Consider the following 72,089-nt stretch of genomic DNA (forward strand, 5'->3'; position numbering starts at 1 on the left):
AATAAAGTAGTCTTAGGTAAATGAGTTTAGTGTAAGGCTACATACATTCACTGAGAAATAGGGATGTCCATACTGAGGTTCTTTTCTTATATGGCCCAGACTAGTAGGCAGGAAATGTCCAGGTAGAAACCGACGGAGGTTTTGCAGGAGGAAATCCTTATTTCCAGGAGGCAGGTAGGGACCTTCAGGTGTGGAGTACTGTGAAAAGAGTGGAAAAAAATTAACATACAACTGTAAGTATTTAAGGTGGGAGAAACAGGTAGAGAGGAAGGAGAATAGGAGAGGTAATTAAACAATAACAGGAAGAGAGGAAGGAGAGTAGAGGACATAAAGAAGGAGTGGAAGGAGGGATAGATATAGAAGAAGGGTATATATTGAAGGAGAGTTGAGCTGAAGAGGAAAACAATGGAGAAAATAGCGGGGTATAGTTGAAGGAGAATGCAGGAGTAGGCAGGGAGAGATGCAGCTTTCCAGTTCTTAAGTCACTACTATCATATAATACAAGCCCAAGGCAAATGCAGTAACACAGTTCAAATGTTGGTGAGGGGAGCAGAAATTGCTAGTTGTACAACAAATCCAGGCAGACAAATACATGTAAAATTATGTAACATACATTTAAGAACTGTGTGAAAGATGTCTAGGCAAGTCTATTTATGAGGTATATCATGAACTGTGTATATTAACAGCATCAATTCAGGCAGAACAGAGATATATCATGCACTAAGTATGAACATCAATTCAGGCAGAACATACAACAAAAATACATAGCATATAATGATCAGCTGTATAAATATGACTAAGCACAATGTAAAAGATACAGCAAATGCAGAAATATCATGAACTGAAAATATGAACAGTATCAATTCAGGCAGAACATATGAAATTAAATACATAGCATTAAACTGTCAGCTGTAAAACAAATTACTAGGCATGATGTAAAACAAATGACTAGGCATGATGTAAAAGATATATCAGTATGACCAAGTAGAGCCAGAGTAATTGAATGCAGGTAAATGATTAGTATTTGTTCGTGCCTGTTTGGATGGCATTCTAGTTAAAGAAAAAATGTAAGTACAGACTTTGGATTAGTCTCTGTGAATGCCTGAGAAGGCATTCTAAGTAGAAAACATAAAAGCAGGCTTTGGTTTGATTACAGGATGGCGTTCTTAATAAAAATAAAGCAACAACAGGCTATGGATATGTTTCTATCAATGTCTGAGGAGGCGTTCTTAGTAGCAGAAGAATAAAGCAGGGTCCGGTGTAATGTAAAATGTTGTAGCTATAACTGCTGGATAGGGGCTGGAGTTGGCTGGATAAAAGTAAAAGTAACTTATCTTCTTGTCTTTGCTCAGGTTAAACAGTTAGTAAGTAACTTGCTTTGAAGGACTAGTGTGCTTTTCTGAGAAGTAAGATGGAGTACTTAACAGGACACCTGATGTGCATATACAAATTAGGTATAATTGCTGAGGGTGCCATCTGTGGAAGAATGGGTTCCTATTAGATTGTCAAAATTCCGTTTATGCAAATACGAAATCGACACATATTGTGCGAAATACATAATCGAACACGCAAAACCGTGAAATTTGAAATGTTGAACTGTTTTGGTTGGCCCGTCTGCGGTATAGCTCCATAAGGTAAGTGTGCAATAGTTACGGACCTTAGGGTTAGGGAGGGGTTAAGCATAGTGCATAGATAGTTGTGTATGTGGGGTTTAGTGTTAGAAATTGAGTTTTGGTGCTTTACTTTAGGGTTATCAGTAGGGTTTGGTTAGTTTATGTATGTGGTTTATTTATTTTGTTTGGGTAGGTAGTATGTAGCGAGTGGTGGGGGTAGGCTGACTATGAACGTTTGATATTTTAAATTTCGCAGTTTAGTGAGTTTGGTATTTTTGCAGTTCGAGTAATATATGTCGCTGTTTTGGTATTCGATGTAATGGATTTTCGTTGATTTAATATAGACCCGTGGAAGAATATTACTGCCTGCCGCTGTTTGGATATTATTTTGGGTTTGCGGGACTACTGTATGATTATGAGAAGCAATGTGCAACATTTAAACGTGTGTCAACTATTTTTTGAACAATGATGAAATTCATTAAACAGTCATCCTCTGTTATCACAATTTGAGGTCTGAACTGTACACAGAAGTGGCTATAACTGCTTGGTGGGGGTTGTCTGGATGAAAGTAAATTACTCTATTGTCACTTGTTCAGTTTAGTAGTCGTGTCTCACAAATAAGGGATACATTCATCACAGAATACCCAGACGTTCAGAACTTCTGGGGGCCCCCACATACCAAGGCAGTATATATGCATTTTTACATGGTCTTAGTAATCACATCTGTACTGAACCCTCTCATTCTAAAGCCAGCCCTGCTCATAGATGTAAACGGAGGTCAATTGTACTTGTGTGGGGAGCTGGTGGCATTGTCATTATTTCTGTAACATTCCTCCCAAACCTCAAAGATCACTATATCTTGTGTTGGGATGGAGACAGTCTGGTCATTATTTCATTAACTTTCCTAACATACTTCAGAGTGGTGCACAGAGGGTCACTGTAGTGTATAATGTACAAGAGCACTGTACTCTCCAGAAGTAACAAGTTAAAAAATGTGAATGTAGTTATGTTTTTTTTTTCATTTTCCTCACTGTCAAATATCTGATGTATATACAAGTGGCTATCTTTTGGGGAGAGTAAATAAGCAAGCTCCGTATTTATATCTGACAGTAAATGTTATATTCTGTATGTTTTTTTCAGTTTTGTCTCAGTCTGACATCAGAAGGGTATAAAGAAGGTGGCTGTCTTTTGGGAATAGGGTATGAAGAGGCATAATATCTACAAATATGACAGCTGTAGCTTGAAATATGAATGTGGATATCTGTGCATTAATTTCATTTCTAATTTAACACCATAGAGGGATACACCGGAAGAGACTACCTGTTTTTGAGGTGGGGGTAGGGGGCAGGTACTATAAGTAGATATAATTTATATACCCTCACAAGCATTTTTCTTCTCATTGTATTAATTATTCATTGTTTGGTCATGCACATAATGCTTACTATTCATGAGAAGTGGGATTTTTAAGTATAGTATTGGTTAGTACTGAACCAATGAATTTAAACTGTTTGGTATTTAAGCTTTAATGTTTTTATTATTACTTGTTCTGATGAAGTCAATTTACTTGATGAAAGCGCTTAACCTCATGTCTTTGTATTAATAAAAAAACTTTTCTGTGGACCCGCAATGCTGTGCTACTTTTGGTTATAAAACATATTTCTTCCTTGAAATAAAAAAAAGTAAGATTGAATTTCTTTTCGGATGCATAATTTTTGTTCAGGCCATCTTTAGATGAAATTATTCATCACAGGGTAGTTTTGTTCATTTAGGGAGTGGTGAAATGATGTAGAAACAAGCAAAGCTGAAGAATAAGCAGTAGCATAGCTAGGGTGGGGCAAAGTGCTGGGAGTGCGATCAGCTGATCCTGATCTTTGTTTAACGCAATACTGACTTTTAAAAGCTGTCAACCTGAGTACTCTAGCACTCTGTGTGTGTGGTCTAAACTGTAGAAACTGCTTGCTGTATTGTAGCAAACAGTTTGTTACAGTTTAAAAGTGAAACAAAATAAATTTATTTTCTTTTAAACCAAAACCTGAGTGTTGTGTTTTAGTGCTCCATGCAGGTAGGGTATATATTGTACCAAATGTTGGATAAATTTGTAGCTTATATTTGCAATGCTCTGTGCAGGCAGAGTATAAACTTTAGCAACTGTTTGCTATATTTATAGTAAACAGTTTACTATAGTTTAAAAGAAAAAAATATTTTTGTAATAAATTATGCTGTGGGGAACAGGCCACAGAAATGTGACCTGAATGGCTTGGGTGGCAGGTGGTCATGTCATATATATGGTCACATGATTGGTGTACCAGTAGAAGGAGCCCTCATTTGTCTGTTATTTTTGCTCTTCAGTGGAACTGATTTAACATTAATAAGCCACTCTCTTACAATTTGGCCATTGGCTTATTTCAGTGAAGTGTTCTTTTTTTTTTCTTTTCACTTGAAGTGCTGAGGGGGTGATGCCCAGTGTGCACTGGTTGAACCAGTTATGCTTCTGACAGTAAGATTAAATTTAATTTCTAAATCATGCTTGTTGTTCACGCCATCATCGGATAAAAAAAGGTTAAAAAAACTCTAAAATGAATTTCAGAGCATCTAGAAATCCGATGGCTTAGGCCCTCAGATCCCTGGCTTAATAAAGTTATTTCTACAGCAGCTATTACAGTGAAGTCTTAGTCAGACAAGATGTCCTGAAAGGATGCATCAATAAAGTTGATGAGTAATACTAAATTTCTTTCAAGTTTTTTATTCAGACCTTCACTAGGTCATTTAAAAACTATAAAATGCACCTCAGGGCATATGGAGCCCCCATGGCTTCTGGGGACCTTGGGGCCCTAAGATCCCCAGCTTAATGCAATTGGTTCCACCGCAGTTATCAGAGTACAGTCTTGCCTAAATAGAATATATGTTATCAATGAATGAATAACTGCAGGGAAAAAATGAAGAGTAAGACAAACTGTGACAAAAAGGAATAAAAAAAGGAAATTTAAAATGGGGGGGAATGACTATGGATCCTTTTTGCCTAGCTTATCTAAGGCTGACCCTGACCAAAGGGAAAGCTGATGTTCCCAGCATTGACATTTCCTACACTCAATCAGAAACGCATGTCAGTTAACTTTATAGATAAAAGCAGATTCAACAAAGTTAACTGTAAATAAGTGTGTGTGTGTGTGTGTATTTACATGCAAGATATCACTGATGTTTACACTTTAGGGAGCGATCATATTAGATGTTCTCCATATGATCACTGTTGCAGTGTTCCTCACAGGTGGGACTTATCTGCCATGGTAACAGTATGCCCAGCCAGTCTACAAAGCTTGGATTCCTTCCTCATTTGCTCTATATCTGCTCTTGGCACAGGCTGACATGGTAGTTTCAGACAGATATATGGACATGCCAAAACTCAGAACTTCCTTGCTGCAGCTCTTTGTATGCAGACTTCTGTCACCAGCATATCCACTCATGTCATTTGGCTAGCTTCAGCAGAGAGATTCAGGCAGATATGTACCTGTTAACTTGTACTGTTAGTAAAATATTTGCCCCCAAGACTATTAGCAATAGACTTAATTCCCTTAGAACTTACTTACGTAATAAACACCCCTTATTTCATATTGCTGTGGCATTAGCACTTTTGAGTTGAGGACCATCCCCTTCAGTTAAAAAAGAAAAGAAAGTGTTCCAGAGAGGTGACTGACAAAAAACATACATCCACTTCTGCTTCTTGGTCGGAGATGGCCAGATCTGGTTTGGTACCTTTGCAGCCACTGGACCATCCATCTGTTTCTCCTGGGCTCACTGAAGTGTCCTGTTTGGAGACCATTATGGCCAAGGATCCCAGTATGCCAAAGCAAAGTAAATGTATGGATGACATAGCTAGGAAGGGATAACTAAGACTAATTTTGATGGAGGTAGGAGGAGGGATTCACAGCTTTTAGTTAGAGAGGTTGTCCACTGCTAACTGATGGAGTTCATACCTAGAGTTTCTACCTTGAAGACACTATGTCTGCATACTTCTTGAAAGCATGCTCAAAAGACAAGACAAGGCATATCTCTACCTCTTCTACTACTCTTTCTACTTGGAAAGCCACTAAATCAGACTGGCATATTTTTAATCAAAAATGTTTTAAAGCACATCATGTCTTTCATGCTTCTCTTCCCTCTTCTTTATCCACAGCTTCTAACTCCTTAAAGAGGACGAGAGATTTATCTTTCTCTGAAAAACAGTTGACTGCCTTTACCAAGGGGGTCTGGGTTATGTTTCACACATGCAATCCCCCTCTGAATTTGAATCTGAAGCAGACAACACATTATCTTCAGATTCTTTTCATGAGGAGATTTAATTTGTGACACCTTTAGTAAATTAAAGACTTCTTTAAGTTGGTGGGCAAAGAGGTTTCTGACTCCCAGAAAGATTCTATGAACACCTGAACATGAACATTCCTAAACCTGTTGTACTTTCTTCAGTTCTGGGGGGACTTGAGGATGCTGTTTTGGCATCTTTCTTGTTTTCTGACATCTATTCTCCAGCCCCTGATAGGGAAAGCAATCTCTATCCTGCAGTCCATATAAATTCTAGGCCTCTTCCCATTATTACTATTACCTTTCCATTTCTAGTTATTTGCTCCCAATACCTTGGTTCCTTTGCCAGTTTTCTCCAATAAATTCCAGCCCCCCCTCTTGCTTATTATCTGCATCCCTGACCACAGCTAGCCAGTAATACTTGATAAATCAGTAATAGAGTTTGTTTATAGTTAATTGCAACTTGTTTCTTAGTTTAAGTTATGTCCGATCTGTCCCTTAGCACAGTATCAGCTTTGCAATTACTCTTCCATGTGAATATAAAAAGTGAATATAAAAAGTTTGCCATTTCTCATAGTAAATGTCATATCACATAAATACTGACATTCTTTTTAATTGTATCAAATTATTTGTATGCTGCTGTGGCTTATAATGCAACTACTGAGTGATTTTTATTTTTGTATTAATTAATTCTGTGCACTTTGTCCTGTTTTTTTTTTCAACCTTGTAACCTCAGGTTGTAGCTGAAATGGATCCTTGTTAGATCACCCCACTAACCCATTTAAAAAAACATAATGAAATTATGATCTACAGACCATAACTGATGTATTCTGTCCTTCACCACTCTGACAATTCTGTGTTCAAGACTGAGGTAATGTCCCTTTCCAGTGAAGAAGAGGTATACTTCCACAATACCTGTATATGTTTTTAAACTTTACTCTTGAAACATGACAAATTTATGTACTTATTCTTTGCTGACAGGACTGGTGGACTGCTCCTTGAACCGTTTTCAGTCATGACTTGAAAGTACAAGCAAAAGATTAAAAATACAATATTTCAAACATTGCACAAGTATACAAGATTCATTGCATAACATCTTCTGTTGTCCAACAATCTAAAACCATGTAAAGTACCAAGGAGTCATGTAAATGTATTAATACCTGTACAGAAAAGTTTCAACATGGGAGAAATCATTAGAAGAAAGAGAAGTATGGCCTGAAAACTGAAGAGAGAGTAGAAAGTTAGGAAAAGAAGCAGATGAAAAGCAAATAATTCCTGATGTGGGTACAGTCTTTAAGTGACTGGCAAAGAAGGTATTAGTGTACTATTACTACTACAACTACAGGAAGAAGAATTCAAAGTTAAATTTACTTGTTTACAGCAGAGGGAAGTCCCTCTGTTACATAATAAAAATCATTAAGAGTTATGATGGAGGAGTATAGCTGGGAGGTAGAGATTTCTGTATAAAGCAGGTACACTTGTATTTGCCTTTTAGTTATACCATTAGTTCTTTCCTGAACTATAAATACTCAGTAAGTTGCCAGAGTTGTGTTTGGAGAAGATTCCAGTTAGCAGTAAAAGATTTTACCTGTGGCAAGGCCAAAAGCAGGATGGACTAGAGCTAGGATGCTGCTGTCTTGGGCATCTGAGAGAGTACCAGCTAGATTTTATTTGGAGTGTACCTCTAAAGGACAAACAGAAAGCTGTTTAGTATTTTAAAGGTAAGGGTGGATAGAAGGTATGTGGAGCTGGCTATGACTGGAAGCCACTTTACCTTTTGCAGGTTAAGACAGTGATGTTCAAGACAAATGAATCTATACATGGCATTAATTGCTGTTTGTAGTTTAGAAGTGTTTTATGCAATGTGTAATACAGTCATTTCTGGCTTCTTTGCGGAGGTGGTTTGAAATGGTGTACAAACATTTCAGATGGGTAATAACTTTTGCAACCACTTTGTTGATGTGGGTTCTAAAAGACAGTGTTGATTATCAATTCTTAGACCTAGGAACTTAATACTGTTCAGCCATGGTTATTGGTTGGTTGCTCAGCATTGTGATCAACAGGAGGGAAGAGGATTTAAATGTCTTTTGGGAGCCAACGAGCATTGTGGCAGGTTTATTGAAATTAAGAATATGTTTATTTTGGGTAAACCAAGAAAGGATGGATATGAAGCCCTTTTGAGGGGCAGAATGGACTGAGGAGAAGGATGGTCCAATTCTGTACAGGATAATGATGTGTGCATAAAGTGCTATTTTGCCTGAAGAGATATAAGTAGAAGTAAAAAATGTCACTGATAGAGAGAGAGAGAGAGACAGCGAGAGAGACTGAGAGACACAGACAGAGACAGCAAAATAATAGGCCAAAGAATGGACCTTTGAAGGACTCCAGTGGAGAAGGAGCCACAGTCAGTTTGTAGAACACCAGCTTGGAGTATAAAAGCTCTTTTAGTGAGGTAATTATTAAACCAGACTACAGTCTTATCTTCAAAAGACTAGATCATTTAATTACTGAAGAAGAATGGAGTGGTCTACACATACAAAGACTCTGCATGGTTCTGTGAAGACTGCCCCTGCTAGCCACTCATTTTCCACAGATGAGAATATTTTGTCTTTAACAGTATAAATTCCAATCAACGATCATTCTGTGAGGGTCGACTGGGAGGGGCCATTATTAAGGCAGCCCATAGGGGTGGTTTGTGTTTTCTTGTTTTGCTGTGATGTCCCTGTGCAGGATCACTACATAATCTCACAATTTTGGAATATTGAATTCCAAAATCTCGAGACTATATAGCCGAAACCCCTAAATACCTAAAGACCAGAAGCGCAAAATTCAAAATCCCGATATTCGGAGATACTGAGATAGCACTTCTGGTGTTGCGGTTTGTTGATGGTTTGTTGATGGAAAGGTGGAAGTTCAGGCAAGTATCTATGTTTAAGTGTGTTGGTTAGGGGCTTTAGTGTGTGTCAGTGTGTGTTGTGACTGTGATATGTGTGTGTCAGTGTGTGTTGTGACTGTGATATGTGTGTGTTTGTGTGTGTGTGTGTGTGTGTGTGTGTGTGTGTGTGTGTGTGTGTGTGTGTGAGGGACTGTAAAATGTGTGGGTTTGAGTTTCTCTTGTGTGTCTGTGCGATCTCGGAGTTAGTATATTTAAGTAGGGGTGTGTGGGGGGAGCAGGGGGGGGGGGTTGCCCCCTGCTTATCTGTAGTGTAGGATGACATGTTTAATTGTGAGGGGAAGTTGTGTTTATATGTATGTGAGTGATGTATGTGCGCTGTACATTCAGGATTTTGAATTTCGCGCTTCTGGTCTTTCGGGATTTAGGGGTTTCGGCTATATAGTCTCAAGATTTTGAAATTCGATATTTCAAAATTTATAGATTATTTAGTGAACCCCACTGTGCACATTCTTGGCTTAGTAGAAAGAAAGAGGATGTGCAGTGTGCTAACTGCAAGGGATATCCCCTTTGCTTCCTCAGTGGATGTTTCCTTCTATGCAGCCCTGCCTCAACTACTCCACCAGGCCCCCCCCCCCCCAATGAAAGTGAGCAGTCCTTGTCCTTCATTCTTTGCCCTCCTTACCTCACGTATCCAGCGCCAGGGATATTAAACAAACCCAGTTGCCTGGGTCACAGTTAAGGCTTCATCCTTCCGTGCCACTGAGCCAGGCATACCACAGGTCTTAGATGGGGCTGTTTCAATCAGTTAATAAAACTCATTTCTATAGAGATTAGAGATGATGCTCAAAGCATGCTTAAAAATTGTGGTGGACAGCATAACCACAGAATTAACAGTAAAAATTGAAAAAGCAATGAAAATAAGTTGCAGTAAATTAAAAAAAGGCAGCAGCAATATTTGCAGTATACTGAAATAACATTTTATGTCATATCTATTGCATGTTTAACTGAAGTGTTCCCTTTTTCATAACTTCCAGTACACTCTGTGAAATCATAATTATTCAGTCAGTCAGCAATTTGTTTCTGTAGCATAATTCTATTTTAGGTTATCAGAGTAATTAATATTACGTAAACCCAAAACTATACTGAGAAAAAAAATAGTTAAAGAAATTCATTAGCAAAGGTATCCATATGGAAACACAGTAACACAGACCAAAGCCTGCCCAAAAAATATATTTTATAATGCAGTCTTGTGAGACATAGCTCAGTGATATCCTCTTTACCCCTGAGGTAGAGCAATCCAGAGGGTTAGAGCTACAAAGACAAATGAGGGAGTCCTTAATATTTATTGTATAATTCTTTAAATGTCTGCCAGAATTCTGAATGCAGTTGATAGGATGTGGGCTGGTCCTCCCACTGAGCAGGGTTAAACTGACTGAGGCATAACTCTGTTGAGACTGAGCTGAAATATTAACATTTCTACTTTGTATATTATTTGTTATTGTAGTGACAAGTGAATGCAGTGCTTTCAAGACAATGAAGCTGTATAGAATTCCTTCCGTAACCATTAGTACTCTAACTGAAACATTCTGCAGCAATTGCAAGTAAAATACCCTCACCAGGCAACTAGAGATACAGTGCAATACATAGTTCCTGTAGAAACTTATAAGAAATTATACTATTCTTCAGTGTGGTCTGTAGAACAAGAAAAACACTAAAACTATATGTGATACAAGAAAACAGTCTTAACAGGTTCAAGTCTTAGTCATTTTAACATAATCCAGTGTAACATTTCACAAATGCATTCATTAGTAGTACAGATATTCTGTGCGAGACAGTAGAAAGAAGAGAAAGAGCTGCATACCATATATAAAGTAGTCATAACTCACTCAAAAAATGTTTTAAGTGTACTCTGATGGAAATATATAACTGAATAGCAGTGGAGATGGTACTCAATCCTACAGTATCCTTTAAGTCAGTTACAGCTCCCATGATGCATTTCAATTGAAGTTATTCTCTGAAACCTGCCTGTAAGGGAAGGATGAAACCATTTAATGTTCATCTTATGCCACAAAGATCATACGATGGTCTAATAAAGTATATTAGCACATGGTGTCAAATACAATGAGTGAGATATCCTAGGATCATAACAGAAGATTTTGTCCGGAGTCTTAATCACCAGGAAATAAATAAATGCTATTCCATAATATGCAGATCATGAATCCTGGCCGACAAGGATCTAGGAGAACAAAGGTAGTTCTTCAGCTGCAAAGCCACTTCTCGATAATCTTACCTAATAATATCAGATTAGAGGCCAGTCTCTAGTTCTGTCAGATCTCTAATTGTAACAAAGGTTTGCTTTTAATTGCCATCAGTAATGCAACTGAATATATCATTATTGGTTGAACTTTGAAGTAAAATCTTGGCTAACACTACAGTAAACTGTACTGAAGTCCTGCATTTTGCACATATTATTAATTAGAAATCATGCCACAGAGGTTTGTCATTTCTAACTAGTGGCTATTTATAAAGTAGATAAGTTAGCTTTGTGTCACATTTAAATATTACATAGGCACTTCTGTTTCCTAAAGTTGAAGCTACAGAAAGCAGAAATGCAATGCAATATATCTTTTAACTCTGCAGTCACCAAAGCTGGGTATTTCTTACCTCAGCATTATGTCTGTATGAATCATGACTGAAATTAGCAGGTTTTCTTTGGTGGAGACAGCCACCTCATCAGCACCCTTACTGGCAGTAGCAGCAGTGGAAGCGCACAGCACTTTATGTTTTTTGTTCCTCCTGTTTTACAAGAAAACAAAAGTTTGGTTACACTAATGTCTTAAAAGGTCAACAGTTTGTGTAAATGTGAGTATTCATTAACCACCTCAAGTACTGCTTCCTGTTGGCCATCTGCTTGGAGTTCTGTGTAACATAACTACATGAATATGCTGCAGTATCAGCTGGCAACATTTCACTTATTATTATTAGAATTGCATTTATTTTCTTTTTTAAACACCTTTATTGAATTATCACTTGTGACATATGCAAATTTACATTTATAAAAAAGTAATCAAACTGTATTAACAAATTCACGTTTACAAATATTATACTTCACATACATTACTATATATATCATATAACCTAAGCAACATTACTTAAATTATTCTATTCCTGCTCTTTTTTTAAAACAAGAACCATATTTATTAAACCATCAATTACTACACAGACAATCATACATTTACATAAATAAAAACAAACCACATTGACACAATCCTAACAGCAAGCATTTTACATCACAAATCATACTGACACTCTCTCAGTTGCAAACATTATACATTACTTATAATCTAGCAAATCTTTCTCACTCAGACATTACATAGCTCATTTAAGTCATGCTGCCTTTTAGGTCTCATTCCACCCTTGTATGTATTGTTTCCATAATTCCCATTTTCCTACGAAGTTTGCTCCTACCCTTTTCTAAAGATCTCAATTCCAGTTGTTTTATCTCTGTTAATATAGTCACTACTTCCAGTACAGTTGGTTTAAATTTTGATTTGCATTTTCTAGTAACTGCTTTTTTGGCAGCCACCATTATTAAACACAGCAAGGCGTTACCATGTCTAGACAATTCTGATTCTGTATCCTAGCTCAGAAAAATCACCTCCCTTGTCACACCAATCTGCCCATCCAGCATTGCTGACAGTGCATCCCGTAGGGAATCCTTAAAGTTCATCAACTCACCACACTCCCAGAAAATATGTTCCCAATTACATCTTTCTTCCCCTTCACATTGCCAAAATGTACTGTCTACCTGAGGGAAATTTCTCTGGAGTCTACTTGAGGTATAAAAATCTATGTAAACATTTCCAGGCAAAAATCCTAAATCTTCTAGATTTTGTTGCATATTTGGGAAAAATACATATATCCTCCCATTGTTTCTTTGTGTATTGCTTATCCAGTCTTGCTTCCCAATCCTTTCTAACCTCCTCTGATTAATTCTTGTAGTTATTGTGCAATATTTTATAAGCTCTACTAATTATTCCTTTTTAATGGCAGCTACTGTTTTAGATTCTCTTAAAAATTCTACCAGTGCTGGTCTTTCATTTAGGACCCCCTATTTCTTTCTGTTTGCCTATACTCTGATATCAATACCCAATAGGGAAGGCAATCTCTAACCTGCAGTCCAAATAAATTCTTGGCTTCTTCCCATTCTATAATATTTCCCTGTCTAGTAATTTGCCCCCAATACCTTGGTTCCTTTGTCAGTTTTCTCCAATAATTTCCAGCCCCCTCTTGCCTACAAGTCTGTATCTCTAATTGAAGTTATCCCTATAGGCAGAATTTCCTTTCTCCATTGCTGTATTGGCTTTGTTCTTAGAATACTTTCTGCTACTTTATGAATATAATATTCTGTACGATTATTATTCTCCTTAAAGGCCTGTATCCAAAATTCCAGTCTCACCTTGTTTATTGAACTTCCTCTGTGTTTCATCATTCCTTTCCACTCTGAATTATAGTTTTCTGCTTGTGCTATGCATGGGAGTCTTACCTGTGTAGCTCTGAAATACCCCTTCAAATTGGGTAATCCCAATCCACCATGTTCTACTGGAAGAATCAGCTTATCCCACTTGACTCTTCCTTGCAGATAAAGTCCTACAGCTCTTTATTAATTGCTACCCACAACTTCTCCTCTGGTTGATAAAATATGCCTGACCTGTGTATAAGACTAAATGGACTAAAAACATTTTAACTGCTTGTATCTTACTATCCATATAAAAAGAAGTTATGTCTTACCATAACGTTCCATCTGCGTTGTTGATCTTCGTTCATTCATTACTGATGGGTTATCGGTTCCTTCCACGAAACAGAGCTGGCCTTATACCAAGCTCGCATCAGCCAAAAACTCTCGAGCCAAGATCCTACCCACAATGCTCTGCTCCCAGCTACCTCAGATCGAGTTGCAAGTTGACAGACAAAAATAGAGGCTACCTCTGGTCATACCAGACCTACAATAATGGAAAAAGGACCATATGAAATCCACCAGGAGCCTCCAGAGGGGAGCGGAGGGTGGGGAGTAAGGAATGAATGAAGATCAACAACACAGTTGAAATGTTATGGTACGACATAACTTCTTTATCTGATGATTTTAATCTTCGTTCATTCCTTACTGATAGGACAGAGCCAAGCTACCTCTATCCCTGGGTGGCCTTCATGGAAGGACATTCCTGAGCACCATGGAACCAAAAGCATCTCTTCCTCTGGAGGCCAAATCCAATTTGTAATGAAGAATAAAGGTATGGGGTTTGGTCCAAGTTGCAGCTGAGCAAATGTCATTGAGGGAAGTCCTAGCATTGAAAGCTGCTGAAGTTGCCATTGACCTTGTGCTTTCACTTTGTGAGGCAAGGTGATGTTGTTCTTGTTGTAGATGAAGGTAAAGAAATTTCTCATCCATGATGCTAACGTAACTTTAGAAACAGCGCGACCTAGTCTTGGTCCAGAAAAAGCCATAAATAATTGGTCTGATTTAAGGGTAGATTTTGTTCTGTCCAAATAAAAATGGATTTGCCTGTGAACATCTAGGGAGTGCAGGCAATACTCTCCCTGGTTAGAATGATTAGGAAAAAATACTGGGAGGTCAATAGACTGGTTGACAGACCGCTCTGACACCACTTTTGGTAAAAAGGAAGAATTAGTTCTCAGTGAGACTCTGTCCGTATGGAAAATAAGATAGGGACGTTTGATGCATAAGGCTTGAAGTTCTGACAGATGTCTGGCCGATGTGATAGCAACCAGAAACAAGGTTTTCCAAAAGAGGTAGTTTAAATCACAAAGATGCAAGTTCAAAGGGGGTTGCTGTTAGGGCTTGCAGAGCCGAAGACAAGTCCCAGGGTTGTACTGGTTCTCTAAAGGGAGGTTTTAAGTGAAAAACGCCCTTCAAGAAAGTCTTACTGAGTCTGTGTGACATAAGAGAAGAGTCCTGGAAACCAATGTGGAAATTATAAATGGCAGCTAAGTGAACACGAACAGCAGAGGCTGATACCCCAGACTGAAAGAGATCTGATAAATAATCTAATACCACCGAAACTGGGGCAGCCAAGGGGTTCAATTGTTTGTTTGCTGTCCATATTGTAAATCTTTTCCATTTGCTGAGATAGGTTAGCCTGGTGGATGATTTATGAGATGCAATAAGAACACTGTATACCGGGGAAGAAAGGTTATCCTGCCTGGCAATCATTGGAAGTGGAGAAACCAAGCTGTCAGCTTCAGGTTTGTTAGATTGGGGTGGGTCAGACCCTGCGAATGGGAGATAAATGTCAGAGCTGGATTGAGAATCCACAGTCGATCTAGCAGGTGAGCCCAGAGGAAGGGGAACAAAATTTGTTGAGGCCAATATGGATTACTTTGCTCTTCAACTGCCGTGCTTTCTTCAAAAATTGGGATATGAGGGGTAGAGCAGGGTAAGCATAAAGCAGACCCAGGAGCCAAGCGTGGGCTAGAGCATCTCTCAATGACTGTCCCTGAGGGGGGAATCAGGGCAAAGTAGTTGCTGCACTCGCAGTTGATTGGGGAGGTGAATAGATCACAGCACGGCTGTCCCCAGTGGTTGAAAATTTTTGCCGCTATCATAGGATTGTGGGACCACTCGTGAGGTTGTAGAATGCACCTGCTCAATTTGTCCGCTATCATGTTGGAGCTCCTGGGAATGTGCGTCACAATTAGAAAGCAGTTGGAAGCTATTGCCCATTGCCATATTCTCAAGGCCTCTCAGCACAATGGGTAAATTTGGTGCCCCCCTGCTTGTTGATGTACCAGACTACTAACATATTGTCTGATTGGATTGCAATAGTCCCTGACGGAAGGATTAAGTGGAATGCTTGCAACGCTAATAGCACTGCCCTGAGTTGCAGGACATTGACATGCAAATGAGCCTCTGTCTCTGACCAGGCGCCTTGGACTGAGTTTCCCTGACATAGCCCCCCACCCCATCAGGGAGGTGTCCATGGTCACCGTGGCTTTGGGCTGATGGGGGCTGAAGGGGCGAGACCATTGTTTGGGATTTTGGGACATCCACCAGAGCAAATTTTGCTTGCATCTCTGAGCTACACATATGAAAAGAAAAAGGATGTTGTAGAGGGTACCACTGAGTGAGAAGTAGCCACTGAAGAAGTCTCATGTGGAACCTGGCCAGAGGAACAATGGTGATTGAGGCTGCCATTAACCCCAAGAGTTGGAGTACGGACCGAGCAGAAGATTTGAACTGACAGATTAGTGGCTGAACCTGTCTTATTCTTTGAAGTCCGTGATCTGGGAGAGATGCTGTGCAATTCCTCATGTCCAACAGAAGTCCAATGAATTATAAAGATTGTGCTGGGGGTCGTGTTGGACTTCGCCCAGTTTATAGTGATTTCCAGGTGCTGAGCTGTGAGAAGAGTGTAATCTAGGGCTTCCTCCAGTAGACACTTGGTGGGGGCAGTAAGGAGCCAGTTGTCTAGGTATGGAAAGGCCTGAAATCCTTGAAGTTGCAGGTGAGCGATAACCACTGCCATGCATTTGGTGAACACTCTGGGGGCTGTAGAGAGACTGAAGGGCAGTGCTCGAAATTGGCAGTAACTGACTCCTATGTGGAACCGGATGTATCTTCTTGAGCGCTTGTCCACTTTTATATGGTAATACGCATCTTGAAGATCTATAGAGCATATCCAATCTTCTTCTTCCAAAAGAGGAAGGATAGACTGAACTGTGACCATCTGGAATTTCTCTGTCTTTACAAATTTGTAAAGTGTGCTGAGATCCAGAATCGGTCTCCAGTCCCCTGTCTGTTTTGGCACTAAAAAGAATCTTGAGTAAAAAGCAGATCCTTTCTGGTCTGGGGGGACCATTTGGATAACTCTTTTTTTGTAGCAGCTTTTGGATTTCGTGTGCTGCTGCTTCCCTTTGACTGGGTGGGATGTTGGGTAAATTTCTGGGTGAAGTGGGATAGAGATGGAAGGGAATGCAGTAACCTCTGGATATTATCCGTTGTACCCAAGAATTGGTGGTTATGGTTTGCCAGGCAGTGGGGTAGAAGGAAAAATGACCCTTGACCACTTCCAGAGGTGAGCAGTCGGGCATTGCTTCAGGAGCGCTGGTAGGGTTGCCCAGAGAAAGAATCTCTGGAACCCCAGTTTCACAGACCTCCCCTGCCCCAAAAGGGGCATCTTCCATTAGAGCTTCCTCTCTGTCCTTAGGGGAGAACTCTGCACGTGCATCACGGAAAGAGCCCTGTGATTTTCTGTGCCAGATCTTCCTGCTCCTCTGATTTCTGGAGTAGAATCATTGAGGGGCGGAGTGTCGGACACCAACAGCAGACAGGGTCTTACCATCTTGTTCCCACCTCGCCAGCATATCTTTAACCTTTGGGCCAAACAATTAAATGGCCTTGATGGGGGCATTCATAAAGAAAGCCTTAAAGGAGTCTGCAAAGTCACAAAAGCGCATCCAGGCATGATGTCTTGTGACTATGCGTGCTCCTGCAGCTCTAGGCGTTCCTTCCACTGCATGTGAAATGAGGGGCATGGAAGAATTGGATATCGATTCCAGGGTGGCTGAGAGGCTACATTGTCGCTCACCTCATCAGAAACAGCTCCTGCCAAGGTTTCAGAGAGTTGGTTGATAAAGTCTCTCTGGAGCCTCGTAAAGTGTGCCAAGTAGTTCAATGACCTTACAGCGAAGGTCAATGAAGCAAACACATGCTTCCAGAATCTATCGCCCGCAACTCCTTGTTGGGCAGATGGACAGTCTGGCTCTCTTCTGCCAAGTCTTTTTTGGTTGCAGCCGGCACCACCATGGCATCTACTGGAAGACATTTGGACCAATGAGGATGCTCAGCAGGGGGAGATAAAAGTTTGTCATGCCTCCGAGGTATAGTTTCCAAAGTGTCAGGAGCCTTCCATGCATGCAGGACAATGAGCTGGACAAGTTCATCAGCCAGTAGGGTAACCCACGAGGTAGAGGGCCAGGCACAAAAGGCCTGCAGGAATATGGTTTCCTCTGAGGAAGGGTTGGAGGACTTCCAGTCGCCCCTCTGTCTTAGGATCCCAAGGATGTCACCAAAGGACACCTCATCAGAGGGTGACTGTGGGGACTCTTCCCCTTCATGAAAGTCCACATCTTCGGTTAGAGACTCCTCATTGGAGTCCATGTGCTTCCTCTTGCATGAAGCCTTGCAAGGGACTTTCTCAGTGGGAAGCTCTGGGGAAGATTGCGATGAGGGGATCTCCTAAAGGGGAGAAACCTGAGGCCCGTGTGCCCGGGGTCTGGTAGTTGCGGCTTGCGACAGTTGCAGCACGGAGGGGGGAAAGGACTCAGACAGGGATGTTTTGCCAGCAGAGGCAAGTGCCCTCTTCATGGCCTAGAAGGCTGGACCACCCAAAGAGGGGTGGGAGCCCAAAACTGAGCACGACAACCTCAGAACCGGGGCCACACCCCACTCTGACGAGCGACCTCCCCCAGACCAGGAGTCTCAAGAGAACTGTGAAGCATGAGGGAAGGAGGATTGCTGGAGGGTGCCATAGAAAAAATTGGCATTGAACCAAAAACGCCTACCACCCATGGCACAGCCACTAGCCTGAGAGGGGCCCGGTGCCCAGTGCACCGAGGGCCACAAGGACGACTCCAGCTCCAAAGTGTGGCCCACTGTTCATGTCGAAGGAAGGGAAGCTGCTGTCAAAGGAGGGGGCTTCGATGCTTCCCTGGAAGTCGAAGGAGGAGTGCAAGGAGGAGTCTGTGAAGAAATACGGTAATCTGCAAGAGGGAGAACAGCATTAGATGGGTGAGAGAGTCCCCTGGCCACAAGCAACTGATCGACAAGCCACAACACATCCTGTTCTGAAAGGCTCCTGGTTGACCTCATAGAGAGACCTGATGGAGATTCTGGCCTGTCTAAAAAGGGGCTGTACTGACTTCCCAAAAAAGGATCTAAGGAGGGAGAGTATTTAGTTCTTGCGAGTTCGTATGGTGTAGAGCCTGGAACCGAGGGGAATGATATCTGCGCTGACAAAGGTGGCGCAATATGTGAAGGTGTCTGCACCGTGAAAGGCATTGTGGCAAATGTCTTTACAGAAGAATGCAGTGCCATCAAAGAAGGTGTCTGCACCGGTAACGACGGTGCCGAAAGTGACTGCACCGCGCAGCAGGTCGGTGATGAAGGCGTCTGCACCATAGAAGGCAGTATCCCAGAAGCTGACTGCATCGGCAAGGACAGAAATGAAGGAGTCTGCACCAATGGTGCTGAAGGAGACTGTACCTGAAGAGACAGTGCCAGGAAGGTCTGCACCATCAGCGTGCCGAAAAGGGCTGCAACAAAACTGTTGGAGCCTTAAGTGTCTGCACCGGGAACTCCAGTGCCTGTGGTGATGAAGAAGACATAGCTGGAGTGAGAATAAACTGGGGAGGTGCCAAGGCTGGAGCCGAAAGAACCACAGGTGGCAGCACTGGGCCCGAAATTTTTACCTTTTTGAAAGTCAACTCCTTAAGATTTCCAGAGGGAGATGAAGTGAGCGACCTCAAGGAGGAAGAAGAAAAATGCCTCTTACGGGGTTTAGAAGGAGGTGGTGAGCCCTCCGACCCAGAGATAGCCTCGCAGAAAGGCATTTTAAGGAGGCCTTTTAGGATGTTTATTCTTCCTTTCAGTCAGAGTCCTAGTAGAGAAATTTCTATAAATCCCACACAGAGGGTCCACTGAAAGGTATAAAACATTGAGACAATAAACACAAATAATGGCCATCAGAAAGCGGTAACTTATGGGCGCATTCTGTACATTGTTTGAAACCAACACTACTTTCCTTATCCAACATTGTGATATCAAAGAAGAAACTATGACACTATTAAAAAGGTTAAGAAAACTACCCAGAAGGGTAAGAAAAGGAGAAGAAGAAGAAGAATTACCAATGATGGTAACGGAGAATTACCTCAAAGGTAAGAAAAAGGAAAATACTATAGGGAGAGAGTCTCAAAATTGTGATAGGTAGGAGGATAGAGATAGTGAAGAAATGAAAACTTTCTAAACACTAATAATAGAAAAACTTCAAAAAGTTACACACTTAGCTGAGAGAGAAGGCTTGACACGGCTGTACAGCAACGCGGCAAACAAGATCTGAGGTAAAAGGGAGCAGAGCATTGTGGGTAGGATCTTGGCTCAAGAGTTTTTGGCTGATGCGAGCTTGGTATAAGGCCGGCTCAGTTCAGAGGACAGAACCGATAACCCATCAGTAAGGAATGAACGAAGATTAACGTCAGATTAATAATGCTAGATTATACTCTTATATTATGTGAAATTTTGCTTGTCTGAATATATGGAGCCTTCCTTGTGATATTATACTCTGACATATAGGTCATTTCTCCTGTTGAACTGTGTTTTCACTATAATCATACTGTTTCTTTTTTCATCTGATATGCTAGATTGTATTCTTATATTATGTAAATCTCATATGTCTGAATATATGGAGCTTTTCTCCCCGGGCCTCCGCTGAAAATGGGCATATACCCAGTTGGACTTTCCCGGTCAACAAATGTAAAATAAATAAATAATAAATAAAGTAAAGCTTACATTTTCTTAGTTTTTGTATTATCTTTTGTTTAGGCTCTTCCCACATTTCCTTAGCTGCCACACTAGAATAATTTTAATCCATGCTCTTAAATATTTCATCTTATCATGTCCCCATAAACCAGTTCATATGTGGGTATATAATTTACTGCTATTGCCTTTCTTTTAGCTTAATTAATTTTGTATCCCAAAAATACCTGAAACTGTATCAAAATGTTCCACAACACTAATGTCTTTTTCTGGTTTTGTCAGGTACAAAATAATATCATCTGCAAATAAAGCCAGCTTTTCTTGATTACCATACCAATTATATCCTTGAATTTCTGAGTCCATTATTTTCTTTGCCATTGGTTCTAAATATAATGCAAATAATAAAGGGGAAAGAGGATACCCCTGCCTGGTTTCTCTGCTCAAGCAGAAATTATCAGAGAAGACTCCTAATCAATCTTATATTTTTTTCAGTAAATGCAAATGCTTCTATTGCCCTGCTCATAAAGTCCCAGCTTACTCTGTCAAATGCTTTCTCTGTATCAAGACCCACCAACAACAATGGTATTTTCCTACATTCTGCTTCCCTCTGGATCATTGATGTTCTGATCCTCCTAAGGAACCTTATAATTTTTCCAGGAAATGCAAATGCTTCCATTACCCTACTCAAAGTCTCAATTTACTCTGTAAAATGCTTTCTCTGCATCTTGACGCACAAATAACAATGGTACTTTCTTACATTCTGCTTCCCTCAGGATCATCTGTGTTCTGTTAATGTTGTCAAATGTTTGCCTTCCCTCCACAAAACCACACTGATCCATATGTATCAATTTTGCCATCAGTATTGGCATTTTTGAGCCATTATAGACATGAACACTTTATAATCATGGTTTATTACTGAAATGGGCCTGTCTGAAGCTTGTCGAAAGCTGGATCTGATGGATCTTTACCTTCTCTAGGTATTACAGCTACCACTGCTTTCTTCCAGGATGTTGGTACTTCTCCTCCTCTTAAAATAGTGTTAAACAAAACCTTCCAGATCTTTATCAGTTTTATTTTCTCTTGGCTTTTAAACTTCCATCAAAATACCATCTATTCCTGGGGACTTTCCTGTAGATTGGCTATACGTCATAATTTTCATCTCATCTCCTCCTATCTTAATTGTTAGTAAATGAGCCTCATCTACCTCTAACCTTGGCATATTTAATTCTTCCATAACACATTTCCATTTCTATCTTTTCTTGATTTCCATATTTCTCTGCCATAGAATTTTCAAAATATTTCTAATATTGCTACAGGATCTTGTTACCTTCCTTGTTATAGGCTCCCTAAGCTGTTGCCTGAGTCATTGTGCTTAAAGTTTTTGTGCCCTAGTGTTATCAAAAAAAAAAAAAAAAAAACAGTTGCTTAACAGAATCTCTCTAAACTCATGTATATTACTGAGGTAATCCCTTATTTTCTGCTTAGCATTCTGCAGTTAGTCCTCTTCTTGTTTTGTGAGATTTCCCCTATTCTGTAATACTTTAGCATTTGTCAGCTCCTCTAAATAATTCTTGTTACTTCTTAACCATAGCTCCCTTTCCTTTATTTCCACCCAGTTTTTAAACTCCACCTTCATTTTATCCCACTTTCTAGCTATATTTTCAGAAGTAATTGCTATCCTCTCGAATAGTTCCTAAATATTCTCAACTACTCATTCTTAAATTCTCCTCTTTTCATTAGATAGGTGGAAAAGTTCAAGTGTCTCATTTTTATTTCATTACTCTGTTTTTATTTCAGTTATTATTGGTGCAAGATCTGAAATAGTTATTGGGTGTGTATCAAGGCCTTCAATTAAATTCACATGCTCCTGTGAAACGTAAAGTTTATCTAGCCTAGCCCAGTTTTTATACCTTGGGGAATAATATGTACATTCACTCTAAACTCCTATTACCAAATTCACATCTTCCATGCCAAACATTTTCATAAATGTCTTCAAAAAAGGATCAACCTTTGTTATACTTTCCCTTCTGGGCCCCACAGACCCATCTTCACTGCTGCAAGTAAAATTCAAATCCTCACCTATAAGTAATATTCCTTGCTGAAAACTGCTCATTTCTACCAGAATTTTCCTAAGCTCCATTATAGCAGTGGAATATAAATAAATGGCGGTGTAATCCTACTCCCTTGCCAGTAGCCATTTGGCACTACAAATCTGCCATTACTATCTTTTTTATCCTCTTCTATCACTACTAGAGCTCCTCTTGCAATTAATGTAAGTATTCCTCTTTTCCTCTGTCCCAAGTATTCTGCTGAATAACCAACCTGAAAACCTTTCTTTAACAAATTCACATGTTCATTTCTTTCCAAGTATGTCTCCTGTAACACAGATATTTGCACTCTACATTTTTTATATAATTCACTATTCTTTCTTTTTTATATTTATCTGTGATACCATTGACATTTAAAGACATTACAGAAAGCATCATTGTATTAAAAAGTTATTATTCCCAACTTTTATGCGGAATACCTTTTTTGTTAAATGCCTAGTTGTAGCTTATGTGTTACATGCATACACTGTTTGGCAGGTTGAACTTTAATATAGTTGTTTCTTGTCATATCCAGTTGAGCCTATGTTGCCTCTTACAAAACTTTTTGCTTTACTGAAAGCCCTCAAAAAAAGAAAGAAAAAGTACTCCCCCTACAACCTATTAATTTAATACTAGCACACAAAACTATGTACAACTTCAAATACTGAAGTTTTACTCTCCTAATAGGAACAAATGCCCCAAACTGACAGCCACACTCTCAAACTTGAGTTAACCTAAAAGTAAGGTTATCCATGCTAAGACACATGGTGCAGCCTGTGTTTCTACTAAGTGCTAACTGGTTTTGTCTTTATCTTTATAGCTCTCCCAGTCAGAAAACCCCATAAATGCTTTTAGACAGCATTATCTCCTAGCCAGTTTCTCTTTTCTTTTTACCCCCAGCCAATCGCTCTTTACCAGACTGTAACCAATTTCTCTTTATCACATTGTCTACATGGAGACACGAGAACGAGACAGACAATTTCTCATTTTTCAGATTATCTCCATGGAGACATGAGAAACACACATTCAATTTCTATTTATTAGATTGTTTCCATGGAGACATGAGGGCCAGATACAGAACTGCTACTAAGCATACATTTATTTGCTAAAACAAAAGCCTCATAATATTCAATATTCTTTTTATTTTATGTGCTTTCTCCTAAAACTTGTTAGTAAATCAATATAAGGTTGTTATTCCAGTCATTCCCCCATGCAAGAATGAGAAAAAGCACATTATCTTTTCTTTTGTCATGCTCTGTTAACCAGGCTTTTTTACAGTGTAGTGCCAACATTTCTTAAAACTGAACCAAAAGAAAGAGAGAATGGAGAAAGAAAGGGGGAAAAGGAAGAGCAGCACCTATTTACAATCCCCATTGCACTTAAAATAACTGAGAAAACTTTCTTTATAGCATGCAAAGAAAGCCTTAGACCATAAAAATAGTACTGTTAAGTAAAAAAAAACAATGTTTTCTTCACTTACAGTTTAACTTTCTCCCCTCTCTTCGCCCCCACAAAGCATTTTTTTGAACATTAATGACATGAATTAGGGTATATACTTTAGAGCCCCCCATAAGTCCATCAAATTATAAAAAAGTCCAATACTTGGAGATTTTCTTTTTCTGCCATATTTCACAAATGTAACTACTGCATCATAATCCCACATTAAGTTACTGGTTTTATTACTGTTCATCTCCAGCTCCTAAATACTGTCTCTGCTTCATTTTCAGTTATTCTTGTCAACTCTTGTGCTCCATTCCTTCACTCCAACATTTTTCATTCAAACAGTGGAAAATATTTCACAGGTACAGTCTCTCTGTGGTCTTATTACCAGAAGAACAAGAAGCAGAATCTCTTTCTGTTTCACAGCTCATTTTTGTTGGACAAACTTTTGCATTCCCTCCTTAGCATGAACTTCATCAAAAAGTGATTTTGCTCCTCCAGGCAAGAATACCTTAAAGACAGCTGGGTACAACAGTTTGAATCTCACACCTGTGTCTCAATATTCCCTGAATAGTGGAATGAATTCACTCCTCTTCTGCCTGGTGTACAATGAGTAATCATTCTCCACAAACACTCTGCTGTCTCCCACTTTTAGTGTTTTGCTCTTCTGCCACAGTTTTGTCAAAATCAACTCCTTCTGCTGGTAGGATTGCATCTTTACTATTAGAGGTGTAGTTTGCTTTCTCATAACCATGTCTGGAGCATACACGTTGTGCTCTTTCAACTAACAGCTCCTGCTGTGGAATACCAGTCCCATTGTTTATTTGTGTTTTCATAAAATTAATGCAATCTGTTCCTTCCAGCTTCTCTGGTAAGCTGAAAATCTAAGGTTTTCCCTGTGTGCTCTGTCCTCTAATTCTATTATTTTTTGAAACATCTCTTCCTGAGCAGTCTCATATTCAACTAGCCTTTTTTTCCATTTCAGCCTCTGATTTTAGCAGCTTTACCATCTCATCTTAATATCTGTTTAAAGCTTCTTCCATTTTGTCCAGCCTTTTATTGTTTGTGTTGGCATACTCCACCAGTGTTTTGTTTATTTTAACCAGGTCTGTGTGCAATTGTCATATCTTCTTGTAGGTTACTGGAAAGCATGTCAGGAAGTTGCATTGCTTTTTGTTGAACAGCTGCAGAACTTTCCCCAGTTAGTGTTTCTTCCTCACTTTTTGTAGCTGATTTTTCTAGGTGCTTTGTATTTATTTTTTTTCCCTGACACTTATTAGCTAGTTATTGAAATTTACCCATAAACAAAAAAAAAGTCTACTGGCCTTCTCTGTTGAGTTTCTGTTTTCACACTGGGAGAGCAAGAGTCAAGCTGTTACTCAATGTGCAGCCATCTTGGAAGTCAAGAGTCTACAGTCTAGTAGAAAATTCCTGTTGTTTCTTTTATTGAGTCTAGTGGGTGAGTTGATTCTCTGAGTGAAACTGTAAAAAATTGTTAGTGGGAGAGTTTGGGTTATTCGGATGGCACAGCTGTAGCTTTGTCGCCTCACACCAAGAAGTTCTCCGGTTCGATTCTCGGCTGGGGTGCCTTCTGTGTGGAGTCTGCATGTCCTCCCTGCATTTGTGTGTGTTTCCTCCGGGTGCTCTGGTTTCCTCCTACATTAAAAAGACATGCGTCTGGAGTGTTTCTCCCCAAGCCTCTGCTGAAAATTGGCTTTGTTCCAAGTCGGACTTTCCCAGTTAACAAATAAATAAGAATATTAACTTGACAGTCAATATTTAGGTCATACAGAATAATAGTTTCATAGAAGTATTGCAATTTGGTGAGCACAGAAAATCTTCTGCTGTTTGAATATTGTTAACTGTACGTATATATAAAGCTACTGTGCGTATCATTTTATGCTAATCTGTTTTTAAAAGCTATATCATAACTTCAGAATTGCAAATTTTGGGGGGGGGAATAATTGGATGAAAAGTGAGGCTGAAAAGGTGTTTTTACAGATGATAGCCACATCCTCTCCTCCTTAATTTCTTCTGTCAAGCCTACGGATTTTGTAACCAAGAGGCAGGATTTCTTTGTTTTTCATATCCTGTTTGAGACAAGTTTCTGTTAAAAAGTCAGGGGAATAGAAGGCAGTACATGCATTGAGTTCAGACAATTTGTTACAGATGCTTCTTGCATTTAGGTTTAAGAACAGTAAACTAGATACCCTGTTAAGAGAGCTGAAGAGAGATAAAATGGATAACTTCAATGAGCTGACTGAGTTTTGTGCTTCTTTTTTAGTGCCTAGATTAGGAAGGATGCCAATAGCCATTTGGATTTATGCTTATTATGCCAAGTTTTTGGGGTAATAGGGTTATAATTCAGGTACCGAATTCTTTACTGGTTTGTGTTTGTGTAGTGAGGAAAGGTGTGGTGATATGGTGTGGAGTGCAATTTTGTTCTGTATTGTGTGTGCTTATGGGAGAAAAAACATATTGGAAGGGATAAGAGATAGGATGTAAGGTGGCACAGTTGCGACAAGAAGAGAAATGAAGGTATTGGAAACTTGTTCATTTTGGGAAGGGCAACAGTACAAGAGAGACGTAAAAGATAAGCAAGTACAGTAAGTTGTGAAGGAAATGAACTCCAGAATGCACTCAGGTAGAGATATCTATAATTACAGATGATAGAGGGTGTGGTAGGGAGGAAAAAGGTTAGAGTTCATTACAGAAGTTGATTGGCTAGCGTGAGATATAAGTAACTGAAATGAAGAGTGCTGCACTGAATTGATGTTATTTGGCTAAGTATGATTAGGTGGTGTGGAGATGAATAAGATAAATGTAGAGGATATGGGGTGGGAATTGGGATTAGGGTAGAGGAGTGAAGTGAGCTTGAGCAGACTGAGGGCAAATGGAGTGAGACATGCCTGAGACAGGAATGTTTCTGAGTATCATTAACAATCAGCTTCATCAACCAGCTGCTAGGTAAGTGTCACCAATGTAATTATACAGGAAAATAACAGAACAACCTGCAGATGTAAATATCTTGTAAACATGGACATAAGAGAGCAGGAATCAACAGTACTCTTTTGTTAGATTTCAGTATGGGAAGAAAAAAGTTGAATGTATGACTGTAGCATTATGCTTAAATGCTTGATTCTGCAAAGGAGAACAAGCTGCTTATGGGTAAAAAATCCATACCTATGAAGATATAATGGCTTTAACAAGTCTGAACTACATTAACACATGAAAAGTTATTTTCCTAAACAGTAACACTGACTGCAAGCTCAGTTAGCAGCTCAACTCTCCTAGCAGAAGAGTGATAATTTTATGTAGAATGACAGGTAAACCAATGACTTTTGATATTGTGTAGGAGGAGCAATGCTACACCCCTATTAAATAAGTTATGTACCTACCATAACGTTGCATGTTAGTTGTCTTCTTCTCGCCTTCTTTCTTGCTGGATGGGTTCGGAGCCAATCCTCGGCTCCGACTCAGCCAATACTAAAGCTCGAGAGCTAATTCCACTGGCTTGAGGCTCCCCTATATCCCACAATGCTAGGCGGTAACTACTCAGATCTCGTTTGATAGCTAGACCAAGCAATTCTAGTCTCCATAGCATGGAGAAGGGTAACCCACCTCTATAAAGACCAGAGTGTAAGGTATCCCAGACCTAACAAAAGGTGGTAGAATGTGTGGGAATGAAACTCTTCCAGAGGAAGATCACAAAATGAATTCCTATCGGTCTGTCCAGGCTTGGGGGAAGGAGGGTGGGACGCAAGAAAGAAGGCGAGAAGAAGACAACTAACATGGAACGTTATGGTAGGTACGTAACTTCTTAATGTTAAGTTGTCTATCTCGCCTTCATTCTTGCTGGATGGGACCGCATCCCTAGCACCTTATCCCGGGTGGCCTATCGGAACAGACTCTTGAGAACAGTGCAACCAAAGTTGGCACGGTTTCTGGATACCATGTCCAATTTGTAATGTGAAATGAAGGTATGAGGAGAAGCCCAAGTGGCTGCTGCACAAATGGAATCTATTGGTAGCCTGTCCTGAAAAGCTACGGATGTAGCTAATGCCCTAGTTGAATGAGCTCTAGGTCTTGAAGGTAGTTTTTGATGTCTGATCTCATAGATGAAGGTAACTGTAGAGGTGAGCCATCTAGAAAGGGAAACTTTAGTAACTGGAAGGCCCAATTTCCCTTCCGCATATGATAGAAAAAGCTGATCAGATTTCCTGAATTGTTTAGTCCTGTCTAAATAATATCTAAGTTGGCGGTGAACATCCAGAAAATGTAGCTTTTGTTTCGACCTGTTGGAATAGTTAGGGAAAAAGACGGGGAGATCAATCGTTTGGTTTAGGTTTGTTTGAGAGGAAACCTTAGGTAAAAAGGATGGATTAGTACGGAGGGATACCCTATCTTTGTGAAACACTAAGTAAGGAGGGCGACTGCACAGAGCATGGAGGTCAGATACCCTTCTCGCTGAAGTTATGGCTACTAGAAAAAGTGTCTTCCATGAAAGCAACTTCAGAGAACATGAAGCCGCTGGTTCGAAAGGGGGAAGGATTAAGGTTGCCAGAACCAAGTTCAAGTCCCATTGAGGCGGGGGATCTTTGATTGGAGGTTTGAGAAGAAAAACGCCTCTTAAAAAGGCTTTGCAGAGCTTGTGAGCCATGATGCTAGACTCCGAGACACCTACATGATAATTAGATATAGCAGCCAACTGAACTCTAATGGTACATGAAGAAGAGCCTAAATGAAAGAGTTCTGCTAGAAAGTCTAGAATAGACTGGATAGGTGCAGTGAAGGGATCTATATTTTTTGATGTTGCCCAAAAGGAGAAGCGTTTCCATTTGCTATTATAAATCTTCCGGGTAGAAGATTTATGAGAGGCTATCAAGATATCTCGGACCGAGCGAGATATTAAGGAAAGCCTGGCTAAGGTCGGAATCGGAGAAACCATGCTGTGAGGTTGAGAGAATGAAGAGATTGGTGCAGCTGGCCCGATTGGTGGGTCAACAGATCTGGCACTGGGTCCAGATGCCAAGGCTGCTCCAAAAGGTAACGATGAAGGAACGGAAACCATATCTGTCGAGGCCAGTAAGGAGCAATTAGGATCATTGTCACTCTCAAGGCGATGGCTTTCTGAATTAGTTGAGTTATCAGTGGAAAAGGGGGAAAAGCATACAGAAGTCCCCGGGGCCAATCATGGACTAGAGCATCTCTGGTGGGATGGCCTGGTAACGGGAAGAGAGTGAAGAAGTCGTGACACTTGCTGTTTTGGGGAGTAGAAAAAAGATCACAGCAAGGCTGGCCCCATCGTTGGAACACTTCTTCCAGTACTGATTTCTTCAGAGACCACTCGTGGGGCATGAGAATTGCCCTGCTCAACTTGTCTGCAATCACGTTGGACTTCCCGGGAATGTGCGTTGCTACCAGAAAATGCTGAGAAGAGATCGCTCATTGCCAAAGTCTGAGTGCCTCTCAACACAAGGGGTATGATCTGGTTCCACCTTGTTTGTTGATGTACCACACTACGGACATGTTGTCCGTCTGAATTGCAATAGTCCCTGTGGGAAGAGAGTCGTGAAGGGCTTGCAACGCTAAATGCACTGCTCTCATCTCTAAGACATTTATGTGCAAGTGGCACTCGAAAGGTTGCCACGTGCCCTGGACTGTCCTGCCCTGATAATGCCCCCCCCCACCTGATCAGGGAGGTGTCTGTTGTCAATGTGGCGACTGGGGGGGGGTGAGTGAAGGGTCTTCCTTGGAGAACCTGAGGTGATGTGATCCACCAAGACAGTTGATTGTTGCATGATTGAGTTATCAATATGGTGTGGGACATCGGGAGCTGTTGGAAGGACCATTGAGTAAACAGCATCCACTGGAGGATCCTCATGTGGAAACGAGCTAAGGGGAGAAGGGGGATAGCTGCTGCCATGAGTCCTAATACCTTCAAAACTAGTCTGGCTTTGACTTTGTTGCATTGTAAGAGAAGGTAAACTTGTTTGCGGATGTCTGACACTCTCTGCTCTGTAAGTCTGGCTGAAAGATTGAGTGTGTCTAATGTGGCGCCTATAAAGGTAATAGATTGACAAGGTGACAAGACAGATTTTTCGAAATTTATTGAGATGCCTAGAGCTTGGCAAGTTTGGATAGTGAAGTCTCTGGATAGAAGTAGTTGATGTCTGGTGGTGGCAGTAAGGAGCCAGTCGTCTAAATATGGAAACACCTGGAATCCTTGACGTCTCAAGTGAGCCGCGACCACTGCCATGCATTTGGTAAACACTCGGGGGGCTGTAGTGAGACCAAAGGGCAGGGCTCTGAACTGGTAGTGACTAGCTCCCAGCCTGAAGGGGAGAAATCTCCTGGAGCGTCTGTTCATCTTGATATGGCAGTACGCGTCCTGAAGATCTATCGAGCACATCCAATTGTCCTGACCCAAGAAGGGTAGAATGGACTGTAGCGTGACCATCCTGAATTTTGTTTTTCTGACATACTTGTTTAAGTTGCTGAGATCCAGTATGGGTCTCCAGTCCCCTGTTTTTTTTGGTACCAAAAAGAATTTGGAATAGATTCCGGATCCTTGTTGGTCTGCTGGGACTGATTGGATAGCTCTTTTTGATAGCAGCTTTGAAATTTCTAGTGCTGCTTGTTCCTTAGACTGGGTGGAACGTCTGGAAGGGATCCTTTGGGTTGGGATGGAATGTGAATAAAGGGAATTTTGTAACCCTCGGATATGATCGACTGTACCCATTTGTCTTGTGTAAGGGAAAGCCAGGCTTTTGGGTACAGGGATAATCTTCCCCCGACTGCCTCCGAAGGTGGGCAGCCGGGCAGCTCCTCAGGGATTCTGAAAGGGTTTGTCAGAGAAAGTTTCTCTGCTACCCTGGTTTTGCGGACCTCCTCTGCCTCTAGGGCGGCGTCTATTGTTATTCCCCCCTCTGCCTCTAGAGGGGAATCGACCTTGTGCGTCCGATGAGACTCCCTGGGTTTGTTTGCGAAACCACATTTTTCCTCCCCTCTGACCTTTGGGATAAGGCCTAGAGGGGGTAGAAAAACGGACTCCCATGGCAGACAGAGTCTTACCTTCCACCTCGCACCTAGTCAATGTATCCTTCACCTGAGGACCAAACAAGGATGATCCATCAAAGGGGAAATTGGTGAAGGACGCCTTGAAAGGGTCCGCAAAGTTGAACAGCCGCATCCAGGCGTGATGTCGTAAGGCAACGCCTGTGCCTATGGCTCTACTCGCCCCATCCGCAGCATGTGAGATAAGCCGCATGGAGGAGTTAACGATGGAGTTCAGGGTTGCCAACTGGGAGTTCATTCTATCTTGGAACCCCTCAGCTGTTGGATCCTTTACCTCTTCACTCATATCCTTGAGTAAATCTCTCTGGAGATGAGTGAAGTGACATAAGTAGTTCAGTGACCGCATTGAAAAGGTCGCTGATGAGAACATCCGCTTACCGTACCTGTCCATGGTCCTAGATTCCTTATTAGGAGGATGGACAGGTACCGAACGATTGGCTAACTCCTTCTTAGTGGCCGCTGCCACCACCATGGCTTCGATGGGGACACCTTTAGATAAAAAATCTTTATCTCTAGGGGCAGTAATAAACTTAGATGGTCTCCTCGGGGTGGGTTCCACTGAATCAGGAGCCGTCCAGGCCTTCCTTGCCACCACTTCCATAAAGGGGTCAAAGGGAGGGGACACCCAGGAGGTAGAAGGGCGAGAGCCGAACGCCTCATGGTACACTGACTCATCCTCTGAGGGGTTAAGGGCTGGCCAGTTCCCCCTCTGTTTCAGGATCTCAAGGATGTCAGCAAAGGAGACATCCTCAGAGGAGGATCGAGGAGAACCTTCAGATTCCTCTAAGTCAGTGTCAGAGGTGATAGACTCAGGGGAGTCAATGTGCTTCCTCTTGCACTGCCTCTTCCTAGGGGGTTCTCCTACCGGGTCAGGAGAGGCCTCGGAAGAGGAGGAAATTCCCAATGGGGAAACTTGAGGAGTTGGCTCTCTGCGGTCTGAAGCAAGGGGGTGGGTAGAAATCACCGCAGGCACTGATGATGGAGGGGCTGATGGAGCTGACTGTGGGGCAGACACTGGTTCTAGCACGCTCCGCATGACCTCGAAGGCACCCCTATCGGGCAAGGCCGGAGGTCCCCGCTCCGAAGAGACCAGGACCCCCCCGGCACCGACAGGGACGGCTCCGAGGCCGATGTCGGAGCCGTACTCACCAGCGCCGAAGCACTGAGAGGGAGAGCGGGGTCGGACAAGGGTCCGATGCCACTCGCCCCCTCGGAGCCGACGAGGGAAGCTCGGCGCCAAGATCCCTCCAAAGAGGAGATCGGAGCAGACGACGGAGCCGAAAGGGAAGGTATCGGATCCGACGCGCCGACAGTCATGGCTCCGATGAGCCCCGGCTCTGAGCTCAAAGGAGTCGGAGGAGGAACACATTGAGGGACAGAAATAGCCGCTGACTAATGAGTCGGGCTATGAAGCATTTGGGCCAGCGCCTCGGACTTGAGAAGTCTACTCACTACACTTTGCAAATCGTGGTCAGATAGCCTGGAAGACCATGAGGAATGCGATCTATGGCTCCGCTCCGAAAGAAGAGGGGATCCTGGTGCCGAATGAATGGAGCCGATGGAGGGAGACCTAGATCTCTTTCTCGAAGGTTGCTCCGATAAGAGTATCGGAGCCAACTGAGTCTTATCAGCCTCGGCTCCGGCCGGAGCTGAGGTAATAGTATGAGGCTTGGAAACATCGGCTCCAGCTGGAGCCGATGTCGAAGCAGTTTTGATGCTTCCAGAGGACGGGTCTGAAGCCGGAGCCAACTGTCTGGAAGTCTTAGAAGGCTTCCTCGACACAGACTGGGTCGGGGGGGCTTCAGGCTTTAATAAGCCACGCAAAATCAATTTATTTTTGCGTTCCTGCAGGACTCTAGGGCTGAAACCATGGCACACAGTACATGAGTCCTGCAGGTGCAAAGGTCCCAGGCAATACACACAAGAAGTGTGACCGTCTGTCAGAGACATTTTCTGACAGCACGAGTCACACTTCTTGAAGTCTGAGACCTTGGAGTCCTTAGACTTAGTAAAGGCCTAAGTAATAAAAACACACACACACACACACACACACACACACACACACACACACACGCCTTTAAGAAAATATTAAATTCCAGTCACACTAAAGGACTAGGAGAAGGAGGGGAAGGGGCCTAAGGCCTAAAGTTAAAGGGGAATAAAATTATGGGCAAAAGAGGTGAATCGATTCAAGGAAAAAGATAATTAAAACTAAGAGTTATACTAAGAAAGTAATAGGGGTCTAAAGATTGTGAAAATAGAATAATTTTTCATTAACCTGCCAGAGCCGGTAGAAAAGCACCTCATCAGCTAAGCGGCAAACGAGATCTGACTAGTTACCGCCTAGCATTGTGGGATATAGGGGAGCCTCGAGCCCGTGGAATTAGCTCTCGAGCTTTAGTATTGGCCGAGTCTCGGCTCCGAATCCATCCAGCAAGAATGAAGGCGAGATAGACAACTTAACATATAAAGTTTTTGAGGTGAACAAAAATGTGTGCAGATGTTCATGAAATTGAATGCAAGTTATACAGTTTATTTATTCAGTCTGTTAGTTACTGTTTATCCTTGAAATAAGTCGACTGTTAAATATTTGTAAGGTAGCCAGTCCTATGACACACAGGGATAAAGTCCTGACAATGCCTCTGGTGACTTGAGTTTGGCTAGCAGCTCAGGAACTGTAAGTGTTGAAAGAGAGAGGAAGATTGGAGTATCGGGTAAACAAAATCTCACCTATCCTTGGGTGATGGAGGTAGATAGCCCCACTGTAATGCTGGCCTCGAGTGATAAAGTACAGAACATCAGAATGCATGAGGCAAGGAAAGCATGCATTACTTAAGCCAGGAGTCAGTCAGGGCTGGGCAAAGGCCTGACTTGGAAATCCCCAACAATGAATTCACAGAAAAAAATCTAAAAGCTCAGGATAGCCATAGAAGATACTTTATTCCAAAACACAAGAGGAGTGCTTTTGTTTTAAAACATTTAAAACTTCAACGTCACCATTTGTTTCAGCCCAAACAATGATGGTGGCACTGTGTAGAGCCTCCTGGCTTCTATAATGATGTATATAGGGCTGATCCACATGATTTGCACAGTGGCTATTTTCTAACATCTACCTCTAAAACCAGAGGAAACAAATGGACTGATTAGGGATGTATTTCAAGCCAGGCAAGAATGGGCCATATTCTACTTGCCCAGCCTGCTTGTAAGCCTGGCTCTGGTCCTTTTAAGGGATTGAATGAACCAGCTGAGAGAAGGTTGTGGGAACTACTGGATCTGATATTGTTAATCCTCGTTCATTCCTTACGCATGGGTATCGGTTCCGACCTCGGAACCGAGCCGGCCATTTTCCAAGCTCGCGTCAGCTTCAAACTCACGAGCTAAACTCTTACCCACAATCCCCCTCTCCCTGTTACCTCAGATTTCATTTGCCACACTGCCATTTGCTCATGTCAAGCTACTTCTCTTGAACTAAGTACAGTTATTTGTTGTTAAATAGTCTTTCAGATTACTTTTCTGTCAGAAAAGTTTATATTACATTGTCTCTTACCCTATCGCATATAGCATACATATTTCTTCAGGTTTTTCTGCTCTTTTCTTTACCCTTTTACCGCGAGGTATTCTCTCTTTACCATCGTTGGTAATCCTTCCCTTCTTTATCATACCTTTGGGTATTCTTTTGTACCATTGCTGGTAACTTTTTCTATTAATTAATTTGCTGTCATGGCAGATAAGAAAAATAGTTTGGGGTTTAAGCGGTGTTCCGACTGTGGACACAAGCTACCTACTTCTGATGCACACTCAGTGCGTTTATTGTTTGGGAGCGTCCCACTTGTCTGTTGACCCGCCCTGTGCTTTTTTGTGTATTTGTGAGAACTTTTCGAATAGAACCTTGTTGGAAAGGAAAAACAAGCTGTTACTGAAGGGACTTCTTAAATCTCCTTTTTCAGAGGCTATTTCTGGGTCGGAGGCCTCAACCCCTCCTAGAGCCCATAAGAAAATCTTGGATGTTCCTACCAAGGCTAAATATTTGCCTTCGTCCCCGGCTGGAGACTCCCGCCAACCAAAGGCTAAAGTTTCGGCTCCAGAGCTCACTCAGTCAGCCCCAGTGCTTTTGGTGCCTAGACCTTCGGCACCGAGGCCTTCGGCTCCATTAGTGATCTCGGCTCCATCTTCTCCTGCAGCCTTCACTATATTGGCACCAAGGGGCTCCTCGGTTCAGACTATTACCACTGTATCAGCACCGACCGTTCAGTTGGCACAGACCTTGACCACGTCGGCTCCGAGATCTTCCTCGGAACCGATGTCATTATTGTTGACTCCAGTTTTGTCGATTCCAGCTTCAGTACCTACAACCACTTTGGCACCGATCCTTGTGTTGGTGCAGACCATGACCTCGGCACCAATGACTTCTTCGGTGCAGACAACCACAGTCCAGTCTCTTTCAGCACTGTTGTCCTCGGTGCGGACTGGTGAGATGGGCACCGAGTTTGCCTCTTCTGTGGACAGGCCTGTTTCTCCCTCAGTCTCCGTGAGGTGCACTAGAAGCCTTTCCAAACATAATGTGTTGCGTCTTGTGGATCAGGTGCTCTTGGCCAGAGGTATCCCACCCCTCAGGAACTATCCTTCCTTGGGAGGTGATCACACATCTCCAAAGACCCCTTCTTATTCTCCTCCTTCATTGCCTTTGAAGTCCATGGATATAGCACAGTCTTCCCCATTCTGCGGTCCCCTTTATGGATCTCACTAAGAAACCGCAGTTGCCTTCATGGCAGGAAAGTTTTGCTATGACTCAGGATGTCAGTTGTGGCACGCATAGTTTGCTGCTCCACAGCCATCCAGGGACTCCGGGTCGGCAAGCTGAGCCACTTAGGGAAGGGGTGACCCCTGTCCTAGACATGCACTCCTCTTCAGGTGGACCTGTCTTCCAACTGATGGAGAAGGCTTTCGCTGCTGCTGGCGATACCGGATTGTCGATACCTCCACCCTCCTCTGGTACACTGGTTTCACAAGTTGCACCTAGCAGATACTGGGTGCAAGGGCCTCAGGACATATTCCCACAGGAATGCCCTTTTCCGCTGTCTTCTCCAGCTTCTCCTGCTGAGGAGTTCCAATAGAAATGTTTGCGTAAGAGGAAGTCGATGAGGGGGAAGGATCCCCCTAGTCACCCTCTGAAGTATCCTTTGGTGATAGCATCAAAATCCTGAAACAGAGAGGTGATTGGCAGTCCTCTAATCCAACCTCTGAGGAATCTGTGTTCCTGCAGGCCTTTCACGTCCGGCCCCCTACCTCCTGGGTTACTCCTCCTGTCGATGAACCTGTCCAGCTTATCGTGCAGTGTGCTTGGAAGGCTCCTGATACCGTCGAAGCTATTCCCCGGAGGCCAGATACAATTTTGTCCCCTCCTGCTTCGGATCCCCAATGGTCCAAAGGTCGTCCTCTGGATGCTTTGGTGGTGGTGGGGCCGCAACAAAGAAGGATCTAGCAGAAGAAGAAAGCCAGACTGTCCATCTGCCTAACAAAGAGTCCTGGGCCCTGGACAGGATAGGGAAGCGCTCCTTTGCTTCAGTGACCTTTACTATCAGGTCCCTGAATTATATGGCACACTTTACCAGGCTTCAAAGGGATCGGATTTCTGAGCTCTCTGAAACCTTGGCTGATGCCATGTCTGATGAGGTCCATGACAAAGTGGCCTCTCAGCTGGCCACCATTCAATCAATATCTAACTCCTCTATGCGACTGATATCTCACGCATCAGAAGGAGCTGCTAGAGCAGCGGGTTCAGCTGTGGTCTTGAAATGACATGCCTGGATGCGCTTGTACAATTTCACAGAACCCTTTAAGGCTTCTTTTCTTAACGCTCCCACTGAGGCCTCCTCGGTTGGGCCCAAAGTTAAAAGCACACTGGCCAGATGTAAACAGGAAGGTAAGACCCTTTCTGCCGTAAGTGTCCTTTATTCTTTCCCTCAACATGCTTTCTCCCGAAACCAAAAGAGTGGGAAGATATGGTTCACGAAATCTCAGGGTCCTTTCTGTGATACACAGGCCGAATTCTCCCCTAGAGGCAGAGGGGGAAACTCACAGGGAAGAAGCTCCTTTCGGGGCAGAGGGGGTCCGCATAACCAGGGTTCCAGGGATTCTTTCCCTGGTCAATCCTACCAGTGCTCCTGAAGAGCGGCCCATCTCCTTTCCTCTTGAGGTGGTTGGGGGATGTTTCTCCTTGTACCCTTTTGCCTGGCTAACCATCACCATCGATTCTTGGATACGAAGGATTATTACCAGAGGTTATCATATCCCCTTCGATCTTTGTCCTGCCCCTTCAAAAAACCTTCCCGACGTTCCACCCATAGGGAAGAAGCAGCACTAGAGATAGAAAAGCTGCTAAGAAAGAGAGTCATCCAAATAGTCCCTCCAGACCAGATAGGATCCGGATTCTACTCAAGACTATTTTTGGTGCCAAAGAAAACCGGGGACTGGAGACCAATTTTGGATCTCAGTGTATTGAACAAGTTTGTGAGAGTACAAAAATTCCGGATGGTCACAATACAGTCTATCCTCCCGCTTTTGGAAAAAGACAATTGGATGTGCTTGATAGATCTTCAAGATGCGTACTACCACATAAAAGTGGACAGGCCATCAAGAAGATTTCTGCACTTCCGTATGGGAGACAATCACTATCAGTTCAGAGTACTGCCCTTTGGACTCTCTACAGCCCCCAGAGTGTTCACAAAGTGCATGGCAGTTGTCACAGCTCACTTGCGACTTCAAGGATTCCAGGTGTTTCCATACATAAACGACTGGCTCATTTCCGCCCCCACCAGAAATCTACTAGAAAAAGCCCTGGCATACTCTCTTCTCACTGCTCAAAGGCTAGGCATAACCATAAACTGGCAAAAATCTAATCTCACCCCATCTCAGTCGACAGAATTCATAGGGGTTATCTTGGACACAAAGAACAGCAGAGCTGCTATTCCAGAGCACAGAATTCTAAGGATAAAGCAACAACTGATTCCAATCCTTTCAAGGGAGAAATTCACGGCTCACTCGGTTCTACAGCTGTTGGGTTCCATGGCAGCCTCCATCACCATTGTTCCCCTGGCCAGGTTTCACATGAGGCTTCTACAATGGCCACTGCTTACCCAATGGTATCCTTTTCAGCATCCTCTTTCAGCCATGATTTGAGTAACCCACAGGTGCAAACAGGATTTAAATTGGTGGATGACACACAATCTGTCACAATGGTCTTGCCCCCTCTCCCCCCAGCAACCCAAGGCCACAGTGACCACGGACGCCTCCCTGATGGGGTGGGGGAGCTATGTCAGGGACAGACAGTCCAAGGCACTTAGTCTGAACTGGAGGCCCATCTGCATAAAAACATTCGAGAGCTGAGGGCGGCACTTCTGGAGTTGCAAGCATTCCATCCCCTGCTGCCATCTGGAACAGTTGCGATTCAATCAGACAACATGGTAGTGGTCTGGTACATGAACAAGCAAGGTGGAACCAAATCTTACCCCCTTTGTCGAGAGGCCATGAGGATATGGCAATGGGCGATGGCTACCAACCATTTTCTTCTAGCAACACACATTCCCGGGAGTTCCAACGTGATAGCAGACAGACTCAGCAGGTGCATTCTTCAACCTCACGAGTGGTCCCTGAATCCCTTGATAATGGCAGAGATCTTCCACCGCTGGGGCCGTCCTTGCTGCGATCTCTCTGCATCCCCGACCACCTACAAATGCAGCAACTACTTCACCCTTATTTCGCCTCCGGGACAGTCACCCAGGGATGCTCTAGTCCACGACTGGCCCTCGGGTCTTCTTTATGCATTTCCACCCTTTCCCCTCATTCCCCAGTTTCTGAAGAAAGCCCATCAGTTGAAGAGCAAGGTGATCCTCATAGCACTATATTGGCCTCGACAGATTTGGTTCCCCTTCCTTTGGCCTCACCTACTAGATTGACCATGGATTCTCCATCCAACCCCAGAGTTGATCTCACATCCACAGAACCTGATTCATCCCAACTTGAACAGCCTGAAGCTCATGGTTTGGCTACTCCAATCCCCTTGATTGCCAGGCAGAATGATCTTTTTTTACCAGTACGTGATATTCTCATTGCATCTCATATGTCTTCCACTAGAATTACTTATCTGAGCAAGTGGAAAAGATTTACCTGTTGGCTGAAAGATAAACAAGTAGATCCCTTCTCAGCACCAGTGTCGATAATAATACTAGACTATCTGGCCGACCTTTTTCAATCGGGTCTATCGGCCTCTACTATTAGAGTTCATTTGGCTGCAATTTCTAATTTTCACGAGGGTGTCCAAGATTCCTCTCTTATGTCCCACAAATTGTGCAAGACCTTCATAAAAGGTGTAAGTCATCTGAAGCCACCTTTTAGAGAACCTATTCAACCATGGGATTTATCATTAGTTCTACAAGCTCTGACAATGCCACCTTTCGAACCTGCCTCTTCTTGCGACCTCAAGTATTTGTTATGGAAAACTTTGTTTTTGGTTGCCATTATGTCTGCCAGATGTATTTCTGAACTTCAAGCTCTATGTATCAAGAGTCCATACTTGATTTTTCATAGAGATAGAGTGTCTAAGAACTAATCCATCTTTTCTGCCTAACGTGATCTCTGAAATGTCCATTAATCAAGCCATTGAATTGCCAGTTTTCTTTCCCAATCATTCAAACAGAGGAGAGTATTGCCTACATACCCTAGATATCCACAGGCAAATTTGTTTTTACTTAAACAGGACTAGACCCTTTCGCAAATCTGACCAGTTATTTTTGGCTTTTTCTTGACCTAGATTAGGATCTGCTGTTGCTAAGGTCACATTAGCTAGATGGCTGAAGGACTGTGTGACCTTCATTTATACACAACGCAAAATCTCGTTACCTACTACCCTGAAAGCTCATTGAACAAGGTCGGTGGCAGCTTCTGCTGCCTTCCATGCCAGAGCTTCCTTATATGACATCTGTGCAGCTGCAACTTGGGCTACGCCTCATACCTTCATCAATAATTACAAATTGGACTTGGCTTCCAGGGGAAGAGCATCTTTCAGTTCCTATGGTGCTCAGGAATATCCTTCCATGAGAGCCTCCCTGGAATAGAGGTAGCTGGGGACTCTGTCCCATGCGTAAGGAATGAACGAGAATTAACAATATCAGATAAAGAAGTTATGTCTTACATAACATTCCATCTGTATTGTTGATCCTCGTTCAGTCATTACGACCCTCCCTTCTTCCCCCTCCTGTGGTTTCTAGTGGATCTCACCATCCGGTTCTTTTAGGTTATTTGACCAGAGGTAGCCTCTACCTTCTTTAACTTGCAAACTCAATCTGAGGTAACAGGGAGAAGGGGATTGTGGGTAAGAGTTTAGCTCGAAAGTTTGAAGCTGATGCGAGCTTGGAAAATGGCCGGCTCATTTCCAAGGTCGGAACCGATACCCATGCGTAATGACTGAATGAGGATCAACAATACAGATAGAACGTTATGTAAGACATAACTTCTTTTTTTGGAATGATGTAAAGTGAAAATATCTGTCAAACAGCAGTAGCTTGAGCAGCAACTCTTCAGAAGGCAGAAGCTAACATTTGAGACTGCACACATTCAATACACATCGTATTAACAAATTAACTACTTCCCAAAAGCATATAAAACTGAATAATAAAATGATTTGCTTAAAATAAATAAAATCAATGTACTCTGAAAAATTAAATATACAGACAACTTTATACTTTCCCAAAGAAATGGGTTTAAACAAACGTGGCATAAACAAGGATTCTAACAACTTATTTGGTCCTATCACTGCCAGTCACTAAAAGACTTATTGAATTCTAGCTATCTCTGTCTTGGAACCTAACAGAAGTTGCATGGTTTCACAGGCAGATGGATTCTAACTTGAACTATTTTTCATTAATGCAGTTTCATTGTGCAGACTCCAGAAACAAGGCAATAACTAAAATGACTAACACTTTGTGTATCTATGTAAAAGATTTCCAGGCAGTATTTCCTGCATTTCTTTAGTATGAATCAAAAGTTTTCTTTTCTACAATTACAGCCCTCTGGATGGGGGGAGGAGGATTCCAAATAAGTCTGTGCCTTCTTTTGACCTGAAGTAATATGCCAAAGAGCATTAAGCTTTAAGTACTACAAATATGTGCACATTTAAGAAGCTAGTTTCACTCAGCTCTGCTTCATTTTTTTATACTTGACATTTCACATTCTGCAAAATATGCCAGAAGCAACAACTACAGATTTCTTTATATACTTTATTTGGGAAAAAATGATCTTGGCTTAATTCAGCTTTATGTTTTACTGAAAGATAGTTGAAAACTTGCCTCATCCTGTTCCAATTCTCCTCTGAAACAATTACATTTGCTTTTGTATCATATTGCTTCTCTATACTGACATTAATGGCGAGGTCATTGCTGCTGCACAAGTAATGCATTTTTTGTAGATCATTTTGTAGAAATGTAGAAGGTTATTGCTATAATTATGTCACCCAGTTCACCATTGTTAGTATATATGGTTACTCTTAGACCTTTTCTCACTTTTATATTAGAGAAGAACAGTACAAAAAGAAGTGGACCAATGTAGAGCTATTTGGGAAACCACTTAAACCTTTTGGATGGACAGGTAACCTTCCCGTCCCTAATTTCTGCCTCCTGCTGATTAACTTTTAGTTATGTACTCACCATAACTTCAGATGTTTGGGATCCATCTCGCCTACATTCTGACTGATGGGTTCGGAGCCGATCCCTCGGCTCCGACTCGGCACGCTTATGCCAAAGAGCGAAGTCTCTTATTGGCTGAGCTTACTATATCCCAGGATGCACCACTACCAGTCCCCCAGATCTAGTTTGTCCGCATACATGCACACATGCACGCACTGATTATATAACATCGTCAGATGAAACAAGATAAAACAGTAGAACTCAAAACCGTTCAATCTCTTCTGATCTCCAAGGCAGGGGGAAGGAGGGTGGGTATTAGGAATGTAGGCGAGATGGATCCCAAACATCTGAAGTTATGGTGAGTACATAACTAAAAGATGTTATGTGATCTTATCTCGCCTACATTCTGACTGATGGGACAGCGTCCCTAGCACCTGAATCCTGGGTGGCTCACTGGAAAACACTCCTGAGTACCGTGGAACCAAATGATGCTCGCCCTTTAGATGCCACATCCAATTTATAGTGGGAAATGAAAGTGTGCGGGTTGGACCAAGTAGCCGCAGCACAAATCTCAGAAATAGCGAGCTTGGAATGAAAGGCGATAGAAGTAGCCATAGCTCTGGTAGAGTGAGCTTTGATAGATGTTGTAAGTTGCTTATTTGAAGAGGAATAAGCCTGAGTTATACAATCTCTAATCCATTTGGAGATAGTAGCTTTTGTGATGGTTTTTCCCAATTTATTGTCTGAAAAGGACACAAACAACTGGTCTGATTTACGAATTTGCTGAGTCCTGTCTAGATAGAAGCGCAATTGCCTGTGAACATCCAATTTATGGAGAGTGTACTCCGCTTCGTTGGAGAATTTTGGAAAGAAAACTGGTAGCTCTAGAGATTGTTGGAGACAGAGATTAGAACAAACCTTTGGGACAAAAGATGGGTTAGGCCTAAGTGATACTCTATCCTTGTGAAAAATCAAGTATGGTGGTTTGATAGATAGGGCTTGAAGCTCTGAAACTCTTCTTGCAGAGGTAATTGCAACTAAGAAGGCAGTTTTCCAAGACAGATATTTTAACTCGCATGTAGCAGCCGGTTCGAAAGGGGAAGATGTTAAGGCACGAAGCACCAAATCAAGATCCCACGGAGGCGCAGGATGAAAAACTGGGGGTCTTAACAGCCCCGCACCTTTAATGAAAGTTTTGCATAATCTGCTGCTCATCAACGGTGGATCCATGGATTCGTGAAATTTAGAGATAGCTGCCAGTTGGACTTTAATAGTAGAGACTGAAGATCCTTGATTAAACAAGGATGTTAAAATTTCAAAACCTCTGGAATCGGGCAGTGATAGGGTCTAAGCCCTGAGTTGAGCCCAGATAGCAAACCTCTTCCACTTACTGAGGTACAATTTCTTAGTGGTGGGTTTGTGGGCCGAAGATAAAATGTGAATAACTTCCGGGTCTAAGGTGTGATTTCTGACTAAAGTCGGAAGTGGAGGAGCCAAGCTGTCAACTTCAAAGTGCGAAGGGACTGGTGTTGTCGTCCCGACTGATGAATTAGCAGATCCGGAGTTAGATCCAAAACCCAAGGATCGTCCACCGCATGTTTCTTCAGGTAGGGAAACCATACCTGACGAGGCCAGTACGGAGCAATTAGTATCATTGTGGACCCCAATTGAGAAGCTTTCTGAATGAGTTTGGGGAGAAGTGGAACTGGAGGAAATGCATAAAGTAGCCCTGTTGGCCAAGGTTGTGCTAGAGCATCCATAGCTGCCTCCCCCTGATGTGGAGTCAAGGAGAAGAACCTTTTGCACTTTGTGTTTTGTGGTGTTGCAAACAGGTCGCAGCACGGCATCCCCCATCTTCTGAAAACCTGAGCTGCTACTGTTTCGTTCAGGGACCACTCGTGAGGAGAGAGAATTGTCCTGCTTAATCTGTCTGCCAATATATTGGATTTCCCTGGAATGTGGGTCGCTACCAAGAAACGGTTGGTAGCTACAGCCCATTCCCACACCCTCATGGCCTCCCTGCAAAGGGGGTAAGATCTGGTCCCTCCTTGTTTGTTTAGATACCAGACCACCGACATGTTGTCTGTGTGGATAGCGATAATGCCTTGAGGGAGAAACTTGTGGAGGGCCTGTAGGGACAGAAGTACAGCCCTCATCTCCAATACATTGATGTGGAGAAAGGTTTCGTTTGGAAGCCAGGAACCCTGAACTAACCTGCCCAGACAATGCCCCCCCCACCCTGTCTGGGAGGCATCCGTCGTCAGGGTGGCCACCGGAGGGGGGATAACAAAAGGTCTTCCCTGATTCAGATTGGACGGCTGAAGCCACCAGCAGAGGTCCCATTTGCACGTTTCTGTAATCATAATGGGGTGATTGAGGGGGAGATTCTGAAAGGACCATTGAGTCGATAACAGCCACTGAAGAATCCTCATGTGCAATCTTGCCAGAGGAACTAGGAGAACCGTGGCAAACATCGAACCTAAAAGTTGCAGGACCATCCTGGCTGGGGCTTTGGATCTTGAAAGCAGGGCTTGAACTTGACCTTGTAAAGTTTGAATCCTTTCGGTAGGAAGAAAGACGCGCATCAATTTTGAGTCTATCTCTGTTCCTATGAATCTTATGCGCTGAGAGGGCAGCAAGACAGACTTTGACCAATTGAATGTAATTCCCAGGGTAGCACCCAGGGAAATGGTGGTTTTGAGGTTGTCCATTAGTAGATGCCTGGTGGTGGCAGTCAGGAGCCAGTCGTCCAGATAGGGAAACACTTGGAATCCAAGACTCCTCAGATGAGCAGTCACTACTGCCAAACACTTGGTGAACACCCTGGGGGCTGTGGTGAGACCAAAGGGCAGTGCACAAAATTGGAAATGACTGTCTCCCAGGCTGAAGCGCAGATACTTCCTGGACGCCCGATGTATCGGTATGTGATAATAGGCGTCCTTGAGATCGATGGAGCACATCCAAACATCCTTCTCCAACAATGGGAGAATGGATTGTAACGTGACCATTCGGAATTTGGATTTCGTGACGGATTGGTTTAGTCTGCTGAGATCCAATATTGGTCTCAGGTCCCCTGTCTTTTTTGGCACTAAAAAGAACCTTGAGTAATTTCCGGATCCGATCTGGTCTGTGGGGACCGGTTGGATGACTCCTTTTTCTAGCAGCTTTGACGCTTCTGCGGCTGCAATTTCCCTTTGACTGGGTGGTGGGTCCGGGATCTTTTTGGACGGTGGGGGTGAGTGTGTGAAGGGAATGGTGTAACCTCCGGCAATAATCCGAAGCACCCATTTGTCCTGAGTGATAGATTCCCAGGCTTTTAGGTGCTTGGCAAAACGGCACCCGACTGGCTCCGGAGCAGCACAGCCGGGCAATCCCTCATGAAGTGCAGGGCCCTCTGCCGCCCCTGGGATGGCGTCTCCCAGAAAAATTTCCCCGTCCTCTGCCTCTGGAAGGGGAATCTTCCTGCTGTTGAGGAAAAAACTTACGTGATTTGCGGAACCACATCTTCCCTCCTCCTTTAGCCTTGGGATAAGGCCGAAAGGGAGTGGAATAACGTGCACCTACGGCAGATAAAGTTTTTCCCTCTTGCTCACAGCGGGTAAGAGTGTCTTTAACCTTAGGTCCAAACAAAGAGGACCCATCAAAGGGAGCGTCGGCGAAGGAAGACTTGAAGGCCTCCGCAAAATGACACAAACGGAGCCAGGCTTGTCTCCGCAGAGCCACGCCTGTGCCTGCCGCTCTACCCGCCCCTTCGGCCGCATATGAAATGAGCCTCATGGACGAGTTAGAAATTGAAGTAAGGATAGCCAACTGAGAGCTAACCGACTGGGCTAGCTGCTCAGGTAGGTTACCCGAGAGGGAATCTGACAGCTCCTTGACCAGATCCCTCTGTAGCCTGGTAAAATGTGCCAAATAATTCAGAGACATTAAAGTAAAGGCCGCTGAAGTCAGGGTGCGCTTCCCGTACCGGTCCATGCTCCTAGACTCCTTATTAGGAGGATGGACGGACGTTGAAGCCTCTGCCACGTCCTGTTGTGTAGCAGATGCCACCACCATGGCATCTACAGCCACGCCTTTAGTCAGGAACTCCTTCTCGGGTGGGGCAGACAAAAATTTGTTAGGACGAGAAGGCACTGGTTCCACGGTATCTGGATGTTCCCACGCCCTCCGACAAACCAAATCCAGGAGCTCGTCGAAGGGCGGAGACACCCAGGAGGCGGAGGGCTGAGCCCCCAAAGGCCTTGAGAAGCACTGACTCATCAGCAGAGGGGGGTTTGGATATCCAGCCGCCTCGTTGTTTGAGGATCTCTAAAATGTCTGCAAACGAGACATCATCCGAGGACGACTTTGGGGACCCTTCTGCATCATCAAGATCAGTGTCCGATGTAAGAGACTCGGGGGAGTCCACGTGCTTCCTCTTGCACGATCTCTTCCTTGGGGGCTCCTCTGAAGACAACTCCGAAGAACCCTCAGGAGGAGGGGAACCCCAGTGGGGGTAACCTCAGGCCCGGGCTCCGCTGCCTAAGGACAGGGAACTGCCAAAGACACAGTTGCCACGATCAGGCAAGGTGCCGGTAAAGCCGGAGAGATGGACGAAGAACACTTGGCCAAGGCACTCCCCATAGCTCTGAAAGCCGGACCCCAGAATCCTGGGAGTGTCCGGTCCCGAGCCGTGATAGCAGACGGAAGTCCCGCAACCGAAGCACCGAGAGGGAGGCTCGGAACCGACAGCATAGGTCCCGAAACGTCACCCCCGGGTCCAGCCGAAGAAGTCCGTGTGCCAAACTCGGACCCGAAGGCCGGGTTGGAGTAAGGGTCGGAGCCGACCCTAAGACCTCCACCGGCTCCAACAGCACCTGCTCGACGGAGCCGGGCGGTCGGAGGAGGAATGGCAATGACATGGGCATGGGCTGTCGGCTCCGAAGCCAACTGGGTCGGAGCCGAAACAAATTTTTGAAAGACGGGGGACTGGAACAGTCTTTGGAGCACCCTGTCTATGTCCGAATCTGACATCCTCGATGACCTAGAGGATACTGAACGGGTTCGAGATGGCCTCTCCAACAGCCCCAAGGGGCTAGGGGACCGGCTCCGAGGCGACTCGATGACTATCGGCGCCGAAGGAATACCCAAACTAGTTTCCATCGGTGCCGAGGAGGACTTAGGCGCCGAGGAGGAAGTGTCTGAGCGGACAAAGGTGACCCGCCTCTCGATGCCCCAGCCATCGGCTCCGAAGCCAGAGGAGTCGAGACTGGTGGCATCGAGGCAGACCGTTCCGCCCTCGGCTCCGAAGTCCTTGGAGCCGAAGGAGAAGCCTGCCTATGTCTTTTGGCGGTCGGATCCGACGGACTGGTCGGAGCCGACGCCCTTTTCTTTTTAGCAGGAGAAGGAGAGGATGCTAAAGCTTCTTCAAAAGAGAGTTTTATAAGGCCTTTTAATATAAGCTTATTTTTCCTCTCTTGGAGGACCCTCGAGGAAAAAGCGTGACACACGCTGCAGGACTCCTGCAAATGTTTGGCGCCCAAACAATATACACACAGAGAGTGGTCATCCGTGATAGACATCTTAAAGTTACATTTAGTGCACTTTTTGAAGCCCGAAGGCCTAGGTGCTTGAGACATTATAAGCAAAAAATAAGTACTTTCTCACAGACAAGCTTATTTTAAGTCAAGATTAACTTGCCGTTCACACAAAACCAAAATGAACAACAGTCAACCACCGTATAAGGAAACAAAGAATAACAAACCCTAAGGTTGTTTTAAAAGGGAATTAACCAGTAGGAAGGCCCTATAGACCGAGGGAGCCTGTAACCATAAAAGTATCAATCACACACAAATTTTCCACAGAAAAAATTGTCAAACACACACACAACAACAGAGTAGCCGTTAAAACAGCTTTTTGTTTAGAAATTAGCAAATTCCTGACAGAAAGTTAGTGAAAAAAACCCACTACTTAGCTCAGCCAGCTCGAGACCACGTCTTCGCTAGTTAGCGGCAAACGAGATCTGGGGGACTGGTAGTGGTGCATCCTGGGATATAGTAAGCTCAGCCAATAAGAGACTTCGCTCTTTGGCATAAGCGTGCCGAGTCGGAGCCGAGGGATCGGCTCCGAACCCATCAGTCAGAATGTAGGCGAGATAGGATCACATAACATCCAGTGTTTTATTATTCAACTGCACATGGAATGATATGTAGTGATTTTAATTTTTCAGTAATTTGTATTCTGATATGCTGGTATTACGAACTGTGTTTTGTGAGTATTGACAAATTGATATGCTGCTATTTTAAATATACTCATGTGTATATAATAATGTGAAACACGGAATGGCAATATCTTAGACATTTATTTCCAATTTGTTAACAGGATAAATGAACTAGTCCTGAGAATTAATGCTTTGCAATCCCACATTTATTCATCAATTTCAGAGTTGCTGGTTTTCTTCCTGTTGATCTTCATCTTCCCAAATCCACTCACTGGTTCATTTCCAACATGCTCCTGGTTCATCTAGTCAACTTTTGTTCTTTTCTTATGCCTCTCAATCACTTTCCTTTGGAATATTGGAAAAGGTTTCACTGATATAGTCTCTCTATGAACTTTATTATCAGAATAAGAAGCAAAATCCCCTTCTGTTTGATAGCTCACTTTTTGTTGGACAAACTATTGTATATTTCCTCTTTAACATTTTCTGCATCAGGAAATGATTTTGAGCCTCCAGGAAAAAGTATTATGAAAATAGCTGGATTCAGCAGCTTGAATCTCACACCTGCTTCTCGACATTTCCTAATTGCTGGAATAAATTTACTCCTCTTCTGCCTGATGCACAGTGAGTAATCATTTTCAACAAATACTCTACTGTTTCCAACTTTTAGTACTTTGTCCTTCTGCCACAGTTTTGTCAGAATCAACTCTTTGTGCTGGTAGGATTACATCTCTACTATTAAAAGGTCTTGTCTACTTTCTCATGGTCAGGTTTAGAGCATACACATGATGTCCCTTTCAATTAAAAACTCCTGCTGTGGAATACAAGTCCAGTTGCTTATTTATGCTTTCATAAAAAAATAATACAGTCTGTTCTTCCAGTTTCTTTGGTACAACAGAAAATATCAGGTGTTTCCTAGGTGTTCAGTCCTGTAATTCTATTTTTAAACTTCTTTCTTGAGCAGTCTCATACTCAGCCAGCCTTTTCTTCATTTGATCTCGGATTTTTTTGCAGTTTTACCAGCTCATCTGAATAGCTGTTTAAAAGTTCTTTCATTTTTCCAGGTTTTTGTCATTTGATCTGATATACTCCTTCAGCGTTTCATTTATTTTAATCACTCTGAGCATATTTGAATTATTTTTCCCTCTAGTTTACTGGAAGTCATGTCTTTAACCAAAGCTGAAGCCTGAACTGTTTTTTGCTGAAGAGCAGCAGGATTCTTCCTAGCCAGTGTTTTTTCTCACCTTTTATTACTGATTTTCTTTCAGGTTCTCCGAATTTCATTTTTGCTGGCATCCAGCCAGTGTACTTACTAGTCAGTAACTGAAATTAACCCAGACAGACAAATTCAATGGCTCTCTTTTCTCAGATTCTGTTTTCACACTGGGAGAGATGAAATTAAGAAGTTACTCAAATGTGCAGCCATCTCGGAAGTCCCGTTTGCACAGCTTCTTTTTACTTTGTTTACTAGGTTTCAGAATCTTTTTGAAGAATTCTGGAGTTTTGTGTGGTTTAAAGGAAACAGGATTTGTATCTTGTAAGTACTTTTTTTAAGTTAGATTTATTGGATGTGCACATTTTTATCTATTATCCAAAGATGGAGAAACTTTTCAGAGATGCAAGGAATCCTTCCTCAACTTGAAAAGGGCTCGGAGCTCTTTAGTAACCAAGTGTTTATTATGTTTAAGAGTCTTGAGATTCTGGATAAATATCTGCTTTGCAGATGAAGCAGAGTAAAGGTTTGACTGGTTGTTTGATGGGAGCATCTCAGATGTATAGAAATGGCTTCTCAATTTGTTTGTGAAAGTTCATTGTGAAAGGCTTTTGTAGAATAGTGTGCGTGAGATGTACCTTTAAGAAGCATTTCAAGGATAGCCCGTGCATATAAATAGCAAGCATATGCTAGTTTCAGTGCCATTTTGAGAGTGCAACCAGAGAGTGAGCATGTATGATTGTGATAGCTAGTTTGTTTATAAATGTATCTAAGTTAAAGTTATTAAGCCTCAATCCTGATGTGTTTGCACATACTAAAGCTGCTTGAACAGAACCCGCAGATGTTAATCTGTTTTATCCAGACCAGACGAGTGACATGTTGTCAAAACCAGGATTTCAGAGACTGCTTTTCAGAGCTATGAGATGTGGAGTTAACAGTGAAGGCAAACTAAGTGAACCAAGTAGAAAAACGGGCAAGAAAATGAACTAAAGGTAATGAAATCTTGCACAAAGGCTTTATTAAAAAGATAAAACAGATCACTATAATGGCACATAATGCATTATTAAGCAAGCAAGAGGCACAAAAAGTTTATTAATTAAATGAAATACTTTAAATTAAGATATTTGATAAAACAATTATCAGAAAAGCATACAAGGGGTTTGGGATTACCTTGGAATTACAAAACTAGCATGTTTAAAATAAAACAAGCATGTTTACTGTAAAATGAGCACAAGGGAAACATAATGGGAAGGAAAAAAGATTAAACAAGCAAAACAAATATAATAAAGGGCAAAAAGGGCACATTAAGCATAAATACAGCAAGGCGAGAGTTTTGCATTGATTGAAGCTATACAGGGCATAACTGGAGTTATTCAAAGTATCTCAAAGTGTGTAAAAATGCTTACAGTGTGTGTTTATTACTGCGCATTTATTCTGAAGAGTTTATTGTGTGCAAAGTGCAACTATTTCGTTAAGAGCAGTCAAAATATAGCCATTTGTGAAAAGTTTCTTGTGCTTGGTGTGTCTGTTTGCAGAGTGACGCCATTACACAGTGTTTCTTGAACAGTACAGACTCATGTAGCAAAGTACAGCCATTTTGAGAAAGTTTCAATGTGCTGTGTACTGTTTATTCATAAAGTGCAGTTAATTTGAAATTTTTTTACTCTTGAGCTTCATATGCCCAGTTTATTCGGGGTCTATATTAGAACATCGAAGTTTCAAAACTTCGAATGTTCTAATATCGACCCCTATTCAGTGAAAGCTGAAAATATTGAAGCAATAGAACACTGATTTTTTTCCTAGGGAAAGAATTTGGTTGACTGTTTCTGTTGCTTCGGTATTTTCAGTGCTGTGGTGGAAAGTTAAGGGTCGGGTTCAGTAAGTGTGCGATTGAGTGTGGATTAGGTTAGTTAGGGCTAGGGTGCAGGTTAGGTATGTGTGCGATTGTGTGGACGTGAGGGTTAGGGCGGGTTAGGTGAGTTAGTGTTAGGGCGCGGGTCAGGTAAGTGTGCGATTGTGTGGCTGTGAGGGTTAGGGCGCGGGTGAGGTGAGTGTGCGATAGTGACGGGCCTTAGGGTTATGGTTTGGGTTAAGGTAAGTGGATAATTAGTGGTGTGTGTATAGTTTAGTGTAGGGTTAGGTGTATGTGTGTGGCTTGCTGTTTGTTTGGTGTGCTTGTGTTGTGTGTATGTGTTCTGGAACAGCAAATTTTCTAGCTAGGAAAAAATTTGCTGTTTGTATGTTCGATGTTTTCAGCTTTCGCTGAATAGGGGTTGATATTAGAACATTCTAAGTTTTGAAACTTCGATGTTCTAATATAGACCCTTTATTCGCACAGTGTGGTTATTTTGAAATGTTTCTTACACTGATAAAAGGTGATTTCTTACAGTACAGTGATTTCAAGAGTATTCTTGTGCCCAGGAGACTTATTTCGCAACGTTCAATTATTCAGAGGCTTTTTGTGTTGTTGGGCACAGTTACAAGTACCGGCATAAATTTCTGACATATGTATATATGTGTGTTCGTGCATACTTGCAAAAGCCTTCACTGGTATGTGTTGATATGGCAGAGGCATTTTGCAGACCAGGTCCACTTGTATTTGAACAGAACGTTGCAGAGAATTGAAGAATATCTGAGCAAGATTACGATATTTTTATACAAGCAGCTTATTCTGACAAAGAATGGTTTTCATTTTGCTAAACTTAGCTGGGTCAGAGACCACTGAAAGAGAGCGTTTTTTTTTTTTGTGTATGCACCAGTAGAATATGAAGGAGAAAGGGAAAACCATCATATTGTTGTATAGGCTGAATCAAGGGAAGACCCTGAGTGTTTGAAATGCAAATACAGGGAAATGTGCAACCCCAGACAAATGTTACATTACAGAGGCATTTTTACACAAGAGATCAAAAGCCATGAGAAACTTTTCCAGCTTATATTACTGACCTGAGAAACAAAGCTAAAATGTGCAGGTTTGGTGATTTAAAAGATGAGTTAATAAAGGACAGGCTTGTGTGTGGTATTAATAGTGTTGCATTGAGAGAGATTTTGCTTTGTGACAGTGATTTAATGCTAAGCAAAGCTACTGAGATTTGTCAAATCCATAAAGTTAGAGAAAGTAGGGTTTCCACCTATTTTTTTTCTGGACTAACTGGAAATCAAATAGATTCTCTGGCAGTCTGGAAAGAGCTGTACAAACTCCAGTATTCTGAATCAAAAAAGAAGAGAGACTATTGGTGTTTGTTAAACTGGCTGATTTACTATGCTTTTTTTTTTTTTTTTACAGAAAAACATAGTAAATTGGCTGAAAGCAGGCATCAGAAATGGAAAAAAGAGGGGGTCCCCATCAGCTGATGTCATAGTGATGTCACAAAATGGGCAGAATGTGGATGGGAAGGGGCAGGAATGGGTTGGGTTATGGGTGATGCAAGGGGTATGGCCTTAGTCTGGTTTAACCACAACAAAAGGTGGCAACCCTAACAGAAAGGCACACAAGTATGCTTGCAAGTGATAAGAGCATGGTTTCAGCAGGCTCCAGAGGAAATGTAGACAGCATGCAACACATGGCTAGCAGAAGCACGCCTAAGCACATGGATACTGTAACCCCTGCGAGTGTGGCACGTAAAACCTGTAGTTTTTTCCATCAAGTTGTAAGACTAGTTCAGTGAAAAGGACATGCTCAGTGCAGAACAAGGGTGAGTCAGCCAAACCCAAATCAAGCTTTATTAACTGCTGCAATTGTGGTGCCAGTCATGCGTCTAAAAGAGAAAAGTGCTTAGTATTTGGTCAGTAATGCCACAACTGTAAAAAAAATGGAACCATTTTCAAAAGTTTTGCAAATTAAGTAAATCTCACACAGTTATACAGAAGGGTCACTCAAAAAAGCAAGTTGATCAGACAGAGAGCTGCAACCCTACTTTCCACGTAGATGGTGTATCAGTAATTGGTGAAAAGGTTGATGTAGTAAATTTACTGGCAAAGAACAAAGTGTTTTGTACTGTCCAGATCAATCATAAATCCACTGAGCTCAAAGTAGGCACTGGTTCAAAGTGTAATGTTATATCAGCAGACACATTTGCTAAGGTGAGAGCTGGTGAGCAACTTAATGTGGCCAGTTATGCGAAACTTTTTGCTTATGGAGGTGAAGAAATGCAAACCGAAGGCTCAGTAGTGCTTTCATGTTATTTGGCTAGGAATTGCTACAGCTTACTATTCTATGTAGTCAAAAGACCCGTGCAATCATTAATGGGTCTCAGAGATAGTTTGAGAATGAATCTGATGTCCTTTACCAAAGAAGTTAATCATATAAGCACGTCTCAGTTCCAATTTTACTGAAACTATTTTCTCAGAGTAGGCTGGTGTTTTCTATGACAAGTTAGGCAAACTTCCAGTTGTGTATTCTATGAAGTTAGACCCAGAGATCAGTCCAGTGGTCAGACCAGCAAGAAAAGTTCCAATAGCTATGCAGAATAAAGTCAAAGCTCAGCTTGATAAAATGGTGCAGCAAGGTGTAATTTGTCAAGTTACAGAACCTACTGAATGGGTGTTGTCCATGGTAGCAGATCACAAAAAGGCTCAGATGAAGTCAGAAAGTGCATTGACCCAAGAGATTTGAACAAAACATTAAAGAGACCCCATCATCCTATGTGTACAGTCGAGGAAGTCGCAGCCCTAATAACAAATTCCAATGTTTTTTTTCTGTCTTGGATGCAAAAAGTTCATTTTGGCAATTTGGCAAGTGATGCTTGATCTCAAATCTTCACTACTGACTAGTTTTAGTACCCATTTGGAATATATAGTTTCCTCAAGATGCCATTTGGAATAAATTCTGCAATTGAAGTCAATCAGCATGTAATGGAACAATTATTTTCAGGTTATCCTTGTGCCATAATTGTAGATGATTTATTGGTTGGATTCATTGGTGAAGCAGAGCATGACAGAAACTTTAGGAAATTTCTAGACAGAGCACATGAAGTGAACTTGAAGCTCAATCATCTGAAGTGCAAATTCAGATGACCAGAAGTTACATATGTAGGTCATTTATCTACTAGCAATGGGTTGTGACCAGTCCCATCAAAGCAAGCAGCCATTCTAGAGATGCCAGCACCAGATAATGTTTAAGCTCTACAACATTTTCTTGGTATGGTCATCTATCTTTATACCAGACTTCAGTGAGCTGACAAGCTCCTTAGAGAGCTGATGCACAAAAATGTTATATGGTCTTGGCTGGCACAGCACAAGAGAGCATTTGAAGACCTTAATCAGAAAACTGCCACCCCACCTACATTAAGATGCTATGATTTCAATAAACCAGTAACTCTTTCCTGTGATGCTTCAAAATTTGGTCTTGTTGCAGTTATTCTTCCAAGAAGGTAGACCAGTAGCCTTTGCATCTAGAACTCTTAGACAAACTGAAATGCAATATGCTCAAACTGAGAAAGAACTTTTGACAATAGTATCTGCATGTTCAGTGTTTTATGATTATATTTATGGTCGAGCTATTCAGATTGAAACTGATCACCAACCTCGTCACTATTTTAAAGAAGCCTATGCATTCAGCTCCAGCGAGATTACAAAGAACGATGTTCAGATTGCAAAAGTACAACTTCAAAATGGTCTATATAAAAGGCAAACTTCTTTATCTGGCTGATACCCTATCCAGATCACCCATAAATACAGCGGAACAGCTTAATGCAGAGAATTTTGACTTTGATATCATGGAAGTATATAATTTTTCTACCACAAGACTTGATGAGCTGAGAGATCATATAATGACTGACCCAGTTTTGCAAAAGCTCAACTACTTCATTAATGTTTGATGGCCGTCGAAGCAATCTAGTGTATTGCCTGATGTGCAAACTTATTTTCCTTACAGAAATGAGATATTGCTGGAAGATGGCATTATTTTCAAAGGTCCTAAAATTGTTGTTCCTGCTTCCTTACAATGTGAATACATTCAGATTTGTTGTTAAAGACTCATGGGATTTTCTAACCCGGATAAAACAGGAATATTACACACACAGTGTAATGGTTTTTCAACTTTTGATGTGGTTGATCTTTTTGGAATTGGGGTTGGAATTGTTTCAGGAAGCACTATTGGAATATAGTAACTTGAGTGCTACCATGATTAATTTTGTAGTACAAATGATGGAATGGGTATTAAAAAATATTTTTTTTATATTTGAAGAAGAATATTACAGGCAACTAAAGGGGGTTGCAATGGGGTCAAGTTGTGCCCCCATTTTTGCTAATTTAGTTTTTTTGTATGTGGGAGAAGAAACACATATTTGGCAATGAATTTTCCAAAGACTGGATACTATATACCCGTTATTTGGACGATGTATTCATTTTATGGAAGGTAGATCTTGAAAGAGTATTAAAATTTGAGAGTTTCATCAATAACATTTGTGAATATTTCCAATTTACACATACTCACAATCCACAAGTTATAGATTATTTGGACGTAAGGTTGACTAAAAATATCAACCATAACTGCTTTGAATCACCGGTCCATAGGAAACCAACATATTCTAATAGTTTTTTGAGGTTCGAGAGTCAACATCCATTATATATTAAGAGAAACCTTGTAAGAGGCCAGATGATTAGCGGGGCTAGAATGTGTTCAACGTTTGAAGGGTTAACAAAAGAACTGATGTTATTGACCCAAATGTATAGGAACAGGGGATTATCCTATGGAACTGGTGGAGAAATTTAAAGAAGAGATTACAATAGGATGGGGTAACAAATTTATTCCCCTATTAGGACAAAAACAAGTCTTTAAGGAAACACAAAGTAATCAGACCAATAGATATGCACATTCTATGGTTATAGAATTCAGTTCACTTGGTAGGGAGGTACAAAAGATTCTTACCAAGAATTGGGTGATTTTGGAAGGAAACGAAGAGTATACCCACTGGTTAGGCACAGGTCCACTCTTTACTAACAGAGTGGGGAAAGATATGAAATATTTATTAGAACACACAAAACAGTTAAGTATGGTTAAGTGTACTAACAAATGTGGCAGGTGTAACCAATGTTCACTGATTTCAGAAAGCAGTGAATACAAGGTAGGAGATACGACACCCACTATCAGGATGGTTGATGGCAATTGTCAAACAAGAGGGGTGGTTTATATTGCCATTTGTCAAAGTTGTTTAAATTTCTATGTGGGGAAAATGGAAAGATCCCTAAGGCAAAGAATTTAAGAGCACACATATGCCATGGAAACTAAGAACAAAAACAATGCCCTTTTTAAACACTCAGAAATATGTCCTAATTTTACCTGTTTCAAGTTTGGCATACCCGAGATAGTGAAAAGGAACATCAGAGGAGGTGATTGGGGGAACAAATTAGAAACTAGGGAATTACACTGGCAGTTGACATTAAATGCAATAGAATCCCCGGGTATTAATGATTATTTATCTATATGGCCAGTGTTAAAACAGAGAGCTAGGAAGTTGTAATTTAAAAGGTGAATTCTTGAAATAAAATTCAGGTTATCAGTCCATAAACACACTATTCTTCTGGGTAACAAATTTTACATGTATTGCAATCCTAACACAGTTCTTGAGTATGTGTACACACATTTTTATTTTCAGAGAACTGTATTTTTAAATGTTAATTGGCTATTAATTAAGTACACAAGTGTATATAAGTGCAAAGAGGAGGGAAACAGTTTGAGAAAGTCTGGTATGTTTACAGACGAAAGCGCTTACTTCACTGTTGGTTTTTGGAGATTTTTACCTTTGCTGTGGAATTTTAATGAATGGTGGAATAAACTTTACTGTGCTTAGACTACACCCTTGTACTTGGAATAATTTTATGGTGTTTTGATTCACCAAGGTGAGCGGGCTGTTACTTCCTGGGATTGTGTTTCTCAAGGTGAGCATTCAGCAGAGACAGTCCCAGTTGCTAGACCTAGTTCTAATTTCTATATCACACGATTTGGTTGTGTTTCCAGACCTACTGTGAAATACAAAGCAAACTGGAAATAATTGTCGATATGTATTTAGTTTTGTATAATTGCATGGCAAAGAATTATTTTGTATCAATCGCATGTCAAGTAATGTCGTCAGTAATGCATGACTCATTTCTCAAAGAGGGAGGATGTAGAATAGTGTGTGGTTTGTACCTTTAAGAAGCATTTCAAGGACAGCATGTGCATATAAATAGCAAGCATGTGCTAGCTTCAGTGCCATTTTGAGAGTCCAGCCAGAGTGTGAGCATGTAGGAGTGTGACAGCTAGTTTGTTTATAAGTTTATCTCAGTTAAAGTTGTTAAGCTTCAATCCTGATGTGTTTGTACATAAAGCTGCTTGAACAGAACCCACAGATGTTCATCTTAGGTTCATAGGTTCATAGGTTCATACTAGGCTATCTGCCCTAGGGCATTTACAAGCCTAGCCCATAGTTTTGTGGCTTACGCCACCCCTTTAGTATGGGGAACTATACCCATTATTTTGCTGTGCCTCTGTCGAGCAGTGACACTGAGGTAATCCCTGGGGTATATCTGCGATCTCCCATCCATTGGTCAAGATTTCTCTTGAACAAGGCCAGCGAGGTGCTCTGCCTCACATATACCGGGATTTTATTCCACAGCATAGGGAGTCTTTGGGTGATGAATCTATCCCTCCCATCTATTTTATCCTGACCAGACCAGCTTAGGCCTGAAGGCTGTTGGGGGTGTAGTAGTGTTAGGTCCTTGCAGGAATAATGTGACTGAATAGTGGCCACTTACTGAAGAGGGAATAGTAAGGTTAAAAATCTTGTTATGGATGTTTTGTCTAACAAGCAGTAGTTCCCTGACTTACAACTTGGTCTACTACTTTGTGTGACCAATTTAGTTAGACTATTAGCAATATGGAAACCAAAAATATCAGAATTTATTGGGCTGAGATAGTCTACATTAAAGTTGCCCAGTATAATCATCATTTAAATTTTTTAGTTTCAGGTTGTAGAATGTAGTTAATGAATCTGGTAAACTGGGTATGGTTAGCTTTGACTTGGAGAGAGATGTATAGCTGTTTGGGATAATGATCATTTAGAGAAAAAGTGTTTTGGCGCTGACAAGTTATGGGTATATTTTCCATGACCAGTAATAAAGTTCTACCTTCTAACCTGGTCCTGTGTCTAGCACTGAAAAGGTAAGTACAGCCTGTGACACCCGTGCACTGGCCCAGCAATCAAGGAGCTACAATCCTCACCACTAACACCAGTGAGGGGCATCCACATAGGGAAAGGATAACAAATACATACACAGTAAAGTACAATTTCCCTTAAGAGCACACAGAGATCACAGTCAGTCACACACACTTTGAGATACGAGTTATATACAAACACACAGACACTCCTGGGGAAGGCTGGCACAGGTTCTCCAGCTATGCCCCCTTCTGCCTAGATTACAAGGTAGTACCGACCTGCCACCACCTACTCCTATCAGCTACTAAAAGGCCCTTATGAAAGGTGTCCAATTATTACTATGCAATATTATTATCCAAATAGGTAGTGTAGCCCAGGGCTAAAGCTACTGGAGTGGCTTTGTACAGTTTTACAAAAGACATGCAAGTACTCTTAAGAGCTTAAATTATCTCTACGGAAAACAGCCACAATTGAAAGGTTTAAACATATTTAATAATAAATAATAAAAAGACAAGACAATACTTCTTACTACATAGTGCTAGTCAAGAGTTCACAGATCACAGGAAAATGCTTAAAATAATACAGTAGAATAGTTCTGACATCAAACCAGAAAATCACAGTCTAATCTTTCACCTTCCTAGCTATTTCTAAGAGAAACACAGTTCTAAAATCCTACTTACATCTAGAGCAAAGCAGTGCTGGTGATGTTGGACGTTCTCAAGACAAAATGCTCTGAGCTCTCTGATTCTCTCTCTTTAAATTGACAACACAGAGGTGCTTCACATGACATCAGTCTTCACACTTCTCTGGGGTTCCCAGGCTAACAGAAACTACATTTACATTCTTTACATCTAGTCAGAAACCAGAGCAATAAAGGACATTTATACATGCAAATTCTAGCCATTAACTTTGGTCTTAAAACAATAGGCAGGATGCTTCTCTATACAAACATATCTGCTCCGAATTTTGACATCAAAGACAGTCATAACATGCTTGACTTAGCTTTCTTACAGCAGAGTGCACTGTTGTTACATTTTTGCAGTTCAATATCCAATGCAGTCTTTTCACATTTAAGAGAACAAGCCTGTGTCTTACATTAATATTTACAAATGACAGAATTATCTATAGAAGTATTTCTGGCTAGGCTGGCAGCCTTCACCTATCTTCACACATCCCCCCACCCGAGAACTCAAGCTAGTTTTTCAAGTGACCCTTGAGAAACATTGCTTGCGAGAGTTAGGTCTATCTGAGTATACCTTACCCCATTCCCTGTCTTGAAAGCCCATCTGCGTTGTCATGCTTCATCTTAGCAACTTGCCATTTTGCTGGCTGGCTTTGTTTAACCATATTAGGGGGTTGTGATCTGTCACTACTATGAATTTTCTTCCATACAGATACGGCTGAAGTTTTTGCAGTGCCCACACTATGGCTAGACATTCCTTTTCTACAGCTGCATAGCATTCCTCCCTGGGTTGAAGCCTACAACTGAGATAAACCACTGGGTGCTATTCTCCCTCTGAAGAAATCTGGCTAAGTACAACCACCACTCCATGGTTTGAAGCATCCTCCTCCACAACAAATTATTTGCTGTAATCTGGACTGGCTAACACAGAGGGTCCTCCCAAAGTTTATTTAAGCTCCTGGAATGCCTGCTCACATGTCTGGGTCCACACTACCCTATCTGGCCTGTTCTTCCTTGTCAGGTCTGTGAGGGGAGCAGCTATGGTACTGGGGACAAATGTTCTATAGTACCCTGCTGTACCTAAGAATGCCCTCAACTGCTTTTTGGTAACAGCTGCAAGCCATGCCTGAATGGCTTTTACTTTGGCTGGTTCTGGCCTGATTTTACCACTCCCCACTCTATTTCCCAGGTAGAAGACCTCTGCCATACCCACCCAACATTTGCTCGGCTTAATGGTCAACCCTGTCCTCTATAGTCTGCCCAGCACCTCCCTGACATGGTGAAGGTGCTCTTGCCAGGAATGGCTGTAGATGGCAATATCATCTAGGTAAGCAAGGGCAATCCCTCTTCCTCCTGCTAGGATAAGATCTACCAGCCTCTGGAAAGTCGCTGGGGCATTTTTCATTCCAAAGGGTATCTTTGCAAACTCAAACAAGCCAAAAGGAGTCACAAAGGCTGAGTTCTCTCTAGCACTGGGAGTCAATGGCACCTGCCAGTAACTCTTGCTAAGATCAATAGTTGTAGCTGCTCTAGGGCCTCATCTGTCCTAGGCATAGGATAAGCATCTGACTCTGTGTGACTAATTTCCTGTAGTCCACACAGAACCTGGTGCTGTCATCATTTTTTGGTACCAAGACCACTGGGAAAGCCCAGGGACTGTTGGACTCTTGAATCATCCCTAGTTCCAACATTTCCTGTATCTCCTCCCTCAGAGTCTGTTTGACTCTCTCTCAGGAACCCTACAAGGGGCCAGCCTAATAGGCCTTTGGGGTCCTGCATCCACCTGGTGCTGCATTGGGTGGGTGCACCATGGTTTTCCAGTGAACATGTCACCAAACTCCTGTAACACTGCTCATATTTCTCGAATCTGGGTAGGAGATAGCTGCTGGGACATTGCTAGGACATTGCTACCCCTTCCACTGAGGTGTCAGTCCGAGCCTCACTAAGGAGATCAGTTACCAGATCTCCCTCAGCCTCTTCCTTCAATCCACTGCAAATGCTCAGCACAAGGGCCTCCCTATCATGGTATGGTTTTAACATGTTAACATGGTACACTTTGTGACCTTGCCTTCTGCCTAGTAGGTCCACCATGTAGTTAACATCACTTACCTTTCTTACCACCTTGTAGGGTCCCTCCCAAGCTGCTTGCAGCTTGTTGTGTCTGACAGGAATGAGAACCATCACCTGCTGCCCGACAGCATACTCTCTAGCTCGAGCATTCCTATCATACCACACCTTTTTCTATTGTTGGGCTTCTGCAGGTTCTCCTGGGCCAAGCCCATGAATTCCCCGAGGCTTGCCCGGAGGTTTAGGACATATGCCACAACAGACTCCTTGTGAGATTCACACTCACCTTCCAACTCATCTCGAATTATATCTAGAGGTCCCCTCACCCTATGCTCATACATCTCAAAGGGTGAAAACCCTGTGGCTTCCTGGGGAACCTCACTGTAAGCAAACAACAGATGGAGCAAATAGTTGTCCCATTCCCTCTTAAACTGGTCTGCAAATGCTCGTAGTATGGACTTGATTGTAGAGTTTAACCTCTCAACAAGACCATTAGTTTGGGGGATGGTACGGGGTGGTCTTCAGGTGCTTCACCCCACAGTACTTCCACAGACAAGCCAGCAGGTCTGACATGAAATTGGCACCTCTGTCAGTCAGTATTTCTTTTTGAGAAACCTACCTTGCTGAAAATCTCTACATTTGCCATCTTTTCTGCCTCAATGGATTACAGAGCCACTGGCTCAGGGTCTCGTGAAGCATAATCCACTACCACTAGGATATATGTTTTCTCTGTGGAACTTAGGGTACTCAAAGGCCCCATAATATCCATAGCTACCCTCTGAAATGGCTCCTCAATCACAGGCAAAGGCATCAAAGGAGCTCTAACCTTGTCTCCTGCCTTGCCTACCTTTTGGCACTGCTCACAGGTTCTGCAGTACCCTGTTACATCTCTGAAAATTCCAGGCCAATAGAAGTTCTGCATACTATGTCTCTTTGTACATTTTATGCCCATATGACCTGCAAAGGGAATATCATGGGCTATTATGGCTTGAAGTGCCAGATGGTAGGCTCTAGGCACTACCAACTGCTGTATGTTCTCACCTTCTAGCCCTCCCTCAGAGGTCCATTCTCTATACAGTAACCCTTTGTCCCAGTATACAGATTCCCCCTTCCCTTGAGAATCAGGTGCCTCACTAGCTACCTGCCTCAGATTTGCAATGTAGGGTCTGAGAGTTGAGCCTATCTCAACTCTCTTTCTAACCCTTCCCAGCTCCCCTTCCACAGGAAGTCTGCCATCCTCAGACAGTGATGCCTCACTGTCAGCCTGGGTACTACTACTCACCTCTACCTTTGCAGTCCCTCTGTCCAAGGAAACATCAGTACCCACAAGCAGCTGTGGCTTACTTTCAGTTTCACTGCTACAGAGTAGCTCCCTCCCTGAAGTAACCATCTCACCAGTCCTGGCTGTAAGTATGCAGTCTGTCTGGGTCTCCCCCAGGCTACCAGACCCACACGCTTGTCTCCTAGCCTGATTGGGTGTAACTGCATAAGCACATGGTACTGCCTCATCCAAATCCTTCATATCAGGACATCTACAGGATGGTAGTTCGGTACCCTTGTTGTCTCAAGACAACCTACTATTGGCATTTTGTCTTCCAAACTTACTGGCTCTCTCACCTTTTGTTTCCCACCTTGCCTCTGTGGATATTGGTATGCCACATGGCCCCACTGGTTGCATTCAAAACATTTAACCCTAGGTCCAGTACATGTACCTGGACTAGTGGCTTCTCCTGCTACTGGCAAATTCTGTTGGGGCAGTCTGTGCTGCCCACCATGGGTTCCTTTAGACCCATGAGGAGTACTGGGGGGTCCCTTTCCTGTGCAGGGATGCCCTGCTTGCTAGGTATAGGTCTCCCTTCTTCCCCAACTCATCTAAAGTAGCACATTGTCTATCAGCTAACCAGATCCTCATGTCCTCAGACAAAATGCTAAGGGATTGTTCCCTCACCAAAAGATCTGCCAGCCCTTAAAAAGTGGTGACCTGACATCCATTCACCCATTCAGTTCAGCAACATAGTCACACACACTTTTATCTGCCTTGCATCTATGCTTACAAAACCTTTTCCTATACTTTTCAGGTGTTACCTTAAAACTTTCTAACAAGTGATTTTTAACAGCAGTATAATCACAATATTCACAATCAGCAAGTTTAGACAACACAGTTACAGCTTTACCATGGAGTAAGGGGGTCAGGAACAGTACCCAGAGCCTTTGGTCAAAATCACTCTGTTTACATACCCTCTCAAACATATGAATGAAACTATCAAACGTATCCCCTCTTTAAACTGCGGAAGAGATTTACTGACTTGTTGTCCTTCTGGGGTCCAGTTACTCCCTTCCCTATTACCTCCATGACTCTGGCAAAGAGTCAGCATCTCCCTCTCATGCTGCCTCTGCTTCTCCTTTTCCTCAGCTTCCAGTCATAGCAGTTTCTCATTCTCCTCAGCCTGCAGACATCTCAGTCTCTCAGCTGCTTCTATTTTCAAACGCCTGGCCTTCAACTCAAGTCTCTTTAGCTCCAGATGGATTTTTAAGTCCACTGCAGAAAGGTTGAGCTGTCCATTCTCTGAGGGTGGTACATTTCCACTGTCAGTCTGATCATCCTCCTGGTTGCGGTTTTCTGATGCAGCTGTGACCAAAGCTGCAATCTTGTCTGCCTTAGTCAGGTTTCCATGCACCAGTCCCCTAGCCTGGCACATCTCAGCCAGCTGGCACCTTGTCAGCTTTCCATACTTCTCTGCTGGCATGCTGCGTGCTCTCCCTGACTAAGCTAACAAAATAAATAAAACAATTGTGATATGAACTCTGAGTATTCATTGCGTGGCTGACAAGAGTACAAAACACCTTCAGTGATCACTGTATGCAAGCTACAGGAATTCGCTCTACTCACACCACTACAAGCCAATTAGTATTTGCCAACCAATTAATATGTGGTGTGGATATCCCACCACTGCCAAACAATTAATATGTGATGCCTGTGCCCTGGCCCAGCAATCAAAGTGCCTCAATCCTCACCACTAACAGCAGTGAGGGACATCCATATAGGGAAAGGATAACAAATAAACACACAGTAAAGTACAATTTCACTTAGGAGCACACAGAGATCACAGTCAGTCTGGGGATAGTTTCTCCCTTTCTCTCCAGATCCCCAATAAGACTCCCCACTGGCACAGCTACAGGGTTAAGATTCCAGCAGAGTACGCAAGCCAAAACCTCCAGTACCCTCTCTGTCCGACCAGTGCTTCGTGTCCCTGCCCAAGTAGCCTGACACACACACAAACACACACACACTTTGAGATATGATTTATATACAAATATACAGACACTCCTGGGGAAGGCTGGCACAGGTTCTCCAGCTATGCCCCCTTCTGTCCAGATTATAAGGTAGTACCAACCTGCCACCACCTACTCCTATCAGCTACTAAAAGGCCCTTATGAAGGGGTGTCCAATTATTACTGTGCAATATTATTATCCAAATAGGTAGTGTACCCAGGGCTAAAGCTATTGGAGTGGCTTTGTACAGTTTTACGAAAGACATGCAAGTACTCTTAAGAGCTTAAATTATCTCTACACAAAACAGCCATAGTTGAAAGGTTTAAAAATATTTAATAATAAAAACACAGGACAATACTTCTTTCTATACAGTGCTAGTCAATAGTTCACAGATCACAGGAAAATGCTTAAAATAATGCAGTAGAATAGTTCTGACATCAACACAGAAAAACACAGTCTAATCTTTCTATTTCCTAGTTATTTCCAACAGAAACACAGTTCTAAAATCCTACTTACATCTAGAGCAAAGCAGTGCTGGTGATGTTGGAGTTTCTCAAGAAAAAAATGCTCCGAGCTCTCTGATTCTCTCTTTATATTGCTAACACAGAGCTGCTTCACATAACCTAATTTCCATGCTTCTCTGGTGTTCCCAGGCTAACAGAAACTACATTTATATTCTTTACACCTGGTCAGAAACCAGAGCAATAAAAGGACATTTATACAAGCAAATTCTAGCCATTAAATCTGGTTTTAAAACAATAGGCAGGATGTCTCCCTCTAGACATATCGGCTCCGAATTTTGACATCAAAGACAGTCATAAAATGCTTGACTTGCTTTCTTACAGTAGACTGCACAGTTGTTACATTTTTGCAGTTCAATGTCCAATGCAGTCTTTTCACATTTAACAGAGCAAGCCTGTGGCTTACATTAATATTTACAAATGACAGAATTATCTACAGAATTCTATCTGGCTACGCCGGCAGCCTTCACCTATCTTCACACAGCCCTTGAGGTTGAGTGTAAAATGTGAAGTGCCACATTTTAGGTAGCATTGAGTGACAGCAAGTAAATATGGTTTATGAGTTGTGAAAAAAGAGTGGATTTGTTGTTCAGAATACTAACAGCATTATTTAGACCCAACTTGAGTTGGGAGTTAAGTAGTTTATGGCACATATTTCAAAGTGTCTTGATTTGTCTTTAGATAGCTTCATTAGACAGAAATGTGGCTTGTAGATGTGATGTGAATGGAAAGTCTTAGCAATGTAGTGATTCTACAGGGCTGAGTATGCCTAAAGGAGAGATTACTCTTGGAAGATGGGCAATATAGTTGTAGTGTGGGGGGGGGGGGTTAATGAAGTAGGAGGTAGAGGAGGGGAGTTTGTGAGGTGTGAAGGGTGTTGATGTGATAGAGGAAGGCTGGGTAGTTTTGAGAAATGAACTGCTTGTATGGTAGCAGTGTTCAGTTGGAGGGCAAGGAAGTAGCACAGTGAGTGGAAATATAAATGCTAGGAGATATAATCTAATTGTAAAAGGGTGGGCTGAATAGTCAATGGGTTTAAGGGATGTGAAGAAAAAGCGGACTGGTGAGGGGACTTGCACAGAGTGGGTGGTGGCTAACATGGCTGTTGCTGGTAGGAGAGCAGAATACTGGTAGAAATAATTGGGAGGTAATTAGACTGTGAACAAATTCACAGAGACAGAACCAGTCTGTGAATTAGGAAAAGAGAATATTCCTTGAACATTGCAGAGACTTCACCATGTTTGCTCTCAGACACATCTGGTAATACATACAGAAGCTGTGTGAGAGATTTTTGTTGTAGCTGCTGTAGTGACTGAAGCCAGTTAAGAATCCTTACTTTTACCTGTGGTGACAGAATACAAGACATTTGACAGATTTGTTTATAGCTACAAGTCTTAGACAGACATTCTACTCATGAAAGGTATCTGCCTCATTCAGCAATAAACTGTTTAGATAGTGTTGAAACATTTTTCCCATGGAAACAATAGTGCATTTGAATTTGCACTGCTTTCATTAAAACCTGGTAGTCTGCCCTGACCTTACTGTGGATGTTTGTTGTTATTATGTCTAAGAAGTAATAGTTCCCTGACTTGCAGCTTGATCTAGTGCTTTGGTTGAAACTGAAAACTAGTTTCTACTGTTGGTAAATGTAGCAAAAGATGCTTTAATTTTAATGTTTTCAGAATTTATACTACTGAACCTAATGTCTGCCTGTAATAACATTACTACTTGCTCAGGTAGTTCTTAACATAAAATAAGAGAGTTTGCTATCCTGATTATTAAATGGTTAACTAAACTGGTAAAGATTCTCCCATGGATTTCAAATTAATGCTGCCTGTTAACGCTGAAGAGTTGAATATGGACGTTTTTCAGTTACTAAACCGTAGTGGCGGCTGGTGACTTCAAATCAAAGGGGGGCTGCAGGAGACAGATGAATGGGTTGGGCCAATGGGAAGGGGTGTGACAACTAGAAAGGGATGGAGCTATGCTCAAAAACACAAAAAACGGGACTTTAATTAAATACGCTACCCTGGGTGCCAAACCGTCATTATAAGAGTCCAATCAAGACAAAATGAACTGTAGGAGAAAAAAATATTTCATTGCATTGGCTACATGACAGCTTACTTAATATCTAGATGGAAACAAAAAGGTTGTGAGGCATGAAAAAAACAAATTACTTTTTATATACATTACTGGAATGCCAGTCAAAATCAAGTATAAAAAAACAAGCAGCACTCAACTCAAACCACTTTTCCTTGCACTGCAGTTCTAATTATAATTTATATTCGGCTTTAAAAAATTACCAAGTAACATGCTGAGAATAGCAATCTCTGTGATACCCCCACTAGTAAAAATGTTTCTTATCCAAAAAAGACCTGCTGCCTGACAACAGCTATCTACTAGGATCATGTTTCCCCATGAAACAAGTAAAAAATGAACAGCAAACAAGAAACAAGGTCAAGATAAACTGCTTAAAGGATTACTGCACAGGTTATGGACCACATATGACAGCTTGACATTCTGTTTAGTATACTGGTAAAGCCTGCAAAGATGACTGCAAGTCTCCAACAAATGTAGTGAGCTTCTGAAAATACTGTAATCCTGTCATTTATTACAAATACTGTAATATGCATTTCAATACCCAAGGCTTATACGTTATCTAATTATGTAAATATTCTCTGCATGGCAACAACAAAAAGGCTTTCAATGTTGGTAATTATTTAACAGTATGCTTATTAAAGCTTACTTGTATCTTACAATCTCAGACAAGCTTACCTGATGGTCATTAAAGTATTGCTACATAAACACAGAGCAACAGGCATTTTCTGAATAATAATAAGCATAAATCAACAGCATATAAATATGACAGAAAACCAGAACATTATGCAAAATCAAGGACAGATGAAAAACCACTATAGTACTTGTGTCTACCTTGGATGGGGGATACTCTGCCCACTTACACTGCATAACTGCTCCTTGCCTTGTTTAAACACATCCAGAGTCACTACATGTGGGAGTGGGTTGCAACAAGCATGTCACAATTTGAAATGTCTCTGGGTGATGGCCCTGACATTTGCCATATCTCTCAACCTTAAAGCAAGAAATCTGAACAAACCATAAATAGAAGTGGGACAAAGACCAAAAAAAAAGGACAGTTTTTAAATATTGCTCTTATAAACATAGAAAGATAACAGAATAATAGGTTTTGCATTAGTATGAATTTTCTGAAGAGTATGAAATTTGAAACTCAAATGTCTGTCATTATTTTCTAACTTCAATCTTTAATGATTTGCCACTAATTTGCCAGAAAACCATAATTTTATGAAAGACCAAAAAATGTGATGCAAAAATATAAAATAGCCACACAATACAGCTGAGAACCTGTCAAAGAAGGGACACTTTTTAATATTAGTACTGTTAAGTTGAGCATCTGACAAAATAAGAAAATCTACATGCATTTCTGAAATAAAAGTAATCTATACCTATGATCATTACAATTATTTCTTACTTGTAAACTGTACATATTTTCTCCCAAAATTGCCATTTTGTGGAGGGATTATTAGAGGGAGAGCAACATTTTGAGCCAAAGTCAGGGACAGTTGAGAGGTTTGGATATACCTAATTCTATAAAGTGATTTATTTGTGCGTACTTCCCAACCCCTCAACACAGGAAATCTGGACAAGGCCAAATATATTGGGGGAACGTACAGACAGTATTAAAAATTGCTGTTGTATAAACTTAGTTGATAGAATAACAGGTCTTGCTTTAGCATGCATTTTTCTGAAGGGTATGAAGTCTGAAACTCGAGGTCTGTCATTATTTTGTGACTTCTTTCCTAAGTGATTTGCCAGGAAACTGCAAATTTTATGAGAAGCAAACCAAAACTAAGAAGCAAAAATCTATTCATTCTGTGAAAATCTGGACAATTCAGAGTTATAGTTCAGCTGGGGCTGTCTGAGTTTGGTCAAATGGGGTGTCCCCTCCTGCAGCCATTCCAATGTCCCATTACTTGGCTGTTTCACCCCATTTACCATAAACACTGTAAATTAGGGTTGCCACCTTTTCAAATGCCCAAAGTGGGACATTTTTTGTAGAAATGTGAGATTTTGCAGGACAAAACATACCTGCAGCTAGTGCAAGGGACAGAACTTCACTTTTTTTGCCAAAAGAAAAGTTTATTTTTGTAGCATTTGCATTGCTTATGCTTTTTCATATATTTGTTTTTCTGATACAAAATAACCATTTTATGTAACTATTAAAGAAAACTTAAGAAATATATGTTGTCTTAAAATCTCAGGACAATTGCCATTTTTTAGTTTTTTTCGCAGGACACAACTGTCAAAAGTGGGACTGTCCCTCGCAAAGAGGGAGAGGTGGTAACCCTAACTGTAATGTGCATACTGCTTTACTTCTTCGATGATTTGGATTTCATTTAAAAGTTTTATTTTACATTTTACAGCACAAACACTAATAGACATCTGCTAAACAAAGCAATGCAGTCTCACAATGAAAATAGACTTGGCATTAAAACATCTCTGCCGTTGAAAGTCACATTCATTGAAACAGCATTGAAACTCACATTCAAAGAAAATATGTCTGGCCAGTGGCAGATAAAGATTAACTCTGGGCTGTTTTCACATCATAGGCCTCTTGCACACGAAACATATAAGTGTTCTTTGATACACCTTCCAGATTTTATTAAATTATATTCCTTGTATAATACAGTACAGTTGTTAGAGGGCATTTTAAATTTACTGTTAAGAACATTTTTCCAGTAAAGTAAACAATGAAAAAATGCATGCAGCAAACATAGCAAAACTGCCCAATTCAGAACATTTCCATCATAAAAGTCTACTCAAACTTCTACAATCCACCAGTATCAGTAAATATGTGCAATCTCTGCAGAAGTAAAAGTAATTTAAATACTTCCACATTAATGAGATCTGTAACTAATGGAGACGTTGCTTCTAGCAAAAAAAATTATATTTCATTGTTTCATCTACAAATAAAGTGGCTGTTAAATGATAAGCTAGCAATATTGCAATAGAGAATAGATGGCAAACTGATAACAGGTTCATAATTACTAGGTATCTCTGTCAAAGAGGACATTCTCAGGAGTGCAGCGTCCACCCCCTTTAATAGTACAACACAGTACAGTATTAGCAATTCATCTACATACTGTGGGAGTAGAACCCACAGCCTTCTGCACTGAAAGCAAGTACACTACCTGTTGTGCTATTAACAATGCAAGCCTGTACTGCATAAGCAGCACTAAACTTATCTTCCCCTGAAGCTCTTAGCTCCTTGTAAAATCCACTTGACACTCAACTGTATCTCTCAACTTTGCAGCACATGAGCACAAGAAATCTGGAAAAAGCCAAAATGTATTGGGGGGGGGCAAAAGCCCAAAAATCAGGGACACATTTTAAACATTGCTTGTATAACCCTGGAAAGTTGCTAAAACAAAATGCTGTGCTACCACCATGCATTTCACTGCCAAGTCTTGAACCCAAGATCCTCTGCACTACAGTCAGAGCAACATACAACTATGCCAAATCAGCTGTTTCATGAAAGACAGAAAGACTGAAACTTAAATGGCTATCATTTAGTGAATCCAGTTCTCATCACAGCTCTCAACCTCTTAGCACAAACAAACCTGCACAAAGCCAATAATGGGGAATACAGCCCCAACAATAGTGACAAATTTCATATATTGCTTGTATAAACTTAGAAAATTGCTAGAATAAAATGTTATGTGTTACCATGTACTTCCTGAAGAATATGAAGTCTGAAAATCTAATGTCTGAAAATCCAGAAAAACACTGATTTTATGAGGAACAAAACAAAACTATGAAACAAAAATCTGAATGCTTTTCAAAAATGGTGGTGGGTAGGGAATTCAGGTTCTTCCTACCTGTATCCATGGTTGAGAGTTTGAACCTGGGTTTCTCTGTAGCCACCAGTTATAGTTAACTGGGGCATTTACACACACACACACACACACACACACACACACACACACACACCTGAAAGAAAGTACTAAGCAGACATTTCTCTTCAACATTAGTCTGTCTGCAGCCATAACTCCTCAGTAAGCAGCCATTCAGCTACAGCTTTCCTTTTCTGGCTGAGCATGCATGCGTGTGTTTCGGAATGCCGATGCTGACGCCAGACCTTGCAGTCAGATCCCCTTCTAGTTGGGGCATCTGTAAGACTGCTGCCTTCTTCTGAATCTGGACTGGTGAAAGAGCAGTCTGGATTTGAGTTTCTACTCACACATGCGTGATTTTTTTTTTTGGTTTTGGTTTTCAGCTGCGGGGGGGGGCTGCAGTCCAATAGGACGAGCCGCCACTGCTAAACCATGGTTTCTTGTTTGCTATCTCTGCTATTATCTTAGAGTTTGGATTTCTTATCAAAGTTGTTAAAACATTTAGACTTCATCCATGTATAATACTTATTAGTACACTGAGCACAGCAATTAGGCTCTGAATTCGAGAACAAAACAGCTTTCTTAAGCACCTTTCTGAAATAAGAAATGAATCTATATAAAAAGAGATAGACATAGATAGATGTATGTATAAATGACCATATTTTCCGTGCCCACTAGTAGAGAAACAGCATAGCAAGCCAAAGACCATAAATCAAATCTCCCTAAGCACACAATGGCCCAGTCCATATCAGTATATATTCAATTTTTAAAAACATTCTTAAAAAAAAAAAAAACAGCTTTAAAACTGTAATACACTTCACTGTCAAGCAAACTCACACACATACTAAAAGTGTTTAAGAGTGAAATGTTTGTTTATAAAGCTGATCATTTATCTGATGAATGCAGCTTCTGGATGCTTTAAGTGTTTTATGGCATTCAAAATTGTAAATCACTTCATACTCTCACGCTTCTTTTTCTGCAACTAGTAGCAGTAGTAGTAGTAGTAGTAGTACACCAGGACAGCTAAAGTTCTATGTAGTACAAAGAGCTGTAATCAGGTCTTCCCAATCATAACTCAATTGTTACGTTCTTAACATGGATTGCAAAATTTCACCAGCCGAAATTCACTTCATTTGTGTCTCGAGGTGAATTTCTTGACATCTATATCTCAAACACACAATCTGGTTAGGATTGGAAACTCAGTCTTAATCCTGCGTATAATTAAGGATTAAATAATACTTCATACATTACTGTGGGTTCCATTCCCACTCCAGATGCTGAAACTGTAGTGCAGCATTGGAGGTGCTACACTCCTGTGTGTGTTGCCCTTCAAATGAGATGTTAAACTGACACCTCATCTGCTTGGGTTGGTGGTAGCTCAGGTGGGTGCAAAAGATCCAATGACATGTATTATAAAGAGTAAGGGAAGTTTC

Source organism: Protopterus annectens, chromosome 14.part0 (genome assembly GCF_019279795.1).
Source record: "Protopterus annectens isolate FY-2018-M chromosome 14.part0, PAN1.0, whole genome shotgun sequence".
NCBI classification, from domain to species: Eukaryota; Metazoa; Chordata; order Ceratodontiformes; family Protopteridae; genus Protopterus; species Protopterus annectens.